This window comes from Miscanthus floridulus, chromosome 10 (assembly GCF_019320115.1).
Source record: "Miscanthus floridulus cultivar M001 chromosome 10, ASM1932011v1, whole genome shotgun sequence".
Lineage (NCBI taxonomy): Eukaryota > Viridiplantae > Streptophyta > Magnoliopsida > Poales > Poaceae > Miscanthus > Miscanthus floridulus.
This window is the reverse complement of record NC_089589.1, coordinates 91,591,265-91,663,353: the sequence shown is the minus strand read 5'-3', so window position 1 is coordinate 91,663,353 and position 72,089 is coordinate 91,591,265. Positions and strand designations below refer to the sequence as shown.

The following is a 72,089-nucleotide window of genomic DNA, read 5'->3' as shown; positions in this document are numbered from 1 at the left end:
ACAACTGCGCGACCTCAACCAACAAGAACTTTTCTCCAGCGTCAACCTCGAGTCTCCAGCTCGTGCCCCCATCTACCTCAAGATAATGGCAATCAACTTCGACGTCCCTGCGGTTCGTTCCACTTCCGTTACTTTTTACCTCGATTCCTCTGGTCTTTGCGAGTTCATACAGTTGGTAATTTTTTCTCTTTTTCTTTGTTCTTCGGATCCTCTAAACTTAGGAACTTCGCAACAAATTAGTTATTCCAACCGATCAGCCGCATTTCCAATGCCTAGGACCAATGGGCAACCCAGATCCAACTGATCTGATTAATGCAGAGGTTAACAGAATCCCTTTTAGAGCCCAAAATTTCTCTCTGAATTTATGGAAAGATACATTCCGATCTTGGCCCAAAACCACCAAAGGGTGGAAAGATTGGTACTTGAGGGTCAACAGGTCGATGCAAGTACACTGGGCAGAACGGAAGCTAGACCAATGCATTAGGCTATCCATTGCCGATATGCAAAAGAACGAGTCAATGATGATTGCAGCTGCTTACTTCTGGTCAGACACAACAAACACTTTTATGTTTGGACATGGCCCAGCTACTCCCACACTTGCCGATGTCTACATGCTCACTGGCTTGGACATTTCAACTGCCGATGAAGGCTCCATCTATGGCAGAAAATCTGAATATAGGGTGAATACCCGCAACATCGGCGGTTGGACGGGATATATTCAAGAATGCCAGAGGACCGGGACAGTTAACCAGAGGGAACATGCCACATTCTTGAATATGTGGTTAGAAAAATTTATCTTCTGTGGTCGATCAGTAGGACCAACCAACGCCTTCCTCCCCGCGGCTGAACTCTTGGCCAATGGTGTAAGGTTCCCTCTTGGCCGATACCTTCTGAGCTCCACTTATCATCTTCTTCATCAAGTGTCTCAGAAACTTTTGCTTGGCGAACCCATCGGCAACTTAGGAGGCCCGTGGTGGTTTATCAACATGTGGCTGAATGCCCATATGCACAAACGTTTGCAATGGGACTTCTTTGCCCAACAATTCCCACGAGAAATTGCTGAAGACCACGTGCTTGGGGATGAGGAATCGGCAACACGCTCACCCCTCAATTTTGGTGAAGCCATAATTGTCCTCCCTGGAACAGAGGCCAATGAAGACCAGATCGGCAGATTCTTCCAAAGCTTCTACAATGGTCTTTCTCGTGATCATAGGGCCTGGGTACCTTATATTGACGAAGAAAACAGATTCCCCCTTCTTTTCAACTTTGCCGATGACACTCTGAATCAAGGATAATGAACTCATGATGGCCATCATTACTCCCAGGGCAATCCCAGTAAACACATTCGGTAGCGGGAAAAACACCAATATCACGTATGAATTTTACAATCCATCGGCAGTATCCCGTCAATTGGCTTTTGGGCAACTGCCAATCAAACTTTGTTTTGCCGATGTGATCAAACCCAGAGAAACAATCACCTGCGGAACAGATTGGAGCAGGGTAGTGCGACTCTCCCCCGATGCCGATACTACAGATGTCGATATATCCATCTGGACGCCAGCATCTTTCATCACCGAATCATATAAGCAATGGTGGCGAGAGTGGAGGGAACAACTGTTTGCAACATCTGCTCACACATATCGGCACATGATCGACCCTGAATACGCCATTCCCGATGACGCAGTAAGTTTCTTTTAACTCCCTTCTGCTTTTTCCTTTCATATATCGGTAACTAACTTTCTCGTGACAGGTTAACAACCCAGCACCATCTATGAGCAAAAGTGGGAAACCCTTCGATCTTCGGCCTGTTTCCCCGATATCACCGATCGGCTACAACGCCCCCACCTTAGCTGCTTTGACTCACCAGAAGACCCGTGCCAAGACCATCACCTCCAAGTCCAAATTGGCTACAGCTAGGGCCACTCCATTGGCTGCTGCTACAACCCTGATCAAGGCATTCAAGGTAACAACCCTGTTTATTTCTACTCATGCCGATCACAAACTGTATTAACATTAATCATCAGGGTGTAAGAGCCGCTGCTGGATCGTCATCGGCAATTCCTCCGACATCAAGCACCACTACCTCTGACAAACCTTCAGAGGTATTCCTTTGATTTTACATTTTATCTGTTAAATATCATACCTTACACTTGTTTTGCAGCAACAAATGGGTACATCGGCAAGCGTACCAGATGTTCAAGCTCCACAACCAACAAGTGCCGATGCCCCCCAGCCAACCGTTGCTGAGGCCCAAGCAAAGCGCAAAGCCTTAACAGATGCCGAGGCACAGCCAAAACGACAGAAGTCCATGCCGATCCCCACATCTGCCCCAACGTCTGCAAGCCGGCCAGAATCAGTCGATGCAACTGAGCAAGCAGTTAATCCTCCTGTACAGGACATACCATCGGTCATCATACCCCAAGGGCCAACCACCGATGAGGCCACAGAGGATATCCCATCGGCAAGCTCAGCCGATCCTCCACACGGCATACTCCAGGCTGCTTCCTCCAGCCAAGTATAGGAAATTGCCTTGAAACAGGTAAGCCGATTGACCTAGTCGATTTATAATATTCATACTTATCCTTAACTGACCTCTTTTTCTTTTTCTCAGGAACAAGACTCCCCAAACAGCCTATTTTCCTTTGCCATTGACGTTTCTGACGATGATGGAGAGGAAACAAGTTCTTCCCTTGCACTGGGAACAATATCGGCAGAAATTAAGTCCAAGTTGGAAGCTCTCCTGGACTTGTTACAGCAGGATACCGCCCAACTGGTAGATGACTCGGACCCCGCAAAGGCAATTTTCAAAACAATCCGTGGCCAGGTCCCTGCCGATGTTGAAGAAGCACTCTTCCCAGCAGCCCATTTAGAAAGCCGCCAACTGCAATATCAACGGGCTGCTCAACGCATTGCCGATAGAGCAGCTCAGGCTCAACTCAAAGAAGAGATGCTACAACTGAAACAGATTGCCGATGAGAAGCACAAGGGCATCGGCAACTTGCAGACTTCGGGCGCTGAACTTAAGCAGAAAATCTTAGATTTATCGGCAAAGAGGATGGCTCTATTGGCTGAATTGAAAGAAGTCGAGGCAGCCTTAACTCATGCCCAACAAGAAGAAAGCCAGCTACCCGATGCCATCAAGGCCCTTCAGCAAGAAAGAGACATCCAGGCTCGCAAAGCCTTGGCCATGAAGAAAAAACTCAAGCCTGTGGAGGGTGCTGCCGATGAAGACATCAAAGAAATGAAGGAAGCCGACCAGATTCGCCTGCGTGCGATATTGGCTATCCAATCCTTGTTAAACTTGTAAATCTTGTCTATTGCATCGGCACTTTATGAGACATTGACATCCTTGTATAATTTTAGCCGATAGGACTGTTATCGGCACTTATACTTTTATGCATCCATCCAGATACTAGGGTAATATTTCTTTAAATATTTTCCATTTAATGCTCTGGGAAACACAACCCCTTCGAGGGTTTCTAGAATATATGCGTTACCAGGAACAGACTGATTTATCCGATATGGACCTTCCCAATTAGGAGACCACTTTCCAAACTTTGAACTTTTAGTCCCAATCGGTAAAATCAATTTCCAGACCAGATCTCCATCGGCAAACTCCTTTACCTTCACCTTCTTGTCATACCATCTAGGCTACTCTTTTCTTATTTTCTTCGATGCTAACTAAAGCCCTTAACCGATGACCCGCCACATCTTCCAACTCATCCTTCATAAGAGTATCATAATCATCGGCTGTCAGCTGATTTTGAGAACGTATTCGCCTAGAGCCAGTTTTAATTTCCCAAGGCAATACTGCGTCGTGTCCATATACTAACTGATAAGGCGTTACTTTGGTTGTACCATGACATGACATCCGATATGACCACAAGGCTTCATTTAATACTGTATGCCACCTCTTAGGATTTTCTTTAATTTTGCGCTTAATGAGTTTGATGATCCCTTTGTTAGAAGCCTCAGCCTGACCATTAGCTTGAGCATAATATGGAGAAGAATTTAAAACTTTAATTCCCATACCTACAGCAAACTCATCAAATTCTCCCGATGTAAACATAGTACCCTGATCGGTAGTGATAGTTTGAGGAATACCAAATCGGTAAACAATATGCTCTTTCACAAAATCGATCATATTAGCCGATGTCACCTTTTTTAAAGGAATTGCCTCAACCCATTTTGTGAAATAATCGGTAGCAACCAGAATAAATTTATGTCCTTTGCTCGATGGCGGATAAATCTGACCGATGAGATCGATAGCCCATCCCCGGAACGGCCAAGGTTTAATTATAGGGTTCATAGCCGATGCAGGCGCTCTTTGAATATTACCAAACTTTTGACACCCCTGACATCCTTTAAAATATTTAAAACAATCTTCAAGAATAGTCGGCCAATAGTATCCATTCCTTCTGATCATCCACTTCATCTTGAAAGCCGATTGATGCGCTCCACACACTCCTTCATGAATTTCACCCATCAAACTTTTCGATTCATCACTGCTAACACATCTGAGTAAAACTCCATCTATAGTTCGATAATATAATTCATCATCGAGGAGCACATACTTGGTAGCTTGGAACCTTATACGTCTTTCAACCTTTTTATATGGATCCTTTAAATAATCGACAATCTCCTTTCTCCAGTCATCGGTATCGACTGCCGATGTTAGCACTTCCTGAATAGGCTGATACCCTGAAGCATGCTGAGCTAGTCGATTAGCCTCCTCATTATGCAGTCGAGAAATATGTTCAAGACGAAAATCTCTAAACCCTTTCAACAATTGCAAACATCTTTCATAATACGAAATTAAAACTTCACTTCGGCATTCATAAATCCCAGCCAATTGATTTATAACTAGCATAGAATCACCAAAGATTTCAACAGCATCGGCACGTATCTCCTTCAGCAATTCTAACCCTTTTATCAAGGCTTGGTATTCAGCCTGATTGTTTGTCGATGTAGCAACAATCGGCAATGAAAACTCATACTTCCTTCCTTGAGGTGAAATCAACACAATGCCGATACCTGCTCCTTCACCACATGTGGACCCATCGAAGAAAAGTGTCCAAGGAGCAACCTCCAGAGAGTCCACTGTATTACAATGCTGAGTGACAAAATCAGCCATAACTTGCCCCTTAACTGCCTTAGTCGATTCGTAACGTAGTTCAAATTCTGATAATGCTAAAATCCACTTGCCGATTCTACCACTTAATATCGGCATCGACAGCATATACTTGACTACGTCGTCTTTGCATATGACCGTACATTCGGCAGATAACAAATAATGTCTTAATTTGACACAAGAAAAGTATAAACACAGACATAATTTTTCGATGGCCGAATACCTTGTCTCAGCATCCACTAATCTTCTGCTCAAATAATAAATAACACGTTCTTTCCCTTCAAATTCTTGAATAAGAGCTGAACCGATAACGGTATCATCAGTTGACAAATACAACCTGAAAGGTTTCCCGTGTTGAGGTGGAACTAGCACTGGAGGATTTGTTAAATATTTCTTAATTTCATCTAGGGCTAACTGCTGCTCAGCTCCCCATACAAATTCCTGATCGGCTTTCAATTTAAGTAATGGACTGAAAGCCTTGATCTTACCCGACAGATTAGATATGAATCTTCTAATGAAATTAATCTTACCGATCAAAGATTGCAATTCAGTTTTATTGGCAGGAGCAACCACCTTGTTAATTGCATCAATAGACTTCCTACTGATTTCGATGCCCCGCTGATGCACCATAAAACCCAAGAATTGACCTGCCGATACACCAAATGCACATTTATTAGGATTCATCTTCAATCCATGCTTCCTTGTGCACTCCAGTATCTTTCGTAGATCGGCTAGATGTTTTGTGATATCTCCAGACTTAATCACTACATCATCAATGTAGATCTCCACTAATGTGCCGATGTATTCATGAAAAATAAAGTTCATAGCTCTTTGATAAGTAGCGCCGGCATTTTTCAAACCAAACAGTCATGACTATCCACTCAAACAACCCTACATGACCTGGACATCTGAAAGCAGTCTTAGGAATATCTTCTTCAGCCATGAATATTTGATTGTAACCTGCATTACCATCCATGAAGCTGATAATTTGATGTCCGGCTGCAGCATCAATCAACAAATCAGCAATCGGCATTGGATAGCCATCCATCGGTGTGGCTTTGTTGAGATTCCTGAAATCAATACAAACACGAAGTTTTCCATTTTTCTTATAAACAGGAACCACATTAGAGATCCACTCTGCATATCGACACTGCCGAATAAACTTTGCCTCAATTAATTTAGTTATTTCGGCCTTAATGTCAGGAAGTATATTAGGGTTGCATCGGCGCGCTGGCTGCTGATGTGGCCGAAATCCAGATTTGATAGGTAACCGATGTTCAACTATCGATCGGTCTAATCCAGGCATCTCAGTATAATCCCAAGCAAAACAATCTTTATACTCTTTTAACAAATCAGTTATTTGCTGCTTACACTTGGAATCTAACTTAGCACTAATAAAAGTAGGTCTTGGCCCATCGCCATCACCAATATCTACTTCTACTAAATCATCTGCCGATGTGAACCCTTGACCTAATTTTCCATCATCGGCAAACCTATCCATTAAAACTCTTCTTCAGAACCGACTGCTTGGATCGGTGGAATTTCATAATCAGCAACTCTAAGGAACTCTTTTTCCCAAACTTCTCCTGATATGCATTTAGTTCGCTCATAAGTATCTGATTCTACCGATGCGATGATATAAGAAGAATCACCAGGGACAAACTCAATCTTATCCCCAATCCACTGTACGAGGCATTGATGCATTGTAGAAGGAACACAACAATTAGCATGAATCCAATCCCTCCCTAGAAGCAGATTATATGCACCCTTGCCATTAATAACAAAGAACGTCGTCGGCAAGGTTTTGCTGCCGATGGTCAATTCAACTGCATACTGCCCCTTTAGCCAGTGACACATTGCCTTCAAAATCCTTCAGCATCATATCGGTTTTGGTCAAGTCTTGATCTCCCTTACCAAGTTTCCGATACATCACATAAGGCATAATATTAATCGCAGCCCCTCCGTCGATAAGTATCTTAGATACAGGCTGCCCATCAACTCTGCCTTTCACAAACAAAGCCTTAAGATGCTGTCTCTCGTCATCGGTAGGTTTCTCAAAAACAGCCATCATTGGATCTAGTGTCAACTGAGCTACTTGATCAGAGAGAACAACTTCTTCCTCATTATCAGATAGTGCCAAAAACTCCATCGGCAACATGAATACCATATTAACATCTGCCGATGGACCCTTATTTTTGTGTTTTACCTGCCACTGCTGATGACCAGACCTCTCATTGGAGGAATTTTCCTCTCGGTATAAATCCTCCTGATGCTCACGTTGCATCCTCCTTTTCTGTGTCTTTGTCAGACCCTCTGGGCACCATCGAGGAAACTTGGTTTTCCAAACCGGCTGATAAAAGGTCCTAGTTGATTCTACACGGCGTATATTAGGGTCCCTGTAGAATATTTCTTCATCGGGAACTCTTGCGTTTGCCATCTCCTCAAGCTCCTCTTGATTCCTTGGAAAATATCCAGCGCGTTTACCAAGCCTCTCATGTACACTAAGTCTGCCCCCCAGCCGATCATGCACTGATGCTCTGCCTCTGATCGGCTCATTGATAAATAAACCCTGACTTGCCAGGTTGAAACCTCCTTTCTGACCGATTGACCCCATAATAACCATTGCACTCAGGGCAATTTTCAACAGTTGGCAATTTAATACCTTCTTCCCAGCAATGGATGAAAAACGGGCACCTCCAATGATCTTTATGCCGATACCATTCTTCCCGACGTCTCTCTTCTTGCTGTTGTCGATATCGGTCCTTACGCTGACGCCAACCCTCCTGCTGCCTTCGATGGGTAATCACAATGCCAGGTCGAGGAGGGTTTTTGGAACTACTGCTTTCTCCTAGCAAACCCTTACTTTTTGCATCATCGGTAGTTATCCGATGTTGGGGATCCACTGATGCATTTTTCTCAGCAGCCTCTGACGTCAATACCTTGGTCTTCCCTTTGGCCTCCAACATATTTGCTGGAAAAGGGTGTTGATCAATTTTCATCGGCTTCTGGGCCTTGGAAGTACCAAACTTAATTCTCCCAGATTCAATAGCCGATTGTAACTATTGCCTGAACACCTTGCACTCATTTGTACTGTGTGAAGTTGCATTATGCCATTTGCAAGTACAAGATCTTCTTCAACTCTTCTGCCGATGGGATCACATGATTAGGTGACAGCTTAATTTGGCCCTCTTGAAGCAGAAGATCAAATATCTTGTCGGCCTTGGTGATATCAAAGGTAAACTTTTCTGGCTCTTTCTGACCAAAGGGACAAGATATCAGCTTTTTATTCTTAACCCACTCAGCTAAGCCGATAACTGGTTCTTCATCAGAATCAGAATCTCCTACTTCTTCAACAAATGATACTTTTTTACTCCAATTCTTTTTAGGTTCAAAAACCCTAGTATCTTGATCAGAGATCCTTTGCATAAGATGACTGAGGCTTTCAAACTCCTGAGAAGCATATCTGTCTTTAAGATGTGGCAATAACCCTTGGAAAGCCAGATCGGTAAGTTGCCGATCATCCAGCACCAGGCTGTAGCACTTATTTTTTACATCTCGTAGCCTTTGCACAAAGCTTTCTACCGATTCATCATTACGCTGTCTCAATTTTACTAAATCGGTAAGCTTCTTTTCATGGATTCCAGCAAAGAAATACTTATGAAATTGTTTTTCTAGATCAGCCCAAGTAATAATAGAATTTGGTGGTAATGAAATGAACCATGTAAATGCCGATTCAGACAAAGATGATGAAAATAATCTAACTCTTAATTCATCTCTGCTAGCTGCTTCTCCACATTGAATAATGAAGCGATTGACGTGTTCCATTGTTGATGTATCATCTTGCCCAGAGAATTTAGTGAAATCTGGTACCTTGTACCGATTTGGGAGAGGAATTAAATCATATGCAGGAGGGTATGGAGTCCGATAAGAATAAGTATTGACCTTGGGCTTTATCCCAAACTGATCCTTCATAATTTCTGCTATCTTATCGGCCCAAAAAGCATCAGCCTCCTGTTGACGAACTGGCTGAATTTCTACAGGAGGTACCTGCTGATATCCTTCCACATATCTTTGTGGCCCACGATCTCCAGCAATCGGCATATTTGCCGTTACTTGTGGTCCATTAACCTGCTGGAAAGGATTCATCGGCTGAGCTGCCGATGCTTGATTCTGGAAACCAGCTTGCATATGACCTTGTTGAATCCCTGCAACCTGCTGATTTTGCTGAACTGTATGTTGAACAGGTAACTGTCCTGACCAACCATTATTAGAACTCATCGGTACAAAACTTACCGATGGCTAGGTAATTTGCTGACATTGTTGGATAATTATAACCAGCTTGAGGCATGAACTGAACCCCAGTTTGACTCATAGCAGGGGCTTTCTGCTGCATCGGCAGTAAGCTTGCCGATGGACTTGAATTGGGTGTTTGAACCAAAGGCATCTGGAAACCTCCTGGAGTTGGTTGCACAGTAGTTGCTGTGGCATATTGAGGCACTTGAGCCATCGGCGAAACAGCCGATGGTATAGGAGCTTTTCCTACTGCATCAAACACTTGAGGTAACCCAGGATTGAAAGCAGATGACTCCGGAGGCATACCATATCCCCACCAATTAGCAGGAATCTGGCTATTCTGAGACACAGGGCCTGACATAGCTGATGCCGATAGATCTGTATTAAGCTGAACTCGTCCTCCTGGTAGTACCGGATCTGATCGTATCGGTGTAGATTGAATATTAGGTAAGCCTGCCGATACTAGAGGAGAAGTAACTTCTGTACCCACAACGGCCGAGGGAGCCGATGGAGTATTGACAGATGCTGGCTCTGGTTGGTGATAGGCAGGCCCAACGTAATGCGGTGACGCTTGTCCTTCTTTGAGAGTTCGAACCACAGAATTATGAACAGTATTGGACAGCACATTGGAATGATTAATCAAAGCATGATTTACTGCAGAATTAACCATCTCTTGAAGTTTACCAGGATTGGAGTCAAAGGTAACCTGCTGAGGCAATGGCAAATCTTGCTTCTGGATGACTTGTCCACTCTTGTTCAGGCTAAACGATCTCAGACAAAGCTGCATGTATTCTTCTATAGCCTTTTCCATAGCCTGCCTCTGCTCTTCCTTAAGATCTTCTTCTGATACCGCGATAATGTTCCCTGAATCGATCTCGGGATTGAACATATTGATCGGATTGATTTGTCCCACTGGGCGTGCCAAAAGATGTGTTGATGCAAAAGTGGATCTGCAAACACAAAGGGCTAATACCCGAATCGATATCCAAAGCGTGCCAGTCGATTTGACCTATTAATCGACAAGGATGAAGATACGAGCACTTTGGTCCTGACAACAGCGATACGCCCGGAAGTCACGGCCAAGAGGTACTCACGCGGAACTCGAGAATCGCCGAAGGTCGCACTGAAGCGATGCAACTCGCCGAATCAATGAGAACTCGTAAAAAGGAAAAATATGCAAATTGACGAAGTTGCTGAAAAGTAAGTAGATGCAAATAGGAGTAAAAATTGGTTTTGATATTGATTGATTGATTCATTACATTGCCCCTCAATCTATATTTATACCCTGATCTAAAGAGACATAACCAAATACGACTAGGACACCAAGTCCATATCTAAGGAAACACGTGACTCTTACATGAATCATACACTAACAAATATAGAAAAGGAAATCAACTCCTATCTATTTCCCTGTCCGCCTCAATTACGATGGAATTCTCACCAACCTCCTTTCCATCGGCATACTTCCTGTTTCATCGGCAGTAGTTTTCAAGCCTTCCTTCATCGGCATCGACAATAACATCTCCAACCTTATCGGCAACGCCCGAGTCTAAATCAACCTTTCCATTGATCACCACCATTCATCGGCAACCATCTTTACAAGCTGATTTTCATCGGCTGTCAGCGTATACAGTAACTTTCCTCCTACCGATTAGCCCACTCTGATCATTTTGACACGTGCAAAAAACGGTGTCAACAATTTGATATTGCCACTTTGCCCAATCCTTTGACCTTGCCCTTTGAGTTATCTCCAAATGTGATTCTTTCTTACCCATCTACTTCTTCATCTAGTGAGGTGAACATACGAGGATCACCGGTCATATGTTGTGTGCAACCACTATCAATAATCCAATGACTTCCACCGGTCTTGTAGTTCACCTACACACAAGAGATCAAGCTTTAGGAACCCAAACTTGTTGAGGGCCCTTCACCTTCTCAACAAGTGACTTTGCAACCCAAATTTTCTTAGGCCTATTCTTATTTGGAGGTCCTAAGAACATCACTTTCATCTTTCCACTAGAATTCTTTCTAAGCATGTAGTGAGCATTGAAGGCAAAGGGTCTAGCATGCTTGGGCAAGGGTTGTGGTGGTGGAGTTTGGCACTCATGAGCAAAGTGGCCTTCTTGACCACACTCAAAACATCTCTTTGGCTTTGATTGCTGTTGTTGAGCTTGAGCCTTCTTCTCTTTGTTTGCCATGTACCCAATGCCACTTCTATCCATCTTCATGACGGTGTTCATTAGAAGCTCACTTTGAAGATACTTGCCTCTAGTGAATTTGCTCAATCCAATCTTAAGATGCTCTTTCTCTAACTTGAGCTTCTTGTTTTCTTCCTTGAGAGCATCATTGTCCTTTTCTTCCTTGAGCTTCTTATTCTCATCTTTGAGCTTCTCATTCTCAAGGATCAAACCATCACCATGAACAATAGTTTCTAGCACAATAGGCTTGGTGGTTTTGAGTTCTTCAAGATCTTTCTTGAGCTTTGCATTGTCATTCTTGAGCTTGACAAACTCATCATAGTCATCGGCTTCAACCACTTGCTTGCTCTTGCTACTAGAACTTTGCTCAATGCTCTCAATAATCAAGTCATCACATGATGTAGCTATATCAATCTTAACAACATCGTTAGTAGAATCATGTGGCTCATTGGATAAGAATTCTTGAGCAATAACAAGGGTATCATGATTAACCTTAAGAGTGGTATATTCTTCTCTTAGCTTGTTGTGGCTAGTGATGAGCTCATTATGTGTCCTCTCAAGTTTATCATGTTTATCTTTAAGCTCTTTCTTAGAAGATTTGAGCTCCTTGAGTTTGGATGTTATAGCATCGTTTGCTTCTCTAAGTTCAACACTAGCCTTTTTGGCTATGTCACATTTTTTCTAAAACTACATCATTTTTAGCCTCTAGCTTTTCATTTTTAGCTCTAGTCTTTATAATGATCTTAGTGTATTGTTTTGGCAATCTAGCAAGATCATCATAAGTAGGTGATTCATATTCATCATCATCACTATCGCTATCATTATCACTAGCATGCTCATCATCACTACTATCATCATTGTTCGATACCTTGCGGTCACCCTTGGCCATAAGGCATAGGTGTGTAGAGGATGATGGCGGTGGTGGCGATGAAGATGATGAAGAGTTGATAACAATTGCGGCCACCTTCTCGTTGTCACTATCATCATCGGATGAGGCACTAGATGAATCAATGTCCGTGAGCCAATCACCGACAATGTATGCCTTTCCACTCTTCTTGTGGAAATCCCTCTTCTTGCTATCTCTCTTCTTGTACGGCTTGTTCTTCTTCTTCTCTTCTTCTTCTTCATTACTTGAGTCATCTTTCTTGCCCTTGTATTTGTTCTTGAACTTGTCTTTCTTGGGCTTAGTGCATTGGTGTGCTAGATGACCAAGTTCTCCGCAACTGAAGCAATCCATCTCGGAGATTGGCTTCCTTCTAGAGCTAGTGAAGAACTTCTTCTTCTTGCCATCAAACTTGATGCCACTCTTGTTGAGCTTCTTTAGCATCTTGGCGGTCTTCTTCACCATAAGAGCAAGACTTTCATCATCAACTTCATCTTCACTTGAGCTCTCATACTCAAGTCTTGCTTTGCCCTTCTCTTGGCTAGCTTTGAATGCTAAATCCTTATCTTTCTTCTTGGTAGAGGATGAGCCATCTTGTGGCATGATGTGCATGTACATCTCATGAGCATTGATCTTTCCCAAGATTTGTGTTGGTGTAGCGGTGGAAAGATCACCTTGATGTAGCATGGTCATAATATGCCCATATTTTTTAATGGGGAGGACACTCAAGATCTTTCTTACAACATCGGATGGTTGCATTTTAGTAAGTCCAAGCCCATTGACTTCCTCTATAAGAACATTCAAACGTGAATACATTTCATTAGCACATTCTTTAGGAAGCATTTCAAAAGAGTTGAGCTTTTTCATGACAAGATGATAGCGTTCCTCACGCTCACTCTTAGTTCCCTCATGGAGCGCACAAACATCTGACCATAGAGCATGGGCATCTTTGTGGTTCCTCACCCGATTAAACACATCTTTGCAAAGGCTTCTAAAGATGGTGTTTCGAGCCTTTACATTCCACTTCTCGTAATTCACCTCATCGCCTTGTAGGTTAGTAACATCCTGAGGTTTTGGGAAGCCTTCTGAGGCGGCTCTAAGTATACCAACATCTAGAGCCTCTAGATATGCCTCCATGCGAATTTTCCAATAAGGAAGGTCATCTCCCTCAAAGATAGGAGGAGGTCCATCCCCGTGAGACATCTTGCTCTAGGCGGTTAGGCCTAAATATATGAGCACAAGGCTCTGATACCAATTGAAAGGATCAAGATGCCCAAGAGGGGGGGTGAATTGGGCTAATTCTAAATTTCTTTGCAATAATTAAATCCTATGGTTAGCCCAATTAACCCCTTGTGCCTAGAAAGTGTTCTAATTGTTCTACCGCACAAAAGACTTGCAACCTAAGTTCCAATCCTACTCTAGTATGGCAATTATAAGAATGTAAAGACATGAATTGAATTGCTCAAAGTAAATGCTCAAAGTAAATGCTCAAAGTAAATAGAGAGGAAGGAACGCGGTGATGTTTTGCCGAGGTATCGGAGAGTCGCCACTCCCCACTAGTCCTCGTTTGAGCACCCGTGCAAGGGTGTAGCTCCCCCTTGATCCGCGCAAGGATCAAGTGCTCTCTATAGGTTGATTTTTCAACACTCCGTCACGGTGAATCACTCACAACCGCTCACAACTTGAGTTGCATCACCCACAAGCTCCACCAGGTGATCACCAAACTCTCAATCACCACCAAGCCATCAGGTGATGGTGATCACCAAGAGTAACAAGCATGAACTCTCACTTGACCACGACATGCCTAATGAGAAGGTGGATGCACACTATGCTACTCTTGATCTTCACTAATGAGGGCTCTCTTTTGGATTCTCAAATCTCAATCACCTCACTAGGACCTTGCTCTTCTTAGCACTCTCTAAGGTGTTTCTCAGCTGTTGGAATGAGCAAAAGTTCCACCATCGAGCAATCACAGGAGTGTCGAGAGCAAGCATAGGAGGAAAATTTGTGCCAAGTTGTCATCTTCGCTAAAGAACTCACCACTGCAAGTGTTGTCGGACAATCTACTGGTGAGAACTGTGACCTTTCCACCGTTGTTGAGCAAGATTCAGTGCCTCCAACATGCCCTATTTTGTTGCACACACTGGCTCCATTGGACTTCTCTAGGGAGCATGACACATCTTTTGAAGATATTGTTTTGGTCGAAGATGCGTCCGATGAGGAAGAAGCTAAGATCAGTATGAGTGTGACAATTGAGGACCTAATTGATATCATCATCCCTTTGAATGGATCCTCTCAGTCTATTGATGAGACCAAGGTAGAAGATCCCAAGCTGCCAAGTAATCCTTCGATGGAGGAGCCGCCTCAATTGGACATGGACATGTAGATAGAGGATTGTGTTGGTCCCCCGATACATCACCCACCTGAAAGGTCCTAATGGCTAGATGGGGTGAATAGCCTATAAAAGTTTCTACAACAACACTTAAGCCAAGTGGTTAGACAATTATGAAGCAAAGCGAGTGTTGCGCTAGCCTACTCAAAATGCAAGCCTCCTATCCATAATTCTAGTTATCTACGATCTCTATGTCACGGAAGAGGCTAAATCACTACCACTAAGTTAGTGAGGTCTCAAAGACTGACTACACTAAAGAGCTTAGCTACACTAGAAAAGTAAATACAAGAGTGAGGTAGTGAAGTTATACCGCCGTGGCAAGAGATGATCAATCAAACACAATGAATACCAATGAAATCCTCATGACAAGATGACATAAGATTTTTTACCGAGGTTCACTTGCTTACCGACAAGCTAGTCCCCATTGTGGCGATTCACTCACTAGAGGTTCATGCGCTAATATGCATCACACGCATAACCCGCAATCAGGTGTCGCACAACCAACACAAGATGAGGATCCACAGGCCATGAGTAATCCACTAGAGTACCTTTTGGCTCTCCGCCGGGGAAATGTCAAGAACCCCTCACAATCACTACAATCGGAGCCGGAGACAATCACCAACCTCCGCTCGACGATCCTCGCTGCACCAAGCCATCTAGGTGGCGGCAACCACCAAGAGAAACATGCAAAATTCACAGCGAAATACAATCACCAAGTGCCTCTAGATGCAATCACTCAAGCAATGCACTTGAATTCACTCCCAATCTCACAAAGATGATGAATCAATGATGGAGATGAGTAGGAGGGCTTTGGCTTAGCTTACTAGGTTGCTATATCAATGAAAATGGCCAAGAGAGTGAGTTAGAGCCAGCCAACACGCTTAAATAGGGAGCCCTTCGAAAAGAGTCATTGGGCTCCCCACTGTCTGCCTTCACGGGGGTGACTGGATGCACCGGTCAGAACGATTGGACGCACGATGCCCAGTGTCCGATCATAGGGAGCCATCCACGTGTCCCGCTTTTAATCTTGTCCACACGATCTCAATGGTCGACTGCTCTCCTCAGCATGTTGAGTGGCGACCGAACACACCGCTTGTGAGACTGGATGCGCCACGCCAGCGTCAGGTCCCTGCACACCCGAGCCACATAGGCCAGCGACCGAACGTAGTGCTCAACTGACCTGACTCACTTTAATGCCATGTCAAGTCACTTCTTGAGATGATCCAGAGCCACCCAAACGCGATCAGACACGTCCGCTCGGGGTCGATCGGACGCACCCCTACGTCAGGTCTTCACCACACTCATTTAATCACCCACATCAGCGAATGCCAGCACGACCGGACTCACCCTCCGGTGCATCCGGTCATCTCCTCCTTTTAGTGTCCGGTGCTAAACCCTAAGCACCGCTACCTCAGCACCACTGACCGGACGCACCGGTGTAGAGTCCGGTGCAGCGTCCGATCACTGCCAGAGACCTCCTTGACTTCACCAACTTCTCCACCCTTGCTCAAATGTGCCAACCACCAAGTGTATCACCTTGTGCACATGTGTTAGAATACTTTCACAACATTTTCAAGGGTGTTAGCACTCATTAGAATCTAAATGCATATGCAATGAGTTAGAACATCTAGTGGCACTTTGATAACCGCATTTCGATGTGAGTTTTACCCCTCTTAATAGTATGACTATCGATCCTAAATATGATCACACCTACTAGGTGTCTCAATCACCAAAAACAAAAGGTCCTATGGATATCACCTTTGCCTTGAGCTTTTTGTTTTTCCTCTTTCTTCTTTTCCAAGTCCGAGCACATGATCATCACCATGTCAATCACCACCATCATGACCTTCACCATTTGCTCCACCACTTTGAATGTGCTACCCTATCTCATGATCACTTAGAGCAATGGGTTAGCACCTAGGGTTTCATCAATTCACCAAAACCAAACTAGAGCTTTCACCACCACTGGTGACACCATCGATGAGACATCGACGCAAGTCTTATTACAAATCGATGGTTCGCCAAAGCGCTCGCCTTGCCAAGCACAAAGTTCTAAAAGACTTGGGGACTGTTAGGAATGGCTGGAAGCTCAATGATGATGCAATTCAAGAATATGCAAAGTGTGTGAAAGAACTATTGCCACCAAACCTACTTGAGTCATTCATTGTCGACAGAATATCATCGGTAGTCCTCCGAGGGGTATCCCACGAAGGTAGATTGATCGGCAGAGGAGCGTGAGATCAAGAACAAGAAGGCAACAGAGACACACATGTTAGACAGGTTCAGGCTGTCAGTATGACGTAATACCCTACTCCTATGGTCTATTGGTTTGTATTAGCTATCATATGATATTACGTGAATTTGGAGGGGGTCCCTGTCCGCCTTATATAGTCTGGGGAGCAGGGTTACAAATTGGTTAGATCTAAGAGATAACCGGAAAGTAATAACTAATTACAGGAATCTTGGGATCATACATATCCTAATAGATCTCATGGTATCTTCAGGATATCTTCCTGGTGTCTTGCGGGAGGCACCGAGCAGAGTCGTGCCCCGCAAGGCTTCATCTTGTGGGCTGGGCCACCCCAAGGGGCATAGCCCATGTGGTCTACCATGGTTATCCAGGGTCGTACCCCCCACAGCTAGTCCTCGAGTGCCTTGTACCCGTTGTGCAACGCCGTCTTGAGCTCATCCGAGCAGGTGTGAATAAAGCCGAGCAGTCAAATTCACGGTCCAACCACCGTGATGAGTTGTCGAGCAGCGTGAATCGTTGCCAAGCAGCATGAACCTTCCTGAACAGTGTGAACCATCACCGAGCAGCGTGAACCATCGCCAAACAGTGTGAACCATCGCCGAGCAGTGTGACCCAAGTACGGCTTGTCATGAGGGTGTAAGGAGCTCAAGTTCTGAATCGAAAATTCCTTCGCAGTGGACCAAGTGTGCCCACTTAGAGTCCGACCACGGTAGTAGGAGTCAATCTTCTTCTATAGGCGTGTAGTATTCGAGAAAATTCCCGCACATTCATCGCGAGCTAAAGTGTGCCCACTTAGTCCCTGAGCCTAATAGTAGATGATGCAGTCATGTGGTGTTAGGGTCAGAAAGTAGAAAAACATAGAAAACCAGTCAAACAAGCAGTTAGTCCCCGGGCGTGACCCAAAAAGAGACAAAACACATTCACCGCAAGGTAAAGTGTGCCCACTTAGTCCCCGGGCCTGATAGTAGGTGATGCAGTCACGTGGTGCCAGGGTCAGAAATAGAAAATCAGTCAAAAACCAGCCGAGCAGGCAGCCAGTCCCCTAGCTGCCAGCAGAGATATCGGAGAAATCAAACCGTGGAGAAGAAACCGGAGTAATGGCTGTACAGTGTCAGTTACTGAGCCTCAATAAATGGTGGGGAAGTCAGCGATTATTCGGCGAGTAGCAACTGACGGCGTCGATAAATGGGCAATGTGGGCTATGGTTGCACAAAAGCCCACATTACGGCCCACCTTGCTGTAGTGGAGGATTTGGAGAGATGCAAATCACAGGAACGGTTTCCCAAAAACCCTCGACTACGTTGAGGTGGGGAAAATGCTTTTATAACAGCACCACCACACCCCACGCTCCCACCTTTGCCACTTTGTCTTCCTCCAAAGCTCTCGCATTTCCAGATTCGCATCCACAGTAACTTCCACCGCCAAACCCTAATCGATTCCAAGGGATGGCGCCGAAGAAGGGAAACGCCAAATTGAAGAAGATGAGCCCAAAGAAAGCGGGAACCGAAGCACAGCATGACAAAGAGTGGGTGCCATCGCGTACAGGAGAAGCGGAGTTGAACAGATTGGTGGAATCCAACATTCTCCCTGACCGCGTAACCGCCGGATGGTGGCCAGCCCTTCCCAATGCCTAACACCGATGAAGTTGTAGTCTTTGAAGATTATTTTTGGCGTGGGTTGGGATTTCCTGTTCACCCATTCCTTAGAGATTTGATGGAGCTTTGGGTGGTCAGTTTGTGCAATCTCCACCCAAATACCATATTGCACATCTCAATCTTTATCCATTTCTGTGAGTCGTTTCTGGGGGTTCTACCGCATTTCAACCTCTTTAGACACCTATTCTGGTTGAAGAAGAAAGGTGGCGGTGGCTCCAAGGTGGTCGGCAGCGTCTACTTGCAGCTCCAGGATGAAATGGCCAACGAGTATATCAACGTACCGCTGAACACTTCTGTGAAAGGGTGGAATTCCAAATGGTTCTACATGAAATAGAGCCACCCTGCAATCCATTGCGACGTCCACCATATCCCGGAGAACCAGAGGAGCTGGTTGGAGAAACCGAATAGTGCTGAAATGGAACAAGTGATGGAGCTCCTCGACCTGATTAGAGGCGTGGAAATTAGAGGCGAGCTGGTGGTAGCAAGCTTCATAGTGCGCCACGTCCAGCCCTACAAGGAGAGGGCCCACCCAGGTTTTGACTACAGAGGAGATGACGATGGGACCCGGGAGAGGACGGAACGACTGACGAAGAAGGCTATCATGGGGCGGGCCGTAGAGCTATTCGCTCCCAACATTTTGTTCGTCTGGCCAAAGCAAACGAGGGCCTTCAATTGCTCATATCCGCCCCTGGAGGTAATCATCTCGATTTTTATTCCCAAGACTTTTAATCCTGAAACAACGATGAGCTGTGAACTGATTTACTTATGCAAAGATGCATTCGCAGGAGAGAGCGGTGTACTTCTTCGACGTCCCGAGGGTTGATTGGACAAGAGGAGTAGATGCCCGGCGATTAGCTTGGTCTGAAGAAGATGCATCTAGCACCTCATCAGAATCCGGAGGCACCGACGCTAGCCGGACGGAGACTTCACCCCTGGTGATGGAGAAAGTTCAGGGAAAGAGGGCAACAGCAAACGAGCCGGCCTAGAAGAAGAGAAAAATGGTGGCTGCCGCTCCCCGCAAATAGGACGGCATCTCGCTTGGTGGCGACCAGACCACTCGACCGTGAAGGACCACGGTGCTTGAGTGGTCTAATGACGACGAAGATCCAATTGCTCCTCCTCCGAGCACCCAAGCACCTCCAAGCAGTACACACATGGAGGAGCAACCAAGGGGAAGCGAAGAAGTCCCCGAACATCAGGCGACAGAGGTTCCCGTTGGGCAGGCGACGGGAGTCCCCGAGCAGCAGGCAGAGCAAAGGTCGACTGTGGAGGAGGCGAGACCTTTACCCTAGGATAGGGGGGTTGACCCCGCAGCCGTGCCTAGGGGCTCGGGCAGGCATCGCTGATTCAAAAAATTACACCCGCAGACCAAACGGTTAGTATTCTCGTGTTGGAGTCACTCTGTTGTCTTGTCTTAGCTTTTTTGCCGCTTGACCAGATGATCTGATGCAGTGCAAGACAAATGGAGGATCTAGACCCGTCCGAGCAACCTCGGGTTGATCCCAGAGAGGAGGTAACGCTGTTAGCTCCCATGTTGGGGTCCCTAGGTGCTCGACAGCCAGCGAAAGACTCAACCACTGCTACAGGAGGACTTGGACATGGCGAGAGGTCGGTGCTGGTGGGGAATGAGTCGGCGATAATACCTAAGGCACCGGTGGTTGCTGCCGGGCCTTCGGGAGCTGAAGCTAGAATTGCCAGTGAAGCACCAGAGTCCAGGTCGACCGAACCGATGGCCCCCTCGGAGCTAAAGGCGCCCCCAGAGGCGTCATGGGGCATGGTCGGACCCTTTGTCCGGCCATAGAGCCCCTCAATGGTTTCTCCTGCTGCTGCAGAAGAAGAGGACGAGGTGGAGGAGATCATTCGTGCTAAACCCCAAACCCAATCCATCCGAATCCTCCGCAAGCGTGGTGACGAGGTGGTAGTTGTGGAGGAAGAGGACACCCCCAAGGAGATAAGGAGGCTGAAATCTGCCCTTGCCGGAGTAGTAAAACAAATCGAGGTTAGTACTGAATCCGGAGCATTCATTTTTGACGTTGGAGATCGAATACCATTATTATCTTTGTGAATTTCAGGGAATAAATCGGACTGCCGAGTAGCGGCATCAGTTAATAAAGAGGATGGAGCCCCTCACCGAGGAGAACCAAAAACTCAAAGAGGCGATAAACCTCTCGGAGAAACACACTCAGAGGGCCTAGAGCGAGCGAGACCTCGCTGAATCCAATGCGCGGGACCTAGAGCACCAGAAGGGAGTCCTGTGTGAACAACTGGTGATTGCAAAAGAACAACTATGGAGCAAGTCTGAGTAGCTGGCCACTGCCTCCACACAACTGAAGGATGCTTCCGAGCATTTGGAATAGTTGCAGAAAATCTCCAAACAGAAGAAAGGTACGTGTGATCGATGAAAGTGCTTTGCATAGTTGGATACACTTACTTTTGGTGCTGACTATTGTACTTGTAGAACAAGATGTAGAGCTCGGCCAGCTGCGCCAGGCCCTCAAGCAACTCCGAGAGGAGAAGGCGAAGGAGACAGGGCGAGCGAGCAAGCTAGCCGAGGAGCTGAACGGTGAGTATTCCCTGATCGGGGTTACCGCTAAAGTAACTTCCTCGCTTGATGGAACTTTGTAATGCTTGCAGACTATTGTCAGAGGGTCAAGGCACAATTCGATGTGCTAGAGCAGGACGCCCGGACCCAAAGGGACAAGTTTGACACTGTGGTTGTCGGAATCAGACCAGTGCTCGACTGCGTTGAACCAGAAGTGGCTTCTCAGCCCGACGGTAGGCCGTCACGCTAGGACATCATCATCGAAAGGTGCAAGACGGCGTGGGAGAGCTTCAAGGGCTTCAACCGTGATGCCGTTTTTACCGCCGCTACCCACGCCCTTGCTGTGGTTCGATCCCACTATCTAGCCACTGACCTTTAGGCGATAGGGGGCGGGTTCGCCGAAGGACTGAGCGAAGTAGAGACCCAGCAGCTCAAGGATGAGGTGGAGGAAGTAGCGAACAAGTTGGCAAGCGATATAGACCTGTTCGGTGAAATGGACGGCGATGGCGGGGCACAATGATCTGCCTAGCGGATATCATCTGTAATTTTTGGACAGTGTAGTTAGAACGCACAAAGGCGTAAAAAACACTTATGTATACGATAAATATTATAAGGTGCATGTGTATGCGGTTAGATTGTATTTCGGCAAAAAAATCTTCATAGTTTTAACCACGTAATGTAAGTAGAGTCCGAGCAGTTGGCTCGCTATTGACCCATATGGCCCCGGCTAGCCCATAGTCCATGGCGTCGAGCACGGAGCCCGTGCACGTGTAAGAGGAACAGGCGTGACCAAGGAACCGCAGCCGACCACCCATAACGCAGGGCACGGAACCCGTAGCACGTATAGGGAGAGAGCAGAAACTGGGTCTTCTCCATAGAGAAAAGAATGGGACGTGTGCTGCACGGCGGTTATCAAGATAACGTGGAGATATAAGTAATATAAATGGCGTCCGAGCAATGTATTCTATGCTGAACTCTCGGCCTTGGCTAACCCATAATCCATAACGTCGAGCGCGGAGCCCGTAGACGTGTAGGACAAATATGCGTGACCAAGGAACCACAGCCGACCACCCATATCGTAGAGCGCGGAGCCCGTAGCACATGTAGGGAGAGATCGGAGACTGGGTCTTCTTCGAAGAGAACAGAAAAGAAAGTATGTTGCTCACCGATCGGCGAAATATCTTGGAGGTTTGGAGAAAAGTGTTCGGCGATTTGGAGAAATCATTTTCGGCAATTTTGGAGAAATCGTGTTCGGCGATTTTGGAGAAAACGTGTTCGGCGATTTTGGAGAAAACGTGTTCAGCGTTTTTGGAGAAATCTTTCGGCGATTTTGGAGAAAACGGTTCGGCAATAACGCTGGAGATTTGGAGGAACGTGGTCGGCGTAGTTATGGCGATTACGTATTGGAGTTCGTTATGAAGTAGCATAGAGTTTGGCGACTGTGAGTGGAGGTTAAACCATAATAGAGACAAAATGGAGACAAGTTATGGAGACCAAAACTTTATTCAATATAAAAGTGGAGAGTACATAACTGGAGCGTTTTAAGGATAGAAACGTATAAGATGTTCGATGTGCCACGAGTTGGGAACATCGACTCCTTCTAAGTCACTTAGGCGATAAGACCCTAGTTGGTTAACCTCTTTGACGACATAAGGCCCTTCCCAAGGGGAAGAGAGCTTGTGCATCCCTTCAATTTTTTGTTTTCTGTGGAGAACGAGATCGCCGACAGCAAATGAACGACCTTTGACGTTTTGGTTGTAGTACCTCTGCAAGCCTTCTAGACATTTAGCTGTGCGGACGCAGGTGATTAGGCGTTCTTCCTCGGCCCTATCGACGTCCTCTGACCGAACAGCTGCGGCTTGCTCTTCATCATAGTTTTCCACCCTAGGTGCTCGGAAGGCAATGTCCGCTGGTAGTATGGCTTCTGAGCCATAGACCAAGAAGTATGGAGTCACACCGGTGCTGCGACTAGCTTGAGTATGTAGTCCCCAGACTATAGCTAGAAGCTCCTTGAGCCATCTGCCCGGGTGCTTTCATTCTTTCTGATATAGTCGCTTTTTGAGGGCATCAAGGATCATGCCGTTCGTCCATTCAACCTAGCCGTTGGCTCTTGAATGGGCAACGGAGACATATTTGACGGAGACGCAATGGTCTTCACAGAAGTCCTAGAAGTGATGGCCAGTAAATGTAGTTCCAAGGTCGGTGATGATGCTGTTTGGGAGACCAAATCTGTGGATGATATCTTCGAAGAACTCGACTGCTTTCTTTGCAGTAGCCGAGATGAGCGGTTTATATTCAATCCACTTGGAGAACTTGTTAATGGCGACATATACGTACCGGAAACCACCTGGTGCCAGTTTGAAAGGCCCGATCATGTCCAGTCCCCAGCATGCGAAGGGCCAGGAAGCTGGGATGGTTTGTAGCTCTTGCGTCGTCACGTGTATTTGCTTAGCGAAGAATTGACATCCTTCACAACGTCGGATGAGGTCTTCTGCATCAGTGATGGCTATGGGCCAATAAAAACTAGCTTGGAAAGCCTTGTCGACTAGTGTTCTCGAGGCCGCGTGGTTGCCGCAGGAACCAGAGTGAATTTTGAGAAGTAGCTTTACTCCCTCCTCTTGGGCGATGCATTTCTGCAGTATCCCTTCCTTGGCACTTTTCCTCATCAAGTTGTCACCCACCAGCACGTAATGCTTGCTTCGACGAATTAGGCATTTAGTTTCAGCCTTGTCGTTGGGTACCTCGGCGCTGGTGAGGTACTTGATGAATTGCTCCCTCCAATCGGCGGCCGACGAAGGTACTATAAGCACCAGTTGCTTAGTGGGGGGAACTTCCTAAACTTCCTTATCTTCTTTGATGGATGGCACCAGGAGATCCTGAACGAAGACCCCCGATGGGATCGCGGCGCGAGAAGAGCCCAACTTGGATAAGTGATCGGCGAGCTAATTTTGGTCGCGTACCACATGGTGGTACTCGATGCCATAGAATTTTCCTTCAAGCTCCAGCACCGTTGATGTTAAGGGCACCGTCAAAGTACATCACCCAATGCTCGGGGCAAGTGACAGCGATAGGCTCTTGGATCTCTGTCCACTCAGCGATGAAATCAGTGAGCGCCTGTGACTTGATGGTAGGCCTACTTCTAAATTCGATGGAGTAAGTACCGAGCTCAACGGCCCACTTGATGATGCGGCCGTTGGCCTCCTTGTTGCAGAGAATGTCCCCTAGAGGGAACTCAGTGACCACGACGATCTTGTAGTAGTTGAAGTAGTGTCGGAGCTTGCGCGGCGTAATCAGGATTGCATATAACAACTTTTGTACCTAAGGATAACGAGTTTTGGGCTCATTAAGTACCTCGCTTATGAAGTACATCGGACATTGCACCTTGTAGGCATGCCTGGCTTCCTCGCGTTCGATGACAATAGCTGTGCTGACAACGCGGGAAGTGGCGGCGATGTAGATCAATAGAGTTTCATCTGGTCGTGGCGCTGTCATGATTGGAGGCTTTGTTAAGAACAACTTGAGTTGCTCGAAAGCTATGTCTGCCTCCTCCGACCAGGAGAAGCGCTCGGAGGCCTTGAGGAGCTTGAAGAAAGGTTGCCCTTTTTCGCCGAGGCGTGATATGAAGCGGCTTAAGTCAGCCATGCAGCCTGTAAGATTCTGTATATCCTTGACACATGTCGGCCGTTTCATGTTGGTGATGGCGGAGACCTTGTCAGGGTTAGGTTTGATGCCTCGAGCACTGACAATGTAGCCCAGCAGTATACCGGATGGAACTCCAAAGATGCACTTTGAAGGGTTCAACTTCCATCGGTATTTGTTCAAGTTGGCAAAAGTTTCCTCAAGGTCGACGATAAGATTGTCGATGGCCTTGGTCTTGACGACCACATCATCAATGTAGGCTTCGATGTTGCGGCCGATCTGTTGGTCGAGGCACGTCTGGATGGCCTTTGATAGGTTGCTCCAGCGTTCTTGAGTCTGAAGGACATGGTTGTGTAGCAGTAAGCACCGAAGGGCGTGATGAACGATGTCTTAATCTGATCTTCTTCCTTCAGGGAAATCTGGTGGTAGCCAGAGTAACAGTAAAGGAAGGAGAGCAGTTCGCAGCCAGCGGTGGAGTCTACAACCTTTTCTATCCGAGGCAGGCCAAAGGGGTCTTTAGGGCAATGTTTGTTAAGATCAGTATAATCAACACACATTCTCCATTCTTTATTCTTTTTTCGAACGAGAATAAGGTTTGCTAACCAATCTAGATGATACACTTCTTTTATGAATCTGGTAGCTAAGAGCCATTTTATTTCTACCCTAATAGCCTCCTTGTGTGGCGTGAATCGGCGGAGTTTCTGCTTGATCGGTTTGGCGGTCGGCAAGACATTCAAGGAGTGCTCGATCTTCTCCCGTGGTACCCCTAGCATGTCTGCAGGTTTCCAAGCAAACACGTCGGCGTTGGCACGTAGGAAGGAGATGAGCGCGCTTTCCTATTTGGGGTCAAGGTGAGCCCCAATCTTCACGGTCTTGGAGGGATCGTCGAGGCCAAGGCCAACCTCCTTGACTTCCTTTGACTTGGCGGAGGCACGGGGAGGCTCCAGCTCTAGGATCTCCATGTCTTTGGCAGGCACCGTCTTGGCTTCGGTGACCACACTAGCCATCTAGATGGAGAGGTCGGTAGCTTCGGCAAGGGCGAGACTCTCTGTCTCGCAAGCGTAGGTGATGGTGAGGTTGGCCCGTAGGGCCAAGACTCCACCAGGCGAAGGCATCTTCAGCACCAGATAGGCATAGTGCGGCACGACCATGAACTTGGCCAGAGCTGGCCGACCAAGTATGGCATGGTAGGCGGTGTCGAAGTTGGTGACGTAGAAGTTGATATGTTCGACGTGGTAGTTGCTTGCCGTGCTGAACTGGTAGGGTAATCTCTCCAAGCGGTTTGGAGGCCTTGCCTGGCAACACACCCCAAAAGGTGGAATCAGAAGGTGTAAGATCTGACAAACCGAGGCCCAGCTCTTTTAGGGCTCTGGCGAAGAGGAGATTCAGAGCGCTCCCACCGTCAACGAACACTTTTCTGAAGAGCACCTTCTGTACGGTTGCGTCGAGGATGAGGGGAAACGCCCTGTGTAGGGAATATCTACCCACTGGTAGGCCTCGCTAAAGGTGATGGGGACCTCAGACCATGGGCGATAGATGGGGTTAGCGGTGGCGTCTTCCGTAGTGACGGAGAGCACCCGCTGTGCGGTGAGCTTCCGCTCTCTTCTGCTCTCAGTGGAGGCGAGGCCCCCAAAGATGGTGGCGACCACCTTATCGTGGTCCTGAAAGGCATTGTTGTTGCCCCCAAGTGGTCGGCGACCTCCAGCTCCATCATTGGCGTCGTCGCCGAGCCTCTTATCCTGGAACTCCTTAGCCAAACCAATGCAGTCCTTCATCTTGTGTTTGGCGTTCTTGTGAAGAGGGAACGGGCCATCGAGGATCTTTTGGTATTGTTCGTCGTAGTTGCGCTTGGTGCGAGGTTGACTGATGGCGGCGACGATGTGGTCTAGTCGACGGTGGCGATTTTTGCCAGGCCTGTGTCCTCCTGTCCGATCACGGCCGCTGTCGCGATGGTAGCTGCAGTCGTTGGGGCGGCGGTCGCTGTGGCGTCGGTCGTCGGGGCGGTCGTCGTAGCGGTGAGATGGGCGATGAGTGCCTGCATCCTCGTTGAAGCGCACCTCGGCTTCCTCGGCATCAGTGTACTGGTTGGCCGTAGTGATCATCTCATCAATGCCGGTGGGCGGCTTGTGGTTGAATTTGGAGCGAAGCTCGCGATAGTGGAGTCCTCGGATAAAGGCGGTGATGACCTCAGCTTCCGTGATGTTGGGAATAAAGTTCCTCATCTCGGAGAAACATCGGATGTAGCTGTGGAGGAGCTCGGATGGCTTTTGGTTGATGCGGCCGAGATCATGCTTGGTGCCGGGTCGAGTACACGTGGCCATATAGTTGTCGGTGAAGACTTTCTTCAGCTCTTCCCAGGATCCGATAGAGTCCGGCGCAAGGTTGGTAAACTAGCTCATGGCGGGTGGCGTGAGCATGACATGGAGATAATTCGCCATGACGCTGGTGTCTCCTCCGGCGGCGCGGACAGTAGTGGTGTAAGCCTATAGCCACTGTGTCAGGTTCATTCTTCCTTCGTAGGGCTCGACCCCAGTGATCTTAAAACCACGGGGCCACCGAAGTGTTCAGAGTGCCCTTGCGAAAGCTGGAGGCCCCTCAGGGTTGTCGACACCATCGTCTGCGGCGTTGTGGTCAGGGATAGGCTCGAGGGCTGAGTCCGGGTTGCCGTACTCCTACTCGTACTCCTGGCGGTGACGCACTTCATCTTCATGGTGACCGAAGCGACATTGCTCGATACGCCATCGCGCATCCCGGAGGTTGCTGAGGTGCACTCGAGCGTCCTGTTCGACCTCCTGGTCATGTTGGCGATGGTGTTTGACGCGATGGCCCCCGGTTCCCCCTGGAGAGGTAGCGACTGGTCGGTGAAACGGCTTTGAATAGGGCGGTGATTGGATCTTGGCACAGCTGATCAGTGAATCATGCTCATAGAGCACGAAGGTCTCTGATCCTCGCGAATCTCATTGACCTGACAGTGAGCCGCTTTAAGCATGGCGGCGACCTTAGCGAGCTCGGGCGTTTGAGGAAAACGAGCGAGCTCATTGGCGGCTACTGCCAGATTGGTGCTTGGAGTCTTGAAGATGCCGTGGCCGTCAACGCGGACAAATTCTTCGTCGAGGTCATGGTGGAGCGGGAGCAGGTCTTCCTTGTGAATCGAGTCGATTATTCCGAGCAGCCTCGGCCCTTGCAATGGCTGCCTTGTTTTCTCGGCATTGCGCACGGTTGATGTTCTGGTTCTCCCGAGCAACGTGCTCCTCCTCGGTTTCGCCATTCCGAGGAGGGCTGTCGATGCTGACGTTGAAGATCGCACCACCTCGGAAGGGTGGAAGGAGGAGTTGCTCGGAGAAGGTTTCGGCGAGGGTCTCCATAGAGCCCTAAGACTCAGAGCCCGGAGTTTCTTCTAGGATGGTCTAGAGGGGCACCCCGAGGCCCTGGCCTAAGTGCAGCATGTTGACGGTTGGCGGAAGCTGGATGGCGACCTGGTCGGTGAGTGGATGGGCGCATTCCCCCTGGTCGGCGAGTTTGCCCCTCAGGGTGTGTTGGTAAGCGGCGGCGGCATTGGTGAACCCAAAGGGTAGGGCCGTAACCCCTGTAGTTTCCCGAGCAGCCTCCGATAGATCTGGATCGGAGGGTGGTCGGCGCTGAACCAGAGTGTCCAGAGCCGATTCGACGATGGAGAGACAATCGATGAGCTTCAGTCCGACCCGATCGATGGATTCGATCAGATCATCGTTGTTGATCTGCCTCCTCTGGTAGCGAGGAAGCGGGCGGCGAGTTGTTGCTGAAGGAGACCTCGAAATCGACTCTGAGATCGGATCTGCAGTTGCAGGTGCGGGGATGGTCAGCGCAGAACCGATCTGCACCGACTCGAGGAGCTCTCCGACTTCGTCAGCGTTGATGACCCACGAGATGGATCCGACCGTGAAGATCTGGCCGGGCTGCGGAAGGGACGAAGAGCTTGCGGAAAAGCCATCTTGTTCGATAAGAAAACAGCACGCACACCCCTACCTGGCGCACCAACTGTCGACAAAATAACGTCGACAGTCCTCCGAGGGGTATCCCACGAAGGTAGATTGATCGGCAGAGGAGCGTGAGATCAAGAACAAGAAGGCAACAGAGACACACGAGTTAGACAAGTTTAGGCCGTCAGTATGACGTAATACCCTACTCCTGTGGTCTGTTGGTTTGTATTAGCTATCATATGATATTGCGTGAATTTGGAGGGGGTCCCTGCCCGCTTTATATAGTCCAGGGAGCAGGGTAACAAATCGGTTAGATCTGAGAGATAACCGGAAAGTAATAACTGATTACAGGAATCTTGGAATCATACATATCCTAACAGATCTCATAGTATCTTCAGGATATCTTCTTGGTGTCTTGTGGGAGGCGTCGAGCAGAGTCGTGCCCCGCAAGGCTTCATCTTGTGGGCTGGGCCGCCCCTGGGGGCGCAACCCATGTGGTCTGCTGTGGGTATCCAAGTATTGCAGACATAATGAACATATATGGCTGTCTGAAAAGCCTCCCAACCACAACTATCATATTACCTCTAAAAAGTGATAAAATAGATGCTGTGAAAAAGGAGCTCTCTGGCACACACCCTGAAGTACTATTATTCCTTTCCAAGATTAGACAAATTTCCGTTAGGGAGATTAATGATGACCTGAATGCTACTAGTCTTAGTCAAATTTCTATATCAAGTGAAGCTGATGCTTTAACTAGGAAGAACATCGGTGCAGAGTCATATACTCTTCACTTATCAGCTTTGGAGAACAAGACAGGTGAGCGTCAATGCAGCTACTACATCTGGAAGCAACATTTTTCTGTGAAACCAGAATGCCGTGTACAAAAGAGAGAAGGAATTGATCAGTGGGTTGTCATGCTAGCATTCCCCCATGGCCAGAGATTGAGCCAGGGGATGGGATCACCTGGTGTTTATGCATTCTTGCCAACTGAAATGGCAACAAACTTTCCTTTCATTATCCAGGCTGATTTCTTGCTGTCATCATCTAGAGAATCAATCCTGCTTGACAGCCAGTGGAACCAAGGGATACTAGAATGTGTATCTTCTGCTTTTGTAAATGCTTTCCTGGTATTACTGAAATCAATAGAAAGTGCTCCAGCATTTTCTCTTCCACCTATTTTCAAATTTCTGCCACTTAGTCACTCTTCCATAGTGCTGATGGATTCTGTCCGGCTATCTATAAGAAATAAGCTGATCGATGTGGATATAATTCCGTGTGAGACCTGTTCTTCACTAAAAGTATTCCGTAAGCCTACACAGGTTTTCCGGATAGAGTCTGCATTCTGGAGCATCATAAACGGGGCAGTGAAGATGGGAGTTGATGTTCCCAACATTTCATCGCATGGCACTCATATTCTGAATTCCTACTTTGACAGCGAAGTATATGATGATGAGTTGGGATTTCTTGATATTGGTTATGTTGATTCTGAGTGGTACGGAAAGTGTATTCAGGGTTCAGATCTTGTGGCACTGCTGCCTGAAGACATTTATTTTGATCTTCTCACTTTTGTTGCTCAGAACTGGAAGGCTAAGTTTGATAGCACAAAGATGGAGAAAATACCACTTGTGAAGTGTGTCGGCAGAGGTGGTCTACTAACTTACATGAGTGTGTATGAAGCCACAATGGGCGATGAGAGACTATGCATGCTATCTGATGAGGAATGTGTACCATTGATCATTAACTGGAATAATGAATTCTCAACAGCGTCTCGGACACTCTTTATGCCACTGTCTACTCAGAAAGCACTGGGTCTGTTTCCGAAGAAAACAACTGTAATGGAATGGCTTGAGAAGTATGTAGGAGTGAAGAGTCTGACCCTACATGAGTATGCTCTCGTTGTTGTGAAAGCTTTGCATGAGAAAAACATGGTTCTTGCTTTTACTCGATTCATATATCACTTGCATTCAGAGAATTTAATGCCAGAATATAATGTAAAGCATATATGCAATTTAATGCCCATAGTTGACAATTGTGGTTGTGTCGTTGCTGCAAGAAGCATGGTTCTTGTTCCATCTAAAGGAAGTAAGTGGGCTGCATTGTTGGGCGAAAATCCATGGAAGGAACAAAACTATGTCGAACTTGGAGATGATTACATCTCTGCTAGAAATTCCTCTGGGGAGCATACATGTGATGATCAGTTTTTATCATTTACAAGGACATTTATACATGCCACTGATGTGCCTTTTCTGCTTCCTCCTGATGCTGGTTTTCCTGTTGCGTCATCTTCATTAACTACAGAGAAAGCACTTCTCCTTCTGGAATGGATTGAGAATTTAAGTACAAGGGGTATATGTATACCTAAAAAATTCTTAAGTTGCATCAAGTATGGGAATTGGCTCAAGACATCTGTTGGCTACTGTTCACCAGCAGATTCGTTCTGTTCAAATGCAGAATGGGGTTGCTTGTTTCAGGATAGAGTTGCCTTTGCTGATTTGCCAATGATTGATCAAGAATATTACCTGGGCAAAATTATTGATTTCAAGGAAGTATTGGGAACACTAGGTGTGAGGTTTGAATTTGCTGAAGTGATGTCATACATAGGTAATCATTTTTTCATGTCAATGGTAACAGGTACTCCAACGGGTGACATGGTGTTATCACTGCTCCGTTTCATCAGATTCCTTGAACAGGAACACATACAGTCTGATCATCTCATTGAGACCGTCAGAGGCGGCAATTGGCTCAAGACTTGCTCTGGGTACAGATCCCCAGTCGGATCAGTTCTTTTCAGTTCTGAATGGACAGTACCATCTGAAATAAGCAGTTTACCTTTTGTTGACATCGATTTCTATGGCCCTGAAATCAATGATTACAAGTCAGAGCTTGAAAAACTCGGAGTTCATGTCACATTAAAAAAGAATTATAATATCATTGTTGATAACTTCAAGATTCCAACAGGTCCAGTTACTTCTGGTGCTGCTATGCTATTATTGAAATGCATCAGATATGCCGACTCATGCAGGAACCTGGTGAAGGTACTAAAGAATCGACAATGGTTGAAGACTAATGCTGGATTTAGAGCTCCCCGGGAAACATTTATCCTCGATCCAGAGTGGAAATGCCTCTTAAAATTTGCTGATGCAGTTCCACTACTCGATTTGTCATTTTATTGTAATGAAATTCTGACCTACCGGGACGAACTGATGAAGATAGGTGTGGTTCTTAGTTTGGAGCAGGCAAGCAATTCCATAACCAATTATCTGAAGCAACTCTTGTCAACATCTTCTCTTACAAAGGAAATTAGACTTGCTCTGCTCTCATGCTACAAGGATCTGAGGGATGAGCACAAAACATTCCCTGCAGATATTCTCAAATTTATGCTAACAGAGAAGTGGCTGAATACTACACAAGGTTTCAGGACTCCAGACAAATGTATGCTCTTTGATTCTTCATGGGAACCATTGATGGCAGTTGCAAGCCTACCGTTCATTGATGACAGTGACTCGAGCAATGGCATGGGGAAGGAAATATACATATATAAGAAAGAGCTCAAGGCCTTGGGTGTTATTGTAGGTTTTAACCAGGGAGCAGACTTCATCTTGTCATGCCTATCTACGGCAGAGAAACCTCAAATGCAGATGCCCAATGTTGTTAACCGTTACACTGGGATGATTGTCAGTGACTCTGGGATCACCAGTGAGAGTACCGAACAGAATGTAGTACCCTTGTCTGTTGCTCACAGCCCGCCTTTACTTGTGAGCTCAACTCTTGAATCTTTGTTGAAATGCATGCAGACATGCACCGATCCCAGAAACTTTGCAGCACAAATTAGAAAGATGCAAATGAAAACAACTCTTGGATACAGGTACGCAGATCAATGTATCCTTTATGACTTGGCATGGTCTTCATATCTCCGCAGGGAAGATGGTCCTTTCATCGATGAAGCATTCTATGGCTCTGAAATATTGTCATACAAGACTGAGCTCAGACTGATCGGAGTGGTTGTGGACATTGGCTATGGATGCACTCTGTTGGAACAGGACTTAAAGCACGTTTTGAGAGTGGATACCATAACCAGGATCTACAGATACTTTGCAGCTTTTAAATGGGATCCTAGAAATAAAAATGAAAGCTGGATTTGGATACCCAATGGAAGAAGTAGTGGCCACTGGGTGCGCCCTGCAGATTGTGTTCTTCATGACAGGAACGGCCTGTTTAGTACGCGCTTCTCTGTCTTGGACAAGTACTATGAAAAGGATTTGCTTGGATTCTTCTCCTCCACTCTTGGTGTCAGGCACAGCCCAAGAGTTTTAGATCACTGCATTCTGTGGCGCTCGTGGGAGTGCACAATTTCTGAGCTGACGCCAATTAGCTGTTCATTTTTCTTGGAGTACATTGGAAACCGTTGGAATGCGACAACAGCAAAGCTCCTTGCAGGGTCTGTCACAAGAGTCCCTGTTCTATCCTGTGGCAAGATCATCCTGCGGGAGGCGGAAGATGTCTTTGTTCCAGATGATCTCCTCTTGAAGCATTTGTTTGATCAGTTTTCTTCAGAGCCACTATTTGTTTGGTATCCGTCTGGGCTGTCATTCACTGCTCGATCTAAGATGGACACTATCTACCAGAGCCTCGGTGTTCGAGCAATCTCCAAGTCTGTCACAAAAGTTGAATCCTGTGATTTGAACATGCATCGCTACCAGGTAGTTGAGGCAAGAGATGCTTTTGTATCACCAGGCTTGCTCAGAATAATCCTAGCTTTCCTTGCCAACCCCGTTCTTGAGAACGGTGCTGACAAGAGGCACCAAATGGCTTCATACCTACTGGACATGAAGATCTTTGAGATGACCGAACCAATTAGTGTGAGCTACAATGTAAAGACATCATTGGGAAGAACTGTGACTGTTAAAGGACGGAGGATATTCAGGTGGGAGAGGGAGAACCGCAAGTTGTACATGCAGAGATCTGATGGGCCACATGGAAGGATAACTAGGATGGAGATGGCGACAAGCTTTGGCGAGGAGATCTCTCAAGGGCTGCTGTATGAGAGAGTTGATCTGATTCCGACTCTCACCGATCTTCTCAAGGTTGGATTCTTGGTTGATTTTGACGAGGATGAGGTTGAGTTCCTGCTCAGGACCAAGAATCTCCAGCTTTTTTCAGAGGATGAAGATTTCATCATGGGTTCATTCTCTTCTCACTGACTCTGAGGTTCTGATCTCAACTTAACATTAAGAAGTTAGCACTGTTTTTTCTCGAATGTAGGTCATCGTTTTCGTTTCTTACCTGTGTAAAATACTCTTGTTACTTGTAGGATAACCATGGTTGCTGAATGCAACATTTTTTAGTGGTATTGAACATCCAACATGTGTGAAAGGTCTGATCTAGGTGGGGTCCATATTATCTATATACTATGCACTACTGACAAATAACCTTCATGTAATATTCAGGTATTTTTATCATTTTTTTTCTGGTGTACATTATTCTTGAGGTTTTGTTTTTTTTTCTATTGAAAACAGGAACCGATTTTAGAGCTCCGAAATACTTCATGCTTTGAATGCTTTGAATATGGCTCTACTAATTTCTTTGCTAGTATCTGCGTGTTATATATCTTAACTTTCTGTATGTATGTTAGTGATATGTCCTTACTTTCTGTATGTAAATGGTGATTACCGTGCTTGATAAATTCTGACTTATATTCACGACGTGACATTTTTGCTCCTATTTGCAGGTTGCTATTCCAATGGTTGGCTTGTCGATCTCAAGCACAAGTACGGCAGTCTCTGTGGCTTCAAAATCTTATCCTTCTGCATCTCAATTGTCAACGCTAGCTTATTTGCTGGTTTACATTTTGATACGAATTATGAAATCACTGGATCGCATCTGTTCTTGGTTAGTCTGTCAGTATTTTGGTGGCACTTTACAAGTTGTGATATATCGTTCATATGCTTCTTTTTTCTGATTATAATTAACTAGTCCATCAACCCGTGCTCTCGCACGGGACAAAAATTTAGAACACATAAGCATTAGTTACAATGTAATATGCCTCTAACTAATAAAAATACCAAAATTAGTAAATTGCATGTTCTTTCATTTTGTTAATTTTCTAACAAAATAGATACTATGATGTCTTTATCCAATTGTGATAAATGTATTAATTGCTAAGCATTAGTTTAAACTAAGGTGGCCCTTGTTGTAGCCCACATCTTCTAATATCATGAATCTAAAATAAATTACTAATATTAAATTGCACTTTTTTCACTTTTTTCATTTTTCAGCACAATAGACTCAATAGATACAATGTTGTATCTATCTAGTTATGATCAATGTATCAATTACTAATATATATGTTTTTCCATCCATATCCATAGCTTTTTCTCTTTGGATGCCACGTCTGTGTAACTCAAATATGAATTTAATTGAAACATTAGCTTAAAAAAAGAAAAGCTTAAACTATGGTGGATCTTGTTGCAACCCATATATTTTGATGCCTTAAATCTAAAATTTTCATTTCCAAATTTAATCTTATTAACTACTACAGTTTTTTTTATTCTCAAGCTATGTTAAAATTCTTATTTTATATTTAGTAACTCTTGTTTTGTACTTTAAAAAAAAGGATTTTAGGTTGTAAGTTGTACTCCTAAGTATTATAATGCCATAAACAGTCATTTAAATGTGCACCACATCACTCAAAATTGATGGTAGAGCTTGAAGTGAGATCTAGAACGGTGCTAACCTAGAGAGAATTTTAATATTCAAGTCATATAATGATTGCTTACTCTAAAGTATTCCCAAAAGTCAGGAAGATATATCCACAAATGGTCCGCACTACCCCGGTTCTCAAGATGCGCATTTGAATTTATTTATCAAGGAATTATATGTGCAGTAATGGTTATACTACCAATATAGATAACATTTTAGTTAAAATGTACACCTTCCATCCCAAGTTATAAGTTGTTTTAGAGTTTTCTATGTAAGCTTTTTTCATACATTTTGATATACACTATGTCTAGATACATAGGTCCACTATATATCTAGATAAGTAAGAATGCTTTATAATTTGGAACGGGAGTAACATATCTAAAGTAAAAAAATAAATAAATTATATGTCATTGTCACTAATATAGTTTTAAATAATGTGTTAGTATCATTCGTATATGAGTTGTTAAGAAAAATAATGTGTTAGCATCATTCGTATATTTATCGCTCAAGCATGCATGTGTACTTGATATGTAGGATGGCACGATATGTATATTTACTTCAATAATAAAATTCTAATATATTAATATTAATAGAATTTAATAACATAGAAACATATATGAGCTTTATGGTAATTTAACTATTTGTTCAATAGAAGATGATAACTTAGATGTAGATTTGAGGGGATCTTTCAGTCTTTTAAATAATGAAAATGTGGTAATTTAGATGCAGATTTAAGTGGTAGTGATTGATTATTTATCATAATAGCAGGTGGGTAATTAGAATTATATTTAGCTTCACTATAGATCATGTTTTTAGTAGTGGGTAATTTAAATATAGATTTATGGGGTTCTTTAACTGTTTTCCACAATCATAGAGGTTAGTCATTATTCAAAAATAGGATGGATCCTAATGGCTATTATTATGAATGGTATTAGAGTCTACCAATCTGATGGCCTTACTTTTTTCGTTTTTTGTGAGAAGAATTTTATGTTATGTATTTAGTTGAAACCTAAATTAAGTTATTTAAGTTCTTGTTGCATCTCTTTCTCTAACATCATAAATCAATATTTTAGCTTTCAAATTTTAATCTAGTTGTTGCAATTTTTGTTAAGATAAACCTCAAATGCTTATTGTATATTTTGTTCAAAATCTTCTTTTAGTTTATGTAAGAAAATATTTTAGGTCCTAGGCTACCTTCCTAGTTATTATAATGGTTAATGTTTTTAAGGCATTGCTTAGGCGTCGCTTAAGCGACGCTTAGGCGTCAGGGCGCTCTAGGCTCGCCTTAAGGGTAAGGCGGCGCCTCGTCGCCTTATGCACATGCTGATGCCCTCTCGATTCCACCGTCTCCTCATCGATTCTAATGCTGGTCCTCTCTATTCCGCCGTCTCCTTGATTCCGCTCAGTTGCGCTGTCTCTTCGTCGCCGTCTGCTCGATTCCGCCTTCTCCTCGCCACCGACTACTCGATCTGTTAGGGGACGGTGGCGGCTGTAGATCTGGAAGGGGAGCAGCGAGGGAGGGGAGCAGAGCAGCGCATCCGGAGAGACGGTAGGAGCCATGGACGGAAGCAGAGCCGCAGAGGGAAGTGGAGCGGCGGAGAGACAAGCGGAGGCGGAGGAGTGGTGGAGAACGAGGAGCAGTGCCGGAGGGGATTCCCATTGGGATAAGCCACGCCAGGAGGGGGAGGGGCACATGGGCCGCCTGGTGGGCTGGGCCAGCCCATTTCTTACTCCTCCTTTCTTTTTCTTTTTTCTTCATCATCTACTACTCTAAGTTGTTTTAAGTTTTTCTTAAATTCGGAAGGCGTCGCCTCGCCTCACGCCTTAGTCGCCTAAGAGTAAGGCAGTAGTCACTCACCACGCCTCGCCTTACCGCCTTAAAAACATTGATAACATTGATAATGGTCTATACAATCACTTTAGGTTCATTGTGGCACTCAAGATTGTGAATTTGTTATATCAAAGTTTTACATTTGTTGTAGTATTTTTATAAATATAGAGCCTCAAATTAAATTTGACATAATGTTTTAGTCAAGATGTATAAACTATTTTAAAATAATAACCTACGAATTTTATTGTCATAGTGTATTAATATATTTAAAATAAATTCTCAATATAATTGCTATGAGCTTTAGCTAGGGACTATTTTCCACGTTTGATAAGCTATTAAAATAGATACTTATCCTAAAGTTATATATATATATATATATTTAATTTTTTACTATGGTTGAGGAGGCGTCAGGAAGCGTTAGATGTGATATTAGTTTTTTAATCGACTGTCAACGTGAATACAGGATGTTTTTTCCCATTCATTTTTTTCTCTTAAAAAAGAAAATACTTCCGTACGTTAAAGTTGTTTAAACGTGAGTACACAATTTTTTTCCCTGTACGATTTTTCTTGAATTTTTCCCCGTATGTCAGTTGTTGAGTACAGGAGATTTTTCTCCTACGTTTCTTCTTGAAGAATTTTTCCATATGGAAGTGTTGTTTTTCTAGCGTACAATGAGATTTTAGGTTGTTTCTTATCTGCTATATAATTGCAGAGATGCATAACTTTAAAAAAAACAAAATAGATCTAATGGTTAATTATAGTTGGAGTCTTTCGATTAATGGCTAGATGTTTCTAATTAACGTGAGAATTTTTAGTATTTATCTTTTTTTCTAGCACTTCTGGCGAGGATTAACGTGGAGGCTCCATTGGGGCCTCTAATCAGTAATAGTAAGATAAGATGTGGCTATGCCGAAACCAGTATTCTTGGCGATAAGGGACAAAAATGTGTGTTGATAATGGTTTGGTACGTTGTTTACAAATCTTGTCAACTGCACCATTTCTTGTACACATTTCATAACAGATCTAGCCACACTTTTTTGCCTTATGAACTTGATAAAATATATTTTAGTAAAATATGAACAGCTAAGGAAAAAAGAAAATCTAAACTACAACACAAAAAATTTTTAGAGACCGTCAAAATCAATTTGTGGGGTTGGTTTTTAAAAATGTTACTATGAGATCGGTCATAACAATTAGGCATTTTCATTGAATACCGCCTCTAAAGATCGATTTTGAGGGAAGGTTTTATTAATACCACCACTGATTTGATTTTAAGGTATAGTTTTTTTTGAGTTAATCACCCCTAAAAATAATTTTCGGTATCCGTTTACTTAGTCAACTGCCTCCAAAAATATCTTTCAAAACTTTTAAAAATAAAAAAAAAGTTATTGTGACCGAGGGCTGCCACAATTGTTAAAGCTATAGTGCTGTGGTTTGGGCATTGAAACCTATAACCTCTACCTCACACGTGCAAACTTAGTTACCACCATACCGCACAGTCACTACCACACTACACGGTCATTTCTGACCAAGTATATGATCATGATGCTATCCTTTTTATTATATAATATATATCTTATATTCAATATTCTGGCTTCTAAACTATCTTGAATAAAAAATTTAACTATAAAGTTTTAGATCTTGTCGACTACTACAACTTTTATTTAGGGCATGTCTCCATCCAAGATTATTTGAAAAATTAAAAAGATCTAAATTTAAATTTAAGAACTTGTTAGCTTCGGGTTTTGGATCTATTTTTGAAGTAGGAAACTTAGAGATTACGTACTGCAAATGTTTCGTACCGGGATAAGACTACCCCCTCTATATAAATGAGAGGATCATGGCCGATTGAGGATCCAACATCTAATCGACTTTTTTTATATTTATTACCCTTTTTGCTCTAGTTTTCCAATCTCTTGGTGTTCATTGCATCTCTCAACAAGATCCAACCACGTCCTAGGTGGCCTTGCCAACCCTAGGGCAACCTCAAGTGTGCATCTCGGGTCTTTCTCGAGAGGTATTCCCGAGTTCTTGTGGCGAAGGACGGGCTATGAATCATCCTAACTGATCCCTTGATCGGTCTTTCTGATTTTGGAGTTGCTTACTACATGTGATAGGTTGTGTGCGACCGTGGCCGTGCTAGCCCCTACTGGTGTGTGACCCAATTCGGTGTCAAGACTAGGGATCAATTTTATTAGTTTCAAACCAAATAAGCTTCCACTATTGTGAAGCAAGGGACTGAGATTGGCAATTCAGCAAGGGACTGAGATTGGCAATTCAATGGATTGACTTACCTGTCATTTTGTGGACCGACTGCCTATCAATTTGCAAAGATCTAACTCTAATGAAGACAATCGATCTAACCTTGTAGTACAACCAAAAGAGGCTAAATTACTCGGCGATAAGCTTAGATGGGTTGAGATTGTCCACTGTAATAGAGTTTGTAATAGGGTTGCTCATGAATTAGGCCACATGCTTGTGAACATCTTTCTTCGACGGTGTGGCTCAAGAGAGCACCGGATCTTGTTGGCCATCTAGTGCCTGATGATGGTAATCATGTACATCTCTCACCCTTTCTTGCCAAAAAAAGATTGATGTCCAGTTGCTTTCTTTTTCTCTTCTGAAACTACGTTAGTACTTTTAATTTCGAGACAGTGGCAACACAGAAAAAATACGAGAGCATGTAGGATCCTGACAGCGTTCACGTGTATGTAACTATACAAATTGTGTTTGTCAGTGGTGTGAGTACCTTATGTCTATAATTTGATTACCTGAATTACACTACGGCATCTTTTGTTATTACTTATCCTTCATTATTTTTTAGTTAGAAAAGGATATTTTGAAGTCTATCATCTCTGTAAGGTGTCAGTACTTCCTCTGTTCATATTTCACTAGAAAATGTAGCGCCCTGCAATAAGTATTATATATCAATTATTAACTCTTACAGATTAAGAATGTAAATTGACATATGAAATGGGGTTCCTGAGTAGCCCAACAAAAGCGCTATGATACTGACAGACATGATAGATCAGGGCCGAATCAGAACTCTGAAATAACGCAAAGAGGGTGTTAACCACACAACCACCACCGTTAGCATAATAGCATGCCTTTAATTCTAAGCATAAGATGCAATAGTACCGAGCAACAGAGATCAGGAACAGAGGTGAGCCGGCCAGCACCAAAGATCTGGTCTGCAGCAGCTCAGTAGTTTTTCCCACCAACCAGGAGTTAGTTCGGCAATGATCCTCCCCTGGGCATAGCTGCAAAGGTCTAGTCCACTGTGAACCATCTCAAAGGTTCATTGTACACCGCTTTGGGTTCAGCATGAACCAGGCTCCCTGAGATCGAGAGCCTATTGGGCGGAGTGCCACTTGTACGGGCTGAGCCGAAGGGCGTACAACCCATATCTAAGTTGGTCCGAGCCTAGGACCACCCTAGCCTGGTCGGCGATTGACTTTGACCACCTAGGGACCCACATGTCAGCGACCTCCTGCTATATGACTCATGTCACCTTGTGTTGCTGCCATGTGCTGGACTCCTATGCCGCCATATGTCCCTTCTTTTTTTTCTAGGTATGAGAAAACCCCTTAATTCACAACTAATTCATTTTACATATAAAAAATTATGGAACTTGTACCCAATTTTTCATAAACATAACCTCTATGCAATGGAGGTATGTTTGAGTGCATTTAGATCATGAATTTGTCATTCTTTAGTTCTCACGCCATAACTCCATAATGTTGTTACGGTCAATCATGTTTGGAACGCCAGAAGGATCCCCCGACATGAATGATGACTTGGATATTAAGAGGTGTTAAGGTTTCACATCTCCTTAAAATCCTAATTAGACATTTCTATCCGAAATACTGGCGCTTTAATTCCATTTATATCCATGGTATTGATTGCATATGGTTGAGTCCTTGCCTTAAGTGAAAACCATTATTTTGGCATACCTGCTTATAAATATATTTTGTGTTTGCTTATGCTTACCATTCTTGCACATTACTATTAATATATATACCATGTTTATGTTGAATAGTAGAGATGTGTCTGTGGATGTGGCTTGTTTTGTGAGTAGTTAGGCACATGGTGCCCTTGAGATATGGATGTATATGGATGAGGGACTTCTAGCTTTCATCCGTAGTAAGGGTGTATTCGACTACAAAAGATATTGTGACTTAGTACGTCTTCAGACGACGTCGAGCCAGGATGGTGAGACCTGAGCGCCCTCTGAGGGTATCTATAGTGGGTACAAACCTTGTGGGGTTCCATAGGAACTTAGCCTTTGTGGGCCCTATTATGGTGGTTTGAGGTACTTGAGATAGGTACGCGTAGTAGATCTTCCTGTTTGGAGATGTCTTGCCTTAGTTCATGAAGAACTTAGTTGGGTATCAGGTTCCAACACCATGTTGTACGCACCACCTGCCTTGTTATGGGAGGGGGTCTACCAAGGCTAGTTATGGACGATGCCACACCCGTGATGATGAAGGTGTTGGGATAACCACACTAACACACTTGCTAGTGACAGCGGAAGCACTTAATTTCACCACAATGCGAAATCAGCCCATGGTCGTCACCTATTCAGGGAAGGAAACATATGCATCACACATATATATGGAGGAAATAGCAGGAGTCACAACTAGTCCCAACTAGTTATCACATCAGTCCAGTTGCAGCTGATTGCAACTAATCACAACAACACAAACAACAAGCACAACTAGTTGCAGCAGATCACTTCCAACTGCAGTAGCAACTAGTTGCAACCAGAATCGCATAAACATCAAGACACCAAATTTAACGTGGACCCCCCCCCCCCCAAGTCGGGTAGAAACCACGAGACCAAGCCAACCAAATCTTCTTCCACTATATGCTTGTGGGATTACAAGTTCATCTCTAGATAGCACTAGAGGCAACTATACATCAAGATACAACAGATCTTGGACAACAACAATAAGATTTGTGGTTGCTACTTAGGGAGTGGAAAGAGCTCACCAAATGATAGTGGAACTTAGATTAGAGGCATCAAGGATATGGATCTGAAGCTTCACAGCCTTGGGGATGAATCCTTCTTGATCTATAGGAAGATCTCCTCTCTAATCTCACTCTTCTCCCTCTATTTTCTTTCTCTGGTTTTCTTCCCTTCTCTCACGCGCAAGGAGAACAAGGGGCTGAATTGGAGCTGCTCTGTTGTGTCTCGTGATGTCTAGAGACTTCTCCTTCCTTCTCTTGTAAGCCAAGAGCCAAAACACTAGATGCACACATGGTTGGTCCACTGTCTGTGCTGTACCTATGACATTTGGGCCTACTCACTAGGAGCATTTACTCTCCCCATCACCCACTCATGAGGAGAATTTCCCAACAGAAGATGATAGTGTCAGGGGTAGAAATGACAGAGTACAACACTTGTGTCCCCGAGACTTGTAGGCACTCTCCTAGAGGTTAGAGGGCTGGAGTTCATAATTCATAGCCTAAGCATGCCGGTGAACTCTAGGGCGACTTAGGATTAGGGACATGGTGGTACCGCACTAGCTAGATCTCCATCCGAACAGGGCCTTGGTAGTGCACATTGCTACTAACCTTGTGGGTACAAGTGTACACACTATGGGATGTTTAAACCAATATGTAGAGTTTTGTCCACGGTCATGGATGACCCTATGTTATATGCTTCACATTGATTAGGATAGTTGTGCTTTTCACACCTAGGTTGTTAGGTCTGGCTTGAGGCCATTAAGTAGAGGATGAAAGGGAGCTAGATGGTGTTGAGGTGTACGATGGTGTTGGGATGGGATGTTGGTTGGGACCATGGGTTGGAGCTGAATATCTTGAGAGGAGGAGGTTGTGATGAGGGGAAATAATGTGCTAGGGTGTGGTCTCGAGAGGAGGCTTGGGTCTAGAAGCGAGGATGTGGACTCATTGAGGATATTATTATATTTATTTCTATTGCTTATTCTCTTGCACTAAGGTTGCAAACATTGCCAAACTGTTAGGACCGTCCAATCCTTTTCTTTACTTCCACTATATGCTCTTGTTGTTGACCATGGCTTCAAATGGAGGAGCTAGAACATACAAATAAGAAAGCCCAAGTACAAACTGATGAGTTCTTGGAAGGGCATAGTCAAAGTTTTCATTGAATTACATGTCAGGATCAATGCCCTTTTTAGCGAGTACCCAAAATGATAGTCCAATAGAGGCTATTAAGTTGGACACATCTAAACAGGTCATCCCAGTACACCTCCCATAAGATGTACTAAATGTCCGCCTTCATCTAGGATCACCAGAGAGAGAGAGAATACATCACAACCACGCTTAAATTACAACATAAGTTGAACAAACTTCAGTTTACAATCCAAGGTTCGCAAACTTAGTTCATGACACAAATCCATGCATCACAAACAACATTGAAGTTTCTACGCAAGCAAGGTGCTTCACCACTCCTGATCAGAAGAAGGGTTGGGAGCATAGAAGAAACATTGTATTGGCGCAACGTCTCCTGGAAAACTCAAAATCATACAGGGTGAGTACTCGAATGTACTCCGTAGGACTTACCCAATATAATAAACAAGGATTATGCAATTTGGGTAGTAGCGAGGAGTACTTTGATTTTGCAGAAAAGCCTTTGAACAATAAATAACAAAAGGTGATCTATAGACTTATTAATTGCAAGTGTAGCATAGGTAAATAGGTAAAGCGATTAGCAACTGGAGCTCGATCTTCCACGAGTCCTGATTCCTTCCAAACAACACTTGTCCGTATATAGAAGTTTAGAACTTATAGCTTTCAAAAAGACACTCTGCAGAGGGGTACACATTAACCCCACCAGAAACAAGGGATATCGCCCATAACGACCCGTCAGTACATAAGGGATACCTCGATGTCTCGACCTTTCCCCAATTTGGCCAAGATGTTCATGAAAGGTTTGATTGGTTCCCAGGTAATGCTACCATGATCTACCAAGCTCCACCTTCATGCTAGTTTCTCAAACAACTCAGTCACAATCGGTTTCTTGGCTTGTCACCGCCATTTGTGACAAGTGGTTTTTACAATTTTGTGTTCAGAACTTGCTATTACGGATGCACGGTCCTTAATCGGTTAGCAAGCTATGTCATTCAAGATTCCACCCTCTTGCCATGACCATACCCCTTGCTAACCATCAGTCATCTCATATTCAAAGTGGAACAAGTGTTGATCCCTTCCCTTTGGTGTTGCTTAGTGGACAAACATGCCTATCATCGCGCGAGTAATGAGAAACCCGTCATCAACTCGACTCTAAGATCTAAGCATACTAAGCAAGAATTAATAAAGGAAACAAGCAAGGTTGATTGGTGTGGCAATATGTGGATCACGGCTTGGAATAGGTAAACCCCCCTGGTTCAACTAGTCATATAGTAACATAGCAATGCAATAGATAACCATAATTCATAATGCAATTAGCAAAGCATAGGGATGCATAGGGGCCTGCCTTGAGCTACGATGCTTGGATCGACGACGCGCTCCTCTTCCTGAGCAACATCCTCGCCTAGGGCCTCCTCGAGAACTTCGTCACCTATTCATGCATGATGCTTGATGAGTACAATGCATGAATGTAAATGACATGCTATGCAATGCTTTGATGCTTGTTGATTAACTTTAGCTCTTAGGTATTAAGTGTTCAAGTGTTGTACTAATAGGCTATCAGAGTGAGTTATTGGATAGTTCGGTGTGAACGGCGGACAGTCCGGTGACTCAGGGACTTAGTGAAACAGAACAGCTAAATCGATGGACCCTCCGTGGTGATTCATGGACACTCCGGTGGTACTTGGTGGTTTTGGGAAACTTAAGTGATTACACTATAAGTCAATAGAACATTCCATTGAGGTGACAGGCCATCCGTCAGGCTAGGTCTAGGTTTCATTAAATGGCTAAGTGTTCAGGTTCCATCGGAACGTTCCGCCAAAGGTGATGGAGCTTTCCGCCACTACTTGGCTATCTTCGGGTTTTTCTGTGAAGTGAGTCTATAAGTCAGCGGACACTCCGGTATGATCCGCGGACTCTCCTCTGTAACAAGTCTATAGCCCTAGCCTCTGGTTTTGGTTTATAATTCCATGGACACTCCACCAGACATGATGGAGGCTTCGGTGAATTATAAAGTGCCCTGCTTAAGTTAACAGACAAATGGCTGTGGTGATGGACACTCCACCGGGTACGACGGACACTCCGTTAGTACACTGACAGTGAACCATACTTGCTACTTCGAAATGCAAATCATCACCTCAAGCATTTGCATGGCCAAAACATCACTAGGATAAGTTTCTAGTGTCCTATGGAGCATATCTAGCTAGTTGGTTCTAGGTCCAAAGTGTGCAAACTTGGATTCGACCAAAAGGTGATATTTCCTAGGGTTAGTGCTCATGAAAGTGAAAACTAGGATTTGGCTCAAATCAAACCATACCAAAGCTGCAAAAGATAGATGCAAGCTCCTCAAAGGTGGTGGAGAAGCTAGATCTAGCCTTGGTGACTTGGTTCTTGCTTCTTGCCTTCTCTTCCTAGCTCCAAATGGCAAGGATGAGAGGGCTCCTCTCTCTTCAACCCTAACCTCTTGTGGTGCATGCCTCCTAGATGATCTCCATCTCTATCCTAGCAGCTCCAAGCTCCAATCCCCTTCCCCTTTCTTCTCCTTTCCTTCTTCTTCTCCTTGCTTGAGTGTGGGAGACAGTAGAGAGAGAGAGAGAGAGTGATGAACTAGAAAGAGAGAGGGAGTGTGAGAATGAATGGGTGAGCTGCCTAGGCTGCTGGTTTGGGTGCTCCATGAAATGGACAGGTGTGCTGGCGTGTGGGACCAAAAGAGCTAAGCATGTGACACTTCAACTCTGCTGCATGGGCTGTGCTGACCCGTACTTGTAGTCTTATATTAGGACCAATCGAAAGTAACTTTGATCTATTGTATTATAATATGATGTAAATGGATTTTCTATTTAGGAATCTCCGATCGATTTTAAGCTGGCACTCTTTCTTTTTGATCTCCTCTTCCATCATGTCTTTGCATTGTGGAATTTCTGTTTAGTTGTTGCCCCAAATTTCTTATCTGGCACTCTTTCTTTTTGCGAGAGAAATACTGAGTTGCTCCCAGACCCAGAGCACAGAAACATAAGCACTTAGTTCCAAATCACTGTGGTTCCAATGAAGTTGTTATTCTACCCCTCTTTTTGGTAGAAAGTTAAAGAGGATAATACAAAGTACTAGGTTGCATAAATGTATACCCTAGAAGAACATGAACCCCCTGGGGTGATTCTTTTATTCATTGAGGAGCAGGATACCTAATCTTCACTACACCATAATTAAATCTTTGGAGGTTAGCCACCAAGTTCGGAGACCATAAAGGATCAAAAACTAAAAAGTTCCTACTAAAAGGTTATCTGCTGTCAGTGGACAATGAGAAAATAACTTCTAATCCTCCCAACACCGAAAAGAACAATGAAACAAAGATCACAATCTTAGATATATTACATCGATACTTGTCAGCATAGATTCTTGCTATGAAGTTCGTTCAGTTGTTCTCCTTGACCATCAGGTTCCTTTGGTACCCTTTTTAATCAATGCTAATACTCGCACTATTAGAGCAAAAGATAAAGTTGTGAACCTCCTGGCCAATGAAGGATAAAAGTCTCTAGAAAAAAAGAATTGAGCTTTAAATCAAAAGTAACACTTGGCGCATCAGTGCTGGAGCTTGAATTGATTTCTCCAACAATGGACCAAAACGGCTGTACCATCCACACAATACGACTGTAGATATATAAATTAAAAGGGATGGATCACATACAGTTTTCTGCCTGGAAACAATATCCATGTGACCTTTCCTGCACTGTAGATTAGAACATCGGTCCTACTATCCTTGTTTACTGTGAAAAGGTGCAAAAAGATATAGTGCATTATTTGACAAACCAAAGCAGCAATGTAGAAAGAATGAGGATGCTCAGGAGGAGGGGTGGTGAATTGGGCGTCTACAAATTTTAGGAGGAAACTAAACCTATATCTGTGCAAAATTCATCCAATATGCCTAAGGGTCCATTTGGATGTAGATATTGGACGGCGGGCATTGAATTGGGGACCAATGCCAAATTAGACTATTATCGGAAATGGACCACAATACCAAATCATATGTTTGGATGTAAATGGCTATTTGGAATTAGGAACATGGCAAATACCAAATGAATAAATGTTTGGATGTACGTGTTGTGGATTTGAATTGACTCATCTTCTTCCCCACCCTCTGACGCTCCTTCCTACATGGCTTGGGCTCAGACACGGCCTCGCCGCCCCGATGGTGTGGAGGAGACCAAGACCAGGCTCTGGCTGGCGGTGGAGAGGAAGCCGGACCTAGGGAAGAAGGAAAGATCCCACGCACCCTCCTATAGCTGTCTCTGAAGCCGAACCTAGGAAAGAAGGAGAGATCCCACGCGCCCTCCTGTAGTTGTACCTGCCAGACCTAGGGGTGAAGGAGAGATCCCACACCTGCTGGACCTCGGGAAGAAGGAGAGGGATGCGTTGGGCCAGCGACCTTAATGGGGGGGGGGGGGGCTAGGATGCGTCGGGCCGGCGACCTTGACCGGGGGAGGCGTCGGGGCGGCGAGAGGGAGGCGTCAAGATGGCAAGGGGAGGCAATCGGCATGGGGATGTGACCGGCGAGGAGAGGCAACCTGCGTGGTAGGCGACCAGCAAGGGGATGCGACCGGCGAGGAGAAGCAACCGGTGAGGGGAGGCAACTGGCGATGGCGATGCGCCGAGCATCGGGGCGCGCGTGAAGGGAGGCGGGCGCGGACAATTCCACCCAATATAGAGCCTTACCCCTCTATATTGGGAGAGATCACTCCTAGTTCTAGTCCAATGCCAAGGTATTGGAGTTGCAATTCTAAATTTCAATTCACAAAGTATGATTATTCCAATGCACAAAACTTTTGTGCCCGACTCTAGCATGCCAATGTTTTGGAATGTCAATTCCACAAAGTAAATCCAAAATTTATAAGAGAGTTATAAAGGGTCTAATTTTCGTAGAGACATTAGATAATCCTCTACTAATAGTTGTTGGAGGATCCACACAAATAATGTTTTCTCCACCTTGGTCTGAGCTAGGACCAAATGCTCAAGGGGCGATCGCTACTATAGAACCCTAGATCAATGCCGGTTCCAAAAAAACCTTCACTCTCGGGTTTGGAACCGACATTACGCATCCAACTGCGTTGTAAGGACCGAATGGCCCAAGAGGGAGGGTTAAATAGGGCTCCTAAAATATATTTGCAGCAACCTTAGCCTATGCAAAAACTAAATCCCCTTAGCATCTTCATTTTAATTTCTTTTACAAGGTAATAATTCCTTAGTGAAAACACAACTAATCATGTCCTTATAGAATCACACTAAACTAAGGTCTTTCATCTTGCAAGCATGAAACCTATGCTAAGCACACTAGCAATTCAATCCAAGTTGTCAACCAAGAAGCTTGCAATCTATAAGAGTAGATCAAGTATAGAGTATTGCAAAGAGACAACCAGATTTTCTCAATGCGGTTTTATGTTGTTCCCACAACCTCTAATCCACGTCAAAGTATCAAATAGTCACCAAGACTCGATTAAACTCTCCTCCATAGTGAATACCTATTTGCCACTGTGGCATGGTGATTTTTTTTTAATTTTAACACCTTTTGAAAACTAATTTTAAATCTAACACTGTCTGTTTTTTTAAACTAACACTTTTGGCTGCGCCTATTGCCCTGGCGCGGCCAAATGCCTATGCCGCACCATGCATGTTGGCGCGACAGAGGGCTGACGTGGCGGCGACCGAAATCGCTGACCGATGACGTGGCAGGGTCTGCCACACCATCGACCTTGGCGCGGCAGTGCCGCGCCCTGATCTGTGGCACGGCAGAGCCGAATGAAACCCCGCGGCCAGTCCCGTCTGCCCGAGCAGCAAGCCCGCCTTGCCGCCCGCCCGGTGGTACCTGGACGGTTTAATCGGAACGCGTCGCACCGATAATGGGAGTTATTCTAAGTATTGCTTGACGTAAAATCAATAGTGGATTTGTTTCTGTCTTTTGTTAATTTTTTTTTCACGCCGAATAGAGAATTTGATAAGCCAATGATATTTTTTCTGTCTTTCATAATACGGTTAACCACCATGTTAACTAATCGATTACAAAAAATTGGATCGGATTGAAACGAATATTTTTTAAGGGAACTTATTTATTTGGCTTTTGGCCCCATATTGTAGGATCGGCGGCGACAGGACCATGGACCCCGGCTTCCTCGACCCCTCACGCAAGACGCCAGTCACCGGCGTTGAGATACCCCAGGACTCCCATTTTCCGAACTAGTTGCTACTTAATCTCGCATGCAGTGATGCCGCGACACATTGAAACGAATATGAAGCAAATAAATGAAGTCCGTGCGCAAGTTGACAAGCTGCCACATAATATTTTCATTGGTTTGACATAAGTTCGACATAACATAACCAACTAAGCCTACAAGTTTTGGACGCCAATAATAGTTCAACCTAATAGACTAAGACCCAGGAGTGTAAGGATCCCTTGGACGCCTCTGTCTCTTTGGATTTGTTGGCAACACATTGGGAGTGTAGCCAACGTCGGTGTGGTCGCATCGCCGGTGCGTACGGCTCGTACCCTACAAGTATATGATATGCACGATTACTTAGAATTCTTTATGATCGTTAGTTTATGTAGCCTACGTATTCAAACAAACTACCTTTGTTAGTACATGTGAGGCTCCTTGGGTACCAAGCGGGGCACCACCTAGCTGAGACATGCCGATCTCGTCCTACGGCCAATCGTCCCACTAGTCGTGTTGTCTGCGGAAGCCCGTGGGGTCGTCGTCGTCATCGTCGTCCTCAGTTACAGGGTCCTTCCCAGCGCTATGATGTGGTGGTGTATGCACCGCGGAAGTGACACCTATCATTGGCTGAGAAGAGCCGGCTGGTGTCCTCAAAGAGGCTGAAGACGTGCCACCCGACCGCGCCGGGAGTGGCAGTTCCTCATAAGGAGTGTCCATGCAGCTCAACTTCTGAGCTAGCTTCCTGCAACTCTTCTTCACCTTCTGCATAAATAGACGTTAAAGTTAGTGCATTTCCCAAATGCATATACACTAAAGAAACATTTTTGGAACGGACTAGTTTATGTTTACCTCCACAAAAGCCACGAGAACGCCGGGCCCTACCCTCTAGACTCATGAAGCCGGAATGCTGCTTCATTGGACATCCTTGACAATTGTATCGCCTGGGTACAGAAACGCGGTTGGACAGTTTTAGTACACATACTTAATACCAAAAGGATAACAAATTGTACCATTCAAGTATCTTACCACGTATCTTTGAAGCGGGGTTCTCTATAGTTGTGTGTCCTCCCTAGTGGTAACATCGTACACATCTTCGATGACATCTTCCTCCGAGTCCTCGTCAATTGCCTCCTCAGTGTACGAGGGCTTGATATGTGTCCTCGTAGACCTATAAAGCCACCGCAGGTACTTGTCGTGTGGAGGACCCGCATGGACCGGCTGTCATTCCCTGGTCTCCCACAAGTGGATGTGCGCGTTGTGTGTCACGTGCCAATCCTTGGTCTTGTACCTCTTCCTGTGGTCATACCTGCAACAAAACGATGTTAGTTGTACCACACACACCTCTGAATTGTAGCTTTGTTATTAATCGATAACGCACCCGTGCAATCCTTGGTTGGTGGAGTAAAGCGGTGGTGGGCAGCCTGTCATTCTTCCAAACTGTCTGCAGACCCTGACGGGCAAGTGAAGCTCGACCACGTGGAAGAAAATAAGAGGGACGTTGCAGCGATACTCCTCTGACTCATCCCTAGTGACAGGACTGAGATAGTACTAGAGCTCTGGAGCATCCCAAGGACACCAATGCACCTGAACATTTCATAATTGAGTTAGGCTGTGATATAGTGTAGATCGAACAAGACACAGGTATGATAGTAAAGAGAACGTAACCTGGTGCTGTGTCAGGACGTCGAGACCATCAGTGTACTCCCTATACTTGCACCTCGCATTCCCTCTAACTAACTCTGATTCCGTTCAGATAAACAGAGCTATAGGGAGTGTATCCTACCCGTTCCATTGCTACATTGAACATGATAATGAATTAGCCATTAATAAACTCATCATATGTAACCATATCAAAGAATATAATGAACCGAAGTACTTACCGGTAAACCAGTACTAAGGGGCCTCCTAATGGGCCAACATTCCCAACACCAAACCTGGAGTAGGTACGAGCAATCCCCAAGGTTTGCATACCCTGAGGTGCGACGACAGGCAATGCATAGCTGTCGATACATCCATGCCAGGACTGCGCTGCCCCAACTGTACGCCGCTATGTTCTCCCACGGCTGGCGTAGTATGTCAAGGAAGATCTAGCTGATGGTGTTGCCCAAGGCGTCTGGGAAGAGGAAAGCACCAAGAAAGTGCTAGAGCCACACTCGAGCGAACCTGTCGATCAGAGCCTCCTCAGCCTATGGGTCCAAGTAATCAAGGTGCTCTGTGATCCAGGACGACGAAACACCAAAACTTTTCCTAAAATTGACCAAAGAAAATGAGACCCGATGGTTGTAGGAAAGCAATGCAAGTATTAAATAGCTTGCATTTCTCACTTATTTTTCTTGGAAGCCTCATCATCCGGTGGAAGAAAGCCAGTAAACTGAGCCACCAGCTCCCTCTAGTGATCGTTGTTAACTATCCCAGTCACTGGAAGTCCCCCCAACCAAAGGCCAAAAATAACCTTCACGTCCTACATGGTCAAGGTCATCTCACCACAAGGTAGGTGGAACGTATGGGTCTCAGGCCTCCACCTGTTATAAGAATATAACAACTGCTAGTTGCCTCAAATTTGTTACAAGAAAGTTTACATATAAAGAATGCACTCGCACCTGTCTACAGCTGCAGTAAGTAGTGCTGGGTCAAGGGGCGGAAGACCATAGTTGACAACATGGACAAGCTCGAGGAAGCCGGCATGCCGTATGTACGGCACGTAATGCTTGTCCCACTGGTGCTCCGTGGTGTGCGTGCGGGGCCTCAAAGTAGGCAAGGCCACCTCTGTGTCGTTGTCACTCAAGATGTGTGCTCGGTGCTGGTCGTCGTACTCCACCTCAAGAATGGGGTACAACGGGTGCTGCATGGGAGGGGCCATCCTATTACAAATTGATAAACAAAGCGTTAGAGTATTCAAATTAACAAAATTCAAATTAACATTATGTAGCATTGCAAAATTTGAACTACTTGTTATGCAATACGAACACAATATGAAAGCAAATGTATATATTCAAAGTAACATTAACAGATATATCACGCACTAGTAACATAAACAACTTCACTAGGAATATAAGCATTTGATGAAACTTCATGAAGTCATCAAAATCGATGTATCACGCACTAGTAAGTACCGACATTTGTAAACTAGTATCTATACCCAAAATCTCTAACTAACTATAAACTAAATAAAAAATACCTAATCAATCCCTAAACCCAAAATCCTAACTATACTAGAACACACAACCTCAAACCTAAAAACTACCTACGTAAATCACAAACAAATTCACTAACCTAACTATCCTAAATCACTAACTATCCTAAATCTGACAAACTATCATAAATCAATAACAATCATAAAACCCTAACTATCCTAAATTACTAACTATCCTAAATCACTAATTATCCTAAATCACTAATTATCCTAAAACAATAATAATCAAAATAATATGAAATCGAGAGGGAGGTACCTTAGGAGCGGGCAGCCTTGACACGTCGGCGTTCGTGGCGCAGCGGGCGCGGGCGCTGCACGGTGGGAGTGGCTGGGCGCGTGCAGGCGCTGTGCGGCGGTTGGAGGGTAGGCAGGGTGCGTGAGGGCGGGCGGGCTCGCTCACGATATTTATTTGGCCCAGCCGCACCATGCTCCGTGGTGCGGCACTACCGTGCCAAGATCGGTGGCGCGGTAGAGCCCAGCCATGTCAATGATTGCGATTCCGATCATCGCCACGTAGCCCGCTGTCGCGCCACCATGTATGGCGCGGCACAGACATTTGGCCGCGCCAGGGCAATAGGCGCGGCCAAAAGTGTTAGTTAAAAAAACAGGCAGTGTTAGATTTAAAATTAGTTTTCAAAAAGTGTTAAAATTAAAAAAAAAATCGGCATGGTACGTTTCAATACCATGTATAACTTTTGGAGCCTCCTCACAATACCTCCACCGAGGAGGCAAGGAAGGTTACAAAGTCATCCACTAAGCTATCTAGGTGACGACAATCGCCAAAGGCAACAAGTCTTCAGTTTCACTTCATGAAAACTCAAGCAAGAACACCAGTAGAACTCAAGGCTAACACTCAGTTCTCACTTCTTGGCTTGGGTGCCTCTCTAAATGATTCACTAGTTCCTCTATAAGTGTTGGCAATAATGAGGTGCAAGAACAACTCTAAATCAGCAGGTGGTAGCACATATATAGATTGTGGAGAGGTTGCTAGCCATTGGGGAAAGCTGACAAACACAAGCATCACTAAATGATTTCATAGCCTCCACTGTCCATGTTGTATCACATAGACATCACTGATTGAATCCAACCTCCACATGATTAAGAAGGTCAATGGAGAATATCGTAAGGATGATGTCATTAATGTAGAGCAAGAGGTCAACCTATTCAACACCTCAAAAAAGGAAACATAAGAGGTTGTATAACCATGTTGGATGAAACCCATGGTGACCAAGGAATGTCGCAAGATGATGCTTCTACCAAGCTCACGATGCTTGCTGGAGGTCATAAAGGCTTTTGGAGAGGTTTCACACAATTATTGTTGATGAACCTGTCAGGTAGCTTGGCACAGATGATCTAATTGAGTATGCATGGAGGAAGGTGTTGTTGACATCCATTTGGTGGATTGGCCAACCGATTTGATGCCACAATTGTGAGGACAGTGTGCTTGGTCACAGACACGAAAATATGTGTGTTGCCATAGTCCATGCCCATAGGTTGCTATAAACTTGAAAGGACCATGACACCTAAGAGGGGGGTGAATTAAGCAACTAAAAATCTACTTCTAAACTATGGCTTCTATTTTCAACCTAGTCAAAACCTATGCAATAAATAAACTATCTAATATGCAACTAAGGTTTTGCTAGGTGTGTTGCTATCTCTACCACAAAAGAGTTATGTAACCTAGGTTCCAATTATATCAACTAGCCGATCAACTAAGGTAGGAAGGTAAAGCACACAACCAAGGTACACAATGTAAATGCAGACGGTAAAGGGTGATAGAGATGCAAACTCCTGTTCGACGCCACTGATATTTTTACCAAGGTATCCAGAAACACGCAAGCTTCCCCAAGTCCATGTTGGGGCGCCTTGCAAGGAAGTGCTTGCAAGGGCCAAGTTTCTAGTCGGGTAACTCCATGGATAGCCCTGAACCTTCCCCACACGCAAGTGGGTCTCCAGTATAGCCCCTCCCGGACCACACCCCACCGTCTTCACTATCGAGCTTCCAAACAAACTGCCATGAACCTCGTTCCCTCTGGTAGACTGTAGTAGCGACGCCATAAACGTGGTTGGTGTGTTCTCGCAAGACTACAAGCCCCTTCGAGTACAACAATGGTGCACACAAAGCACCTTATGAGAAAGAGGTATGCAAACCACACTAAACACTAGGCCCAAACCTACAACAAGTACATAAGCGGTGATCTAACTAGACTAAGCACTTCGCAAAGCACTATGCTAATCACCTAATTTTTTCTTAAGCATTTGTGGTGGTTAGAGCACTTAGTGATATGTCTCAACACTCCTATAACTTCAACAAACTCCAACAACCTCAAAATGGCTGGCCATGGGGGTATAAATAGCCTTCCCATAAGATGTAGTGTTGGGAACTAGCACACGGTTTCTATGTGACTGTCGGACTATTTAACAGTGGTCGTCGGATAGTCCGATGCCCTCCTCCCATGAAAAGACATTGAAATTAGCCATTACTCTCTTTTGACAGTTGGTCTTCTTCACAGTATATAGTTGGACGCTCGGCCTCTGACTAATCCAATGCCTTGAAACCCTCTCTAAAACCTTATTGGAGATCATTTGACTCTGTGAACAATGCTAAAGTTTGATCCAATGCCTTGCTTCACCCTAAGTCTGATGCCCTCGGATAGTTCGACGCCTCTGCTATTGCTTATCTAACTTGTTCCTTGTGGCCTTCGTGTTTAGCTTGGTTCCATCTTGTGCCTTGGACTTTTGCAAGTCAATAGGTCTTCATCAAGGCTTCTAATGTCTTGCTTGAGGTGATGGGCTTCATCTTCACTTGCTGAATCATCCCAAGGGCTTTGGCCTTGCATGCCTTCTTCCTCTTGTCCTTGGGTGTGGGCTTGTTGATTGGACAATCTTCCACAAAGTGTCCTTTGTTTCCACAACCAAACCATCCCTTCTTTCTTGCTCTCTTCTTTGGTTGGTGAAAATGCAATCCTCAATTTGAATGGACACCCCTTGGACATTATACTCAACTTGAGAATTAATTTATCCACTCCTTGTATTAACTTGATTGTTTTTTCATCAACATTGGAGGAGGAGGTGGAGGCTTGATCGTCACTATCATCATCATCATCATCCACTTCATCTTCACTTGAGGAGCTTGAGCTTGTTTCAACTTGCTTCTTGCTCTTCATCATCTTATGCTCATCACATATGAGAGCAATGATTTTGCTTGATGATGTGGCCTCTTCTTGACCCAACTTGTGTGACATTTCAAATGCCACTAACTTGCTAATGACAAGTGTCGGGGTCATGCTGCTCAAGCCCTCCATGTAGTGGAGGATGGTGATGGTGCTTGCATATTTATGATGTGGTAGCATGGAGATGATCTTCCTCACAATGTCCACATCACCTATCTTTGTCAATACTATAGAATTGAGCTAATTGATAATTAGATTAAAATGTTAATACATATCTCTAACAAGCTCATTATCATTCATTTTAAAGGAATCATAACATTGTTTAGCTAGGCAATATTTTTGCTCACAGACATTACTCTTGCCATCATGGAGCTGATGCAGTTTTAGAAAAAATTCATTTGCTTTAGAAGAGTAAACACTTGGTTAAACATTTCCATGCTCATAGATTCAAAAAAGTAATTTTTAGCTCTAGCATTTAAGTGGATTTATTTTTCATCACTTGCCATGTGTTTCTCGGGATTCTTAAGGGGTTTCACCCCATCATGGGTAACTCCCAAACACCCAAATCTATTGCCTCAAGGTAGCAAGCCATTCTAGCACTCGAATAGGGGGAATTAGTGCCGTCGAAGTGTGGAGGCCTATGGGTATCCATCCGTCCCACTCAAAATTGTGTCGGCTCAATGGCGGTGAAGCCAAAGGTCCAAACTAAACTAATAGGCTCTGATACCATTTGAAAGGACCGTGACATCTAAGAGGGTGTGAATTAGGAAACTTAAAATCTACTTCTAAACTATGGCCTCTTTTTTCAACCTAGTCAAAACATATGCAATAAATAAACAATCTATGTCTAAACTATGGCCTCTATTTTCAACATAGTCAAAACATATGCAATAAATAAACCATCTAATGTGCAACTAAGGTTCTGCTAGGTGTGTTGCTATCTCTATAGTAAAAGAGTTATGCAACCTAGGTTCCAATTCTACCAACTAGCCTATCAACTAAGCTAGGAATAGGTAAATCACACAACCAAGGTACACATGCAAAAGTAGAAGGTAAATGGTGATAGAGATGCAAACTCCCATTCAATGACATTGGTATTTTTATCGAGGTATCAAGAAGCACGCAAGCTTCCACCTAGTCCTCACAAGGGCCAAACTCCCAGTCAGGCAACTCTATGGATAGACCTGGGCCTTCCCCACGTGCAAATGGGTCTCTGGAATAGCCTCTCCCGAACAACACCCCGCCATCTTCACTATCGAGCTTTTGGCCAAACCGTCGTGGGCCTCGTTCCCTATGGTACACGATGGTGGCCATACCACAAATGTGAATGGTGTGGTCTCACAAGACCACAAGCCCCTTAAGAAGAACAACGGTGCACACAAGCACCTTATGAGAAAAGAGGTATGTAAACCTCACTGAACACAAGGTCCAAACCTAGAGTAAGCACATAAGCGGTGGTCTAACTAGCATAAGCACTTCACAAAAGCACTATGAAAATGACCTAATAATCTCTTAAGCATTTGTGGTGGTAAGTGTCGACACCAAAAGTGGCAAACAGATAAACCGCAAGCATATGGTTGTCAATGTAGCCTTCACCGGGAGTATTCCAGGTATCATATTTCCACGGGGAACGAGAAGTGAACTAAGGATCAAGAATGTCCTATGATGATACAAAGGAGTCTATGGTAATTGGGTAGAGAGGATCTGTATAACGATGATATCTAAGAAGGTATGGTAGATATAATGGCATAGCCCTTGCTCACGGAGGTAGTAGGTGAGACAATAGGAGACAAAACCCCTATCCGAAGCAGTTACTCTTTTACTGGAGCCTTGTGGATTTAAAGCTTGCCTATAAACACGTGGTAGAATACAAAGACTAGATAGGGCTATCACCACCTGCTAGCTACCACAAACAATCCTTGCGACAAGTGGCATACACCGGTACGATATAGTCTAGACACCATGTTTACACTACACTTACTACCCTAGTCGCCCGACACTAAGTTTCCTTAGTGAGACTAGAGCACTCTACTTAAAGTAAAGCGGGTACCAATGAGAATCAAGTATATATCTACTATACTAGACTTAGAGTATCAACTGCTATAAAAGATCTCGGATGAGTACTTACAAGAAATTGCATCCGCCGAGGTATAGCTTGGAGAAGACACCAGACAGGCCCAACTCTTCTCTAGACTCCTCTCACTCTCTCCCTAATTTCATAGCACAACTACTACTAGAGCATGACTTTGCCTAACTAAAGAGATAGTAGTTTCCTCCTTGTAGTCATGAATGAGAGTGAAGTCTAAGGGGGTATTTATAGTTGGAGTGAGGGGTAGTGCCACGTCAGCAATCCAGGTGACTTCTCCTCCTAGCCCTTGGATTCCACTGACCTTGAACCGACCTTTGAACAATGGTTCAGATCAAAGGGGATGCATGGGGGCATGCATAGAGGCGGTGCACCAAAGTTGAGCTGGTTGGGCCACCTAAGGAGGTCGGCCGACCTCCCTATGGCAGGTAGGCCATGCCACCACCTTCTAGAAGGTGTCCCCATGTGTCGTAGTGAAGGTTGGGTACTTTGGTCACGTTGGATGCTTCGTTGTGGGGCCATGAATCCATGTGCTGTCACACCCCAAAATTTCTAATTTTGGGTTGTGCATAGAAAACACTAAATAAAATAAAAGGTTTTAATATTTGGATAAAATTTACCAAGTTTAGTTTGAGCTAGCGCAAATTTAGTTATAGAAAAAATGTGAATTTTCAAAGTTTTCTAATTTTGAATGGCATTTGGATGATGTGATGTTTGCTTGTTGCTTGACTTGGTGTTATGAGTGAGTAAAATTTTCAAAATGCGTTAAGTAAGTCATTTATCTATCTTCGGCTCATCTCTGTCTTTTCCTATGATCATATTCTTTGTTTCTCGATCCTAATATTTTCATTCGGAGTTTCTCAAGATCCTCTTCTTCTGCTCCAAATCATTCCTTTGAGTACATCATCAATCAACCTATCTCTAAAAACTTTTTAGGAATTATTTCAGCTTTTTCTCACTTTTCTACGAGCATAATCTAATTCTTAGATGCTCCAACATATCTTTTCATGAGCCCCAAGTAATTTATTTGGCTTCTTCATATTCCAAAAAGTCTCCAAAAATTTCTCCTGAATTTTTGGAGCATTCAGAGTATTTTTAGGGCATAAAAAGCAATTATGAACTTTTCTAGAATTATTTTATGCATGAAATTAATTAATTCTAAAAATAATAAAATAACTCATTTTTCACCAAAGCCCGTGTGCACTAATCCTAATAAATCTCAAAGGCCCATGCACTTATTTACTAATAGGTTTTAATAATTAATTAGGCTCATTAGTAGAGGTGGGTACAATATCAATTAGTATCATATTGTTAGTTGATATAGATGTGGGAAGTTTTCCTCCCTATATATTTGTACCAACTCCTTGACCAAAGCACACAAAAACTACTTAATGGGAGCCTCAAGTTTGGGAATCCCTAAGGCAGTAAATTAGATTTTCCCTCTTTTCTCTGCTACGTCGTCCCCAATGTCTCAAATGCGCCACTGTCATCACGAGGTTTGTTTTATCGTTCTCTATGCTGTAGCATCCTTGGTTGCATCAATCCGACACTATTTGACCATTTCCTATTTATTTCTTGTTTTCCGGTGAACTTTGCGACCACCACCTCCATTGCCGATGAGGCTTTCTCCTTTGAACCATGCCTGACCGGCCCCATTGACCTGCACGCGTAGCTGTTGTTGCTCGTTGACGGGAAATCACCTGGTGCCGCGCCGCCCATACGTGCTGGCACTGGTGGCGTCCATCGTCAGAGAGGATTTTAGCCAGGCTACGCGACCTTACCTTTGTCCTTCGACGTGGGTGAGCACATCCACAGGAACCCTCTCTATCTTATTCCCTGTCATACATTGTGCATGAACTTAGATTTTGGCATGAAACTTCTGTTTGTTTCGCTGCAGACGTATTGCCAGTGGATATCTGTTCTACCCATGGGGCTAGCAACCTTCCTGCTCCACCGACCCACGAGCCCCAGCGGCATAGCTGCCGTCCAACCCCCTGCTCCACCAGCAGTGTCGATCGGCCATGAAGTTCAGCCAACAAAGACTCTGCGTTCTTTTCTTCTTAATGCTTGTAAGATCAATCAAATCCACAGGTGCCACATCTGATAAGCATAGAACTCCAACCAAAATCACCATTGCATGTGAGTTTCTATTACTTAGTGTTGACGCAAAAATGTGGCGATGCAATCAACACATGGTAAGCCGGACGATCTGAACGGAATGAGATTGGAGATCTGATTGGCTTCAACACAGGACCAGTCAATTCTGAAAACCCAACGGCGTGCTAGTCAATTTGACCAGTAATTGACAAGGAGAGAAAATCTTATCAGTAGTTTAAGACGAAACATGTCGGTGTTCCTCCAGATAGTTCCAATTATGCATAACCGATTCGATAGGGCTATCGACTAAATAGTCGATATCAACATATCAGTAAAGCAAGGATCACTAAATTGAAGATTATCGGCTAATATCAATGATGATGGTATGAATTCAAAAGAACCGATACTCATGGGTCATAGTGATTTTATTATGATTGATTAATCCAGGCAGAACAAGTACAATACACCCAAATATAAGTAATATAAAGAAACATCATCAGCTAGATGGATATAACCAGTGTAAAGCATTTAGCCAATAAGTTTAACGAGAAAGAATATAACATGCGAACAAATCGACTATGTAGTACAAATAAATCTACAAACGCTCTGAATCTAATCTGTTACCATCAACAGTGAAGTTCGATCGGATCGATATAGCTATGATAAAAATAACAAACTAAAGCTAAAAAATTTATAAAACCATCTATATATTGACATGTTGATGAAAAACATGCCATATGCGTGAAAGCATAGGTGAATCGGCTAAAATAGCCGATGCATGCATAGCAAACAAATAAAGTACATGTCTTGATCATGAACAAAACCACTAATCGATAATCTCTAATCAAAAGTCTTACCAGTGAGGTTCGACCGGGTCGAGGTAGCTATAATTTTGTCATTAGATTAGATCTTATTAACTAGTGAACTTACTCAAGATTAGAACATGTCTTTGAATGCATACTATGTTTGATTAGAATAGAGATAAACAACCGATCTAGCAGAATTAAGCCATCAATTATAAGATTCAAAGTGTGACCAGACTAGAAGACGACCAATTAAGACGATGTAATGCTGATTCTATCTCTATCTCAATCAGGTGATTTGTTATAATTAATAAACATTAATTATAACAAGATCGATAACTGGTAAATTAACCAAAAACAGCATGGAAAATCTTACTAATCTTAGTAGATTCGATAACTAGTGATATTGTGTTAAACAACAAGTTATTTAATACAAGATTGATAACTTTGATCTATATTATGGTTCATAAGAGATCAATCAGCTGATGCAGCCTTATAAACAACAATATGAATCGATAATTAACTTATATTATAACTCATAAAAGGTTAATCAGCTGATGCAGCTTTACAAGCATAATACAAGTCATGACGGTACTCATAAGCAAGCTAGGGGTCGATCAGTCGATGCAGCCATGTTTGCTGAAGAACTCATCGAGATCTACAGTACTCCTACTCCTAATGCAATGACGAAAGCCGGAAAGATTGTGTTGATTGATTGTCCGTGTCCTTGTTTAAGAACCAAGGTCCAATATTTATACCCGGAACCTAAACATAAATCCTACTCAAATATGACTCATTACAATTTTTGGAATAAAAGAAAACATTCCTAACTTAAAATAACTTGGACCCTAATCTTTTCCTTTCTGTAGAGTCCGACATATCTTTCCCCGTAGTCCATTGACGTCTTCTGCTGACGTTATCCAAAAAGAGCCGATTCCAGTACCACTTCTGAATCAGCTAATATCGATCTTTACGCAACCGATTCCTTGATGACACAATCCTAGAAGCTTCGAGTTCCCGTGCTCTCCTTCTAAAATTTTGGTGTAAACACATGCCCCCCAATTTTGGGATAAAAATGATTTTATTCCAAAATTTCACTCATCTGCTCACCGCGTTGCAACCACCTATTCCGAAACAAACGTGTGACTCATGACTTTTCGGGCCGAACTCTATATAACATCCCAACAGTATCATCTTTAATCCACCCGGCCGATTTACTTCCCCCTTCTTCGAACAAGCCCTATCAACCAAAGCCGCCACCACCAGAGCTCCAACTCTAGCAGTTTCTCCCTTTTGCTCGGGTATCTCTTGAAATTTCTGCTCCTCAACTATCAGCTGTTGTTCTGTATTTCCTTCTCCTTAAGTTCATCTCATCTGACTTTCTAGGGAATGGAAAATGAAATTTTGATTCCTTCGTCTGTTATTCTGAATGCTTATTATCTTAGACCCATGGGAGATACTAATCCTTCGGATTTTATCAATCAAGAAACAAATTAAATTCCCTTCAGACAGTCCTTGGTAGATTTATCTTCTTGAAACACCAAAAATCCCTTTAGGAATTGGCCCAAAATGCCTAAGGGATGGAGAGACTGGTTCCAAAGAGTGCCAGACAAAAAGGGCGAAGATTGGGAAGTTTACGATTTAAGCCAATGCTTGACACTTTTACTGTCCGAGATGGAAAGAAATGATTCACTCCTAATTGCCACTTCTTACTTCTAGTCCAACACCTTGAATGCCTTTATCTTTGGTCATAGTCTAATGACTATTACCTTGGCCAATGTTCATATGTTGACTATCCTTAGAATAACAGGACCAATGCAGCCATATGAACTCTTAGGTGCTAGGTCGAAGAAGCTAGCCAAAATATCGGACTGCACAGGATGGGCAAGCTATATCCAGAACCACATTGGGATTGAATCGACTGTTAGCGAAAAAGAACATGTGGCTTTTCTAAACATATGGTTAGAAAGATTCATCTTCTGTGGGTCATCTTGTGGTCTGACTTACAACCACAAACTCTTGGCAGAGCATCTAGCAGTAGGCACTGAGATTCCTCTTGGAAAATATTTGTTAGGATCAGCTTACCACTTGATGCACCAGGTGGCTTCCCAACTGCTGAAGAATAAAGTAGTGCACACCATCAGTGGCCCTTGGTGGTTAATACAAATGTGGTTAAATCTTTATATGCACAGGATTGTGAAGCCAAATCTCCAGAATTTGAGTTTTCCCTCCTCCAACTTTGATGAGGAATACAAAGGCAAAGAAGGAAGAATTCACTAGTGTATAAACTATGGTGAAGCTGCATCGACCATAATAATTGCTGCCGATGTGGGCCACCTCTTCAAGAAGTTTTATAGAGGGTTTGATGAAGATATTCTTACCTGGCTACCCTATGATGAAGATGAGGACAATGAGTTGGTCTTCTCATTCAAATTTTGATTTGAATCAGGTTGCTTAGATGAAATAGCAGCTATAATCTTCAATTCTTTCATCAAACCTTGTATTCTACCAGCTGAATTTCATCATGGCTGCTGCAAAATGTCCACATGTTCTTTTCTTCCAGGCAACCTTCCAACCAATGAGTTTTACAACCCTTCTTTCATAGCTCATCAATTTGGTCTTGGTCAACTGCCCCCCCCACTATTTCTCAAAGATATACTAAAACTGAGAGAAGGCATCAGTGAGGCAATGGAAGCTTCCAGAGTTTTCTAGTTAGGATCAAATCTTCCTTCCCTCTATCTACATGAATGGACCAGAGGCACCTTCACTTTAAATTTATATGATTCCTGATGGCAAGAATGGCACTCCCATTTCTTCTGTAGGCCGGTCCATCCTAGCTACATAGCTCTGGATGAAGATTTCGCTTCTCATAGTGAGGTAACTAGTTAACTCTTTTCTTCCATAAAGATCATCTGCTAAAGTCTCTCTGCCAACTCATCTAATAGAAACCCCCTTGCAGGATGCTGAATTCAATCCCCCAAATGTGGACAGAAAAGGACATGCCATAGAGTATTATCCGTCATGTCCAATCTCAAAACTAGGATCAACTACACCTACATCGAAGAAGCTAATGAAAACCTAGGCTGCTCCTATAATTGTAACATATCAATCCTCAAAATGCAAAGCACCTCAAGGGGTAATCTAGAAAACCACCACTAGGAAAAGATTTCGTAGAACAAGACCATGAACTGCTCAGGTAAAACAATCTATCTTCTTTCCAAAATGATGATCGATTTCTAATCCAATTCCTTTTCTTACAGTTGTCCACCATTGCATCTCAATCGGCTCTAGGTGCTAAACTATTGTCCCAAGCATTTGTATCAGCACCAACCAGACCTTCATCGGTTGACCTCCCAAAGGAGCCGATTATGATTGAAACAACCGATGCTTCCAAAACAGTAGAAAATGAAAATCCTTCCACTTCACCTACCGATGCTGCCAAGATATCTCCTCAAAATTCTTGATTTTTCATTCAATTTTCATCCCTCCCTGACCATCTCACCTCATTAGACGCTACCTAAGGAAATATCCACGCAAGAATAGAAAATCGATAGTCCATCAGTCGAAGGCGACCCTATTGACGTTGACACCCAGACCGTCAATTTCCTAGTTCAACAAATAATCATTGGTAAGAAAATCATATATCTATTTTATCCTTCTGCAACAAACATGAATTGAAAAATTTTCCTTGATGTTTGTAGATACCAGTGTTGAAAGACAAGAGCCGATTCAACCAGATATCATTGGTGCATCATCAGCTGTTCCTTCTCCTCAGATAGAACCTACCCCAGAAAAGGTACTGTATCTCCTCATTCTTCTTATTTTCAAACAACTTGTTATTTCTTAACAAAATTTTTCCTTACCCACCTGCTGGCACTTAACTCACCAGCTCTGAGTTTCAATTTTGAAGAGTATATAGATGAAGATAAAATCAGCTCATCAGCCATCTCCTCTAAAGAAGCTTTGTCAGAGGAGACCAAAAATCGGCTAAAAGACATGCTGCCAATGCACAAAAAGGATATAGTCAATTTGGTCTAGGATGCAGATCCGGTGAGAAGAACTTTCCTAGCCATTAAGGGTAACTTGCCTTCGAACCTTGCTGAAGTTATGACATCTTTGTCCAACATTGAGGATCAATCTCCAAGAGTGAAAAAGGGTCAAAGAAACCTAGCTAATCGTGAAGCTTTATTGGCCAAGAAGAACTCCAACAAACAAGAGGCCAAAGAGCTAGCACAGCTAATTGATGATTTGAATAACTCCCCCTTCAAGATTGAACCAGAGCTAAACCAACTTAGAGCTAAGCGCACCGAACTTGAGAAAGAACTAGAGAATGTGAAGGCTATCATCGATCGTCATGAGTCCAACCTGGCTCAAATACCTAATGCCATCAGCAAAAGAAACAGGAGATGTTGACCAAAGTTAAAGAGGGTAAAGCCATCCATAGCAACCTCAAGAACATCCCTGGATCAGCTGAAAAAGACAGGCAACAAATTGCAGAAGTTGACGCCATTCGGCTAAAAGCTTTGAAGGTAATCTAGGATGTTTTGAACTTGTAATCTAAATGTCACTATTTGCAACATATATCCTGTGTGAAACTAATGACAACCAGCCTGTCGATCTGTTTATCCCCTATATTGGCTAAAATAGCCAATCCTACACTTCTGACTTCAATCCAATTAAGTCTGAAAACACAGCCTCCACTAAGAAAACTCTTCAACTTCTGTCCTCAGTTATGAATGCCGCATTCTCTTCGGCATTAGTGGGGCATCGCTTCACCTTCTATTAATTGTGGTTACCTTTTGCATGTCCTGAGATATCCGCCACTTCGCTTCGTAGCTATAAATACCACCCGAGTGCCCTAGGCTCAAACACACACATCTTGGAACTGCTTCTATTCTCTGTGCTTCTCCACCTTCACAAACCCTATAGCAATTCCCTTCTCCTTCCATGATCTAGACCAGCACCCATGACAGGAGAGGATCACCGCGGCAAGCGCACAGCGGAAGATCTCTCGAAGGAGGAGGTCCCAGTCGGCCAGCGGCTCCGCTGCATGAGGTAAGACTGAACGCTCCCATCCATAGCAAGAATCATCTACTAATGCATCCGTAGGTTCATCCTCAATGATAGACTTCCTCCTCCTCCTGGGACCGGCGAGCCTTCCAACACCGCATCCGCCACCAAGCCAGAATTGTTGGGGGACTCCTCTGACTCCAACACCGACGATGACGCCCGACACTTCCTCTAGGAGTGGTGGGTGGCCAAGGACCATTACTCTGAGGCAACTCGGGAGAACGGTCCGCTTGAGAGCCGCCTCGAGGCCTCTCAAGCCGTCCTCCTTGTAGCCAAGGAAGAGGCCAATGTCGCCCAAGCATGGTTGGCTGAATCCAACGCCATGGTGGCGGCTAAGATGATCTTCAAGAAAACCTCTGTTCTCACTCCCTCTGCTTCTGTTCTGACAATCCATTTATTCTTGTGATTGCTAGCCCTGATGGTCCAGTTGGAGAACCTCCAATTAGCGGCGAACATGGCTACGTCGGCCGTTAATGCCTGGGGCCCCTTCAATAGTGCCCACCTCCACGATGTCCTAGTGCACGTCTAGGAGATTGCCCTTCACAGTGTTTGTCGCGGCGTGTCAGTGGCCCTGGCCACGGCATAGGTCCAGACCGGGTATGAGCTCCGCACCATGAAGACCGGCTTCTCGATGGGCGACAACCCTGAGCTGCACGAGGAGTTAATCGAAGACTTCAACAATGCCGCAGAGACCATCGTGGACATCATATGTGCCCAGGATGTGATAAATAATGTTTTTGATTAGTTTGTACTTAGGGGCAAACTGATCAATAAACAAAACTTTTGTTTTTTATGAATGTGTCTCTGTGAATGCATCGTGATATGAATGTCTTTGTGTGTTTTTGCTCTATAGGCGATACATGTCATATTGGCTTTTCCCTTAGGGTCAACTCTTCTATTTTTGCGCTAGAGGTGATACCCTTCAGTATCAGCTATTAGAGCCGACAACTAACAAATCGGCTATCAAGCATTAACCTAGACGCTAGGATAATACTTCTTTATATATTTTCCATTGATTGCTCTATCAAATTCTTCTCTCCCTTCTAGCATTTTCAAAATGTAAGCATTGCCAGACGCACAACGACTAATCCGATAAGGACCTTCCCTATTAGGTGACCATTTGCCAAACTTGCTATCCTTAAACCCAATCGGCAATTTTACTTTCCATTCTAATTCTCCTTCACCAAACTGCTTGTTCTTGACCCTTTTGTTATAATGCCTTGCAACCCTTAACTTATTGGCTTCAACATTCTTAAGAGCACGCAGCCGATGATAACTTAAGTCCTCTAAATCATCCATCATTAGATTCTTGTAGACTTTGGCTGTCAAATCATTCTATAATGTAACATGTCTTGATCCAATCTAGATCTCCCAAGTAAGAACTGCATTATGCCCATATACTAACTCATAAGGTGATGATTTAATCGATCCATGGCAAGCCATCCTGTATGCCCACAATGCCTCATTGAGTGTTAAGTACCACTTCCTTGGTTGCTCTTCAATTTTCTTCTTAATCAATTTAATCATAATTTGATTGGATGCCTCTGCCTGGCCATTAGCTTGAGCATAGTAAGGAGAAGAATTTAATAACTTAATTCCCATACTAGCAGCAAAATCTCTGAACTCCTCTGATGTGAACATTGTCCTTTGATCAGTAGTAATAGTTTGAGGAATTCCAAAATAATACACAATATGTTCCTTGACAAAATCAACCATATTCTTTGAGGTTACCGTCTTCAAAGGAATTGCCTCAACCAACTTGGTAAAGTAATTTGTTGCTACCAATATAAACTTATGTCCTTTACTTAAAAGGTGTAAAAATCTAGCCAATTAAATCAATTCCCCAACCTTGAAATAGCCATGGTTTAATTATTGTATTCATAGCCGATGTAGGTGATTTCTGAATATTACCAAAAAGTTGACAATCCTGATACCCCTTGTAATATTCAAAACAATCTTCTAGTATTGTTGGTCAGAAATATCTAGACCTATGAATAATCCATTTCATCTTATAAGCCGATTGATGAGCTCCACATATCCCTTCATATACTTCACCCATCAACACTTTAGCTTCTTCTTGATTTAAGCATTTAAACAACACCCCATTGACTGTCTTGTAATATAACTAATGATCCAACAAAACATACTTAGTCGATTTATACCTTAGTTTCCTGGTAATCTTATGTGATGGATTCTTAAGGGAATCAGCTATTTCAACTCTCCAATCATTAATCAAGGTTTTACTACTTAAAATCTCTTGAAACACTCGATAACCTGACGCACTCTAAGCTAACCGATTAGCCTCTTGATTCTGTGCTCTTGGAATATGCTGAAGAGAAATATGGGGAACTCCTTGAGTAACCTCTGGCATTCATCATAGTATCCCCTCAGAATATCATCTTTACATTCATATAGGCCGATTAACTGATTAATAACTAACTGTGAATCTCCAAATACTTCAATTGACTCGGCCTTTACTTTATGAAGAAGTTGAAGTCCCTTAAGAATAGCTTCATATTCTGCTTGATTGTTGGTAGTCATTGGTTTAATTGGAAAAGCAAACTCAAAACTTGCCCCCCGAGGTGAAACAATAACAATACCAATGTCACCACCTTGCTTGCACGATAATCCATCAAAGAAGAATGTCCAAGGTATCAGTTCTACATAGCCAATACTTGGTTTATGATGCTGAGTAATAAAATCAGCTATTACTTGCCCCTTGACTGCTTTAGCCGATTCGTACCTCAAGTCAAATTCTGATAATGCAGGAATCCACTTTCCCATTCTCCCATTTAATATTGGCATTGATAACATGTGCTTGATCACATTAGCCTTAGACACAACTGTTCACTCAACCAATAACAAGTAATGTCGTAACTTAGTGCAAGAGAAATATAAGCATAAGCATAACTTTTCAATAGCAGAATATCTTGTTTCTAGATCCAAAAGCCTTCTACTTAAATAGAAAACAACTCATTCTTTTCCTTTAAACTCTTGCATTAATGCCGATCCAATTGTTTGGCTATCGACCGACACGTACAACTTAAAAGGTTTACCTTACTAAGGAGGGACCAGCACAGGTGGACATTTCATATATTCTTTTATCTCCTCAAATGCCTTTTGTTGTACGTCACCCCATTTAAATTCTTGATCATTTTCAACTTCAACAAAGGAGAAAATGGTAGAACCCTTTCTGATAAATTTAAAATTAACCTTATGATAAAATTAATCTTACCAAGCAAAGATTGTAACTCTGTTTTAGTAGTCGAGGGTACTGCCTCATCAATTGCTTTCATACTTTTTTGACCAATTTTAATTCCTCTCTCGTGGACCATAAAACCCAAAAATTGTCCAGCTGATACTCCAAAGGCACACTTAAATGGCTGATATCTAGGTTTGATTGGCAACCAATGTTCAACAATTGATCGATCTAGACCAGGCATCTCATAATATTCCCAAGCAAAACAATCTTTAAATTTCCTTTAATAAATCTATCAACTCTCATTTATACTCAGGATCCAACTTAGCACTTATATACGTTGGCCTAGGCCTATCTCTAGAACCAATATCTATCTCCTCTAATTCATCAGCCGACATAAAGCCATGTCCTAGTTTACCATCTGTACCATCTATTGAATTATCCATTAAAACAAACTCTTAGAGCCGACTGCTTGGATCAGCTATTGGCTTTCATCATTGATCTTAATGAATCCTCCTTCCCATCGCTTGCCAGAAAAACACTCGAAATCTTCTAGTTCCCAATACATTGGGTTAGCTATTGCTATACTCACATAATCATCAGCATGAACCAGCTCAACATCATCTCCATGCCACTGAATCAAGCATTGATGCATAGTCAATGGTACACAACAATTTGCATGAATCCAATCACGACCAAGGAGTAAACTGTATGAACCCTTTCCATCAATGACAAAGAATGTAGTGAGCAAAGTCTTACTTCCAATTGTCAATTCAACGTTCATTGACCCCCTGGTCTTGGATGCATTACCCCAAAAATCCTTAAGCATTATGTAGTCTCAATCAAATCTCCTGGTCTCTTACCAAGCTTGCAAAAAGTAGTATAAGGCATAAGATTAACAGAAGCACCTCCATCCACCAACATTTTGCTCATCAGCTTCCCATCAATAAAACCTTTCACATATAAAGCCTTCAAGTGCCGATGCTTGACTGGCTTATCAAATATAGGTTGTTGTATCACTGTCAATTTGGCAACCATCTCCGCATATTCTGATTCATCAAAATCTGAATAGACTTCTTGATCTGCTGGAGCTCTAAATTCTGACGGCAAAAGAAAAGTCATTTGAATATTAGTCGTTGGTTGACCCTTATCGGCTATTTGTATAGCACGCCATACTTGAGGTTTACCAGATTTCTGAGCCTGTTCTAGCTCTCTATTCCTTAGGCGTTGTACCCTTCTTTTCTGACTTCTTGTTAAACCTCCTAGACACCATTGCCCTTCCTGCCAAACATACTCTTCCTCATCACGTTCTTCTTCATAATCAGCCCAATTTTGATAAACAACTCGCTTCCCAAGTCGATCATGAACACTTCTATTTTTTAAGCATCGATCCATATTGTTATAATGATACTCAATTTGAGCATGGATAGACCGGCAGTTGGCTTGAGATTGCCTAAACTTTCAATATTGTTCACTACACTCTGGGCAATTATTTCTAGTAGGCAATTTTAAACCTTCATTTCAACAATGTCTGAAAAAAGGACAATTCCAATGTGATTCAGCTTGTTCTCTTTCATACCTCTCCTCTTCTTGTTGACGCTGATATTCTTTCTCTTCTAACCAACACTGATAATCCTTTTCTTTTTGCCGTTGCCATTTATTCAACAAAATTTGAGATGTAACATGTGGCCTCATCGCCCCATTTCTTGATGTCTCTCCTTGCTCATATTGGCTCTTCTGTTGTTCATGGCACCTTTTAATTTCTCTATATTCATCAGCCGATATTTGCATATCTGGATCAAATGTTCTAGTTTCTTTTGCCCTAGTTGATGTTAGAACTTTAGTCTTCCCTTTGAGCAACTTAGCATCAACCATATTTTGATCTTTTGGGAAAGGATTATCATCAACTTTCATCTTCCGAGGTGTATCAAATTTAAGCTTCCGTTGCTGAATAGCCCTCTATATATGTTGCCGAAAAATTCTGCACTCATTAGTAGAATGAGAAGTTGTGTAATGAAATTTGTAGAACTTATTCTTCAACTGATCAGGAGGTAATATAACATGATTGGTGGGCAATTTGATCTGTTCTTTCTCAAGCAAGAAATCAAAGAGTTTGTCTGATTTTGTGACGTCAAAATCATAACTTTCTTCAACTCCTTTTCCCCAAGGATTTGGAACCATCACTATCTTCTTACCCCAATTCCATTCAGCTACAGCAATCTCCTCTTCTTCATCATCCTCACCATCATCATCAACTAAATATGGATTATAAGCTTCAACAATTGTGTCATTCTTCTAGAATCGGGTATCTTTGTGCATATTCTAGAATTGGCTATTAAGTGCTGCCACCTATTGAGCCAACTGACCTAAATTGTTAAACACTTGCGCAAACAGTTTTTCTCTCCATGTTGGCAACATTCCTTGAACAGCCAAAGCAGCTAGCTGATCATCAGTCAGATTCAATGAAAAGCACAAATTTATTATTTCTCGGAACCTATGAAGAAACTCAGCACCCGATTCATTAGTTCTTTGCCTTATGGTCATCAAATCTATGATTTTCCTTTCTCCTATCCTAGTATAGAAATATGTATGAAATTTATTCTCTAGGTCAGTCCAATTGGCAATAGAATTAATTGGTAACGATGAAAACCAGGTGAAAGCTGGTCCTGATAGGGACAAAG

General features: G+C 43.8%; 2 protein-coding genes across 2 annotated transcripts; both read left to right on the top strand.

Moving 5' to 3' along the window:
* Positions 1-1,342: 1,342 nt before the first annotated feature.
* On the top strand, positions 1,343-3,435 carry LOC136485088 (uncharacterized). Its single transcript, XM_066482034.1, has 4 exons — positions 1,343-1,683; positions 1,751-1,963; positions 2,025-2,539; positions 2,612-3,435. The coding sequence occupies exons 1-3, from the start codon at positions 1,648-1,650 to the stop codon at positions 2,112-2,114; spliced, it is 339 nt and encodes a 112-aa protein (XP_066338131.1). The 5' UTR covers positions 1,343-1,647; the 3' UTR covers positions 2,115-2,539; positions 2,612-3,435.
* A 23,498-nt stretch (positions 3,436-26,933) lies between these two features.
* LOC136489024 (uncharacterized) lies at positions 26,934-34,144 on the top strand. Its single transcript, XM_066485773.1, has 5 exons — positions 26,934-27,180; positions 27,343-27,461; positions 28,040-28,120; positions 28,738-28,810; positions 29,379-34,144. Exons 1-5 carry the CDS (start codon positions 26,934-26,936, stop codon positions 34,142-34,144), a joined length of 5,286 nt encoding a protein of 1,761 aa, XP_066341870.1.
* The last annotated feature ends 37,945 nt before the right edge of the window (positions 34,145-72,089 follow it).

Bases quoted from the DNA above. Each gene is read 5' to 3' on its own strand.
- LOC136485088 (XM_066482034.1), top strand. From the start codon at position 1,648: ATGATCGACCCTGAATACGCCATTCCCGATGACGCA. The intron at 1,684-1,750 runs GTAAGTTTCTTT...TTCTCGTGACAG, and splicing joins ACGCCATTCCCGATGACGCA to GTTAACAACCCAGCACCATC. The intron at 1,964-2,024 runs GTAACAACCCTG...ATTAATCATCAG, and splicing joins CCCTGATCAAGGCATTCAAG to GGTGTAAGAGCCGCTGCTGG.
- LOC136489024 (XM_066485773.1), top strand. From the start codon at position 26,934: ATGGTAGCTGCAGTCGTTGGGGCGGCGGTCGCTGTGGCGTCGGTCGTC. The intron at 28,121-28,737 runs GTCTTCCTTGTG...CTCCTCTGGTAG, and splicing joins TCATGGTGGAGCGGGAGCAG to CGAGGAAGCGGGCGGCGAGT. The intron at 28,811-29,378 runs GTGCGGGGATGG...GGCGTCGAGCAG, and splicing joins GATCGGATCTGCAGTTGCAG to AGTCGTGCCCCGCAAGGCTT.